At 35.2% G+C, this 66,173-nt stretch overlaps 2 protein-coding genes, 1 long non-coding RNA gene and 2 pseudogenes across 3 annotated transcripts; 2 read left to right on the top strand and 3 right to left on the bottom strand.

The window, feature by feature from the left end:
* Positions 1–21,060: 21,060 nt before the first annotated feature.
* On the top strand, positions 21,061–21,750 carry LOC120179759. The gene has a single exon (XM_039185266.1). The coding sequence runs from the start codon at positions 21,149–21,151 to the stop codon at positions 21,584–21,586; it is 438 nt and encodes a 145-aa protein (XP_039041197.1). The 5' UTR covers positions 21,061–21,148; the 3' UTR covers positions 21,587–21,750.
* Positions 21,751–24,224: 2,474 nt separating this feature from the next.
* Positions 24,225–26,451, bottom strand: LOC120179762 (RING-box protein 1a-like). The gene is made up of 3 exons (XM_039185268.1): positions 26,315–26,451; positions 25,765–25,824; positions 24,225–24,500 (listed from the first exon to the last, which is right to left on the bottom strand). Exons 1-3 carry the CDS (start codon positions 26,448–26,450, stop codon positions 24,370–24,372), a joined length of 327 nt encoding a protein of 108 aa, XP_039041199.1. The 5' UTR covers position 26,451; the 3' UTR covers positions 24,225–24,369.
* A 14,070-nt stretch (positions 26,452–40,521) lies between these two features.
* On the bottom strand, positions 40,522–43,169 carry LOC120179777 (annotated as a pseudogene).
* Positions 43,170–45,960: 2,791 nt separating this feature from the next.
* LOC120179776 lies at positions 45,961–48,040 on the bottom strand (annotated as a pseudogene).
* A 2,760-nt stretch (positions 48,041–50,800) lies between these two features.
* On the top strand, positions 50,801–51,236 carry LOC120179749. The gene is made up of 2 exons (XR_005521645.1): positions 50,801–50,863; positions 50,968–51,236. It is a non-coding gene; the product is annotated as an uncharacterized LOC120179749 (long non-coding RNA).
* The last annotated feature ends 14,937 nt before the right edge of the window (positions 51,237–66,173 follow it).

Below are 66,173 nucleotides of genomic sequence, written 5' to 3'. Positions count from 1 at the left end.
CTAACCATGTAATCCGTTAATAACAAGGAAAAATATAATCCTTTCTTTGCATGAATGAGATACATGGGTGTGGATGGGAAGCCAGAAAAATAAGTGCATAATTTCTTGAAGGAATCACTTTGTCCATCTGGAAATGATGAAACGCCCAATCAATTTCTACAGTACGGGACCATTCAAACCAACCAGAGAGACCATAGAAGCCAGGCCACCCAAACCCCAATCCCTTCATCATTTGTGTACGATCCACAGACCACACTTCACGGAGGCGCAGGACTCCCGAGGAATTCATATCATTTGTCTGGTATAGACTGTCAGGGACTTGGCGAAGCAGAGCAAAACTGGTCTTTATCGGGTAAATTCTGTCCCAGCTCGTAGCAATCTGCACCTGTATGAAGCCCACAAGCAAAGGGTGATAGAATACTTGACACTTCATTGGATTTGGAAACATGAATCCACCCCTTCCAGGTCCTCATCACGGCTACAAACCGCCGGATAACCTCTATTGATTTCTTTTGTCGCCTTATCTTATTATTTATCTATGTGCTATATTGTTTCCATATTAACACAAAACCCCCTCATACTATCAATCATTGGGTGGTCTCAGTTTTGTTGCTCAATCCTAGTTAGACATAAGGAATGTAATCGAATTGAACTCGATCCGCTTAAGTCTATAATGGATAAAGATTGAGGGTTTGGCAACCCAAATGCACCGACAAAGACAATTCGTGTAACACCCATTCCCCGTATATGTTCCCGTACACAAGTCACAAGTGTCACATGACTTCTAAAAACGTTTTGTTATTTGTAAACCATAAAAGTTTTGTTTCAAAAATAAAAACAAAACATTTTAATATAAGATAAAACATTCGTTAACCTATTACAAAGTTATAACTTAAATACATTACAGAGCATTTTTCTTAAATTCATATACATGCCATATAATTATCAAAAGAAGACTTGAATGTCCTATAGATACTAATGAATCAACCTTGGATTGATGTTCTCTGTTGTACTCCTTACTCTGCTAGTCTTTGATTTTACCTACGCGTGAAATTATCCTGTATTTTGCCCAAGTATGTTAAATGAGAATGTAAAGTATATGCATTACACCGAAGTGTCAAAATGGTCATTCACCTTTTATGAATACCATGAGTGGCACCTTTTATACCGTTAATGCACCGTTATGCATTTTCATTAGTGGCACTTTTATGCCAAAAAATGCACCGTTATGCATTTTCATTTGTGGCACCTTTTATGCTGATAATGCACAGTCATGCATTTTCATTTGTGGCACCTTTTATGTCAATAATGCACAGTTACACATTTTCATTTGTGTTCATCCATTCATAATATCATTTTATATACTTATGAAATATACCAAAATGTTGTAAACATACATTCGAGGTTGATTTATCGCGAGTCTTCCTCCTTTTATAAAATTATTATAAATGCACTCACCTGATATACCTCCCTAGTATGCTGTAATGTCGTCCAACTACTCGGTAACCTTATCCATTCCTTTTTCTTGCTTGCTCGGGACCTTGGTTATGATCTACACAAGCATCAATTAACTACACATACCATACCAATGTTAGTATACTCTCTAACATTTATACGTTTAATAATACTCAAAAGTACTATTATATTCAATTTCTATCAAAATTCATCCTATCTTAATTTTTCAGGCTCAATAGTATCGATATCATTTATGCATTATGGAATCTATAGTATGGATATCTTCCTCTTAGTAGCGATACCCACATCATTATCGATACTAATTACATAAGTATCGATACTGTCATCGTAATTCTTCAATTTTAAACCTATAGTATCGGTACTGTTCTTCCAGTACTGATACCTTTACCCAAAATTTCCATTTTCAGCTCATTTTTACCAAATTTTTGTTTAAATCTCTTACGTTTACCTCAACAATACCCTTAAACTTAACATCACTTAACCCAACTTTCCTCCATTTAGCTTCTTATAACATCTAAATTCTCCAAAGAACATCCCAAACCAAGAATTTTCATACATGTTTTAATCACATACAATGATTCTAATCTCTTATTTACTTATTTGACAAGTCAAATATACTAGCAAACCTCAATAAAAACTCATATTTCAACATATCATTCAAAACCCATTTTCTTCAATCTCAAATAAATCATTCATTTCTTAGTTTTAATCCTCTTTAACCCTTCCTTAAGCCTCTATATGTGAACCTTTTTCTAGTACCTTTTTTCTAGTACCTTTTTCTAGGTCTGAAACCATATATATAGTGAACCTTTGTTTGTCAGAAGTAATGCCGAATTTCGTTTGATAATAATCGCTCTAATAGGTGTATTTAAAGGAGGAATGACTCTGAACTTTTTTGTCTTTTACTTTAAATTCATAGAATAACTTTATTTTCCGATGAAGATACACAAACTAGATACCATATGGTTAGGACTAATTTCTTGAAATAAATCATGTCGGGTAGAAGGCATATTCGGGTAGGATTGTATTTTAATAAAATCATGTTTGAGTAAATACATGATGGGATATATGTTATATTCATTTCAATAACACTTTTTTATCAATTATTTTACTTACTAATTCATTTTTATTATTTGTTTTGTTATTTTTCACATTTTTGCATTGCATCATCATCATAACACAACATGAAGGTGTTGATATGACTCTCTATTTAGAAAATTTTCATAAATGGAGAAAAAATTTATTAATCAAGTAGTCACATACACAGACATGGACTATTGGCTAATTGAAGCTTGGAGAAAAAAAGAGAAAGTTCTCTTGAATATCAAACATCAAAGTTGATAGATAAAAACCCAAGATTTTATAGGTGATCATTTGATCCGAGTAATGATGCATTTTTTGAGGACGAAACTTTCATCATCAAGGCGTAATGCACGACTCTAGCATCATAGGGGCTTCATCTGAGATATGCTATTTTGAATAGAGCTTATACATAAGTCTAGGAGGTCATAAAACACTTGAGAGCATAGTTTTCGAGGACAAAGCTCTGGGAAAAAGCATCAACTTACTTTAGACCAAGAATACAAGTAAAAACATGTATGTAAAAATGGATTGTCTTGAATAGTGAAGACTATTATATCTAATGAAACTTATTCTATGATATTCATCTTTGGGATCAATACCTTTATTGCATTGTATTGCATTGTATTGCATTTGCAATTGTATCTCTGCATTTTGTATATGTATTGCATTTATTTAAGCATTTTCTCATGCATCATTCATGAAAATATGAGTTTAGTTCGTAGAGGATTCTATGAAATTGGTCCTGATCACTCGACAAGATACTAAAATGGAAGCAAAATTTGAGCAATTGAAGAAAAAACTGCAAGAGAATTTATAAAGAATGCAAACAGACTCAAAACCAAATTGGAATGATCACAAGAGACTACTATGGATCACATCTTGCAAAACTAGAATAACATGGTCGATCAAATTGTTGAGAAATTGGCTGGACTCAATAAGGCAAAAGGCAAGCAGAATATTTCCCTTACTGTGGAAACCAGTAAGTGTGTGACAATGCATGCTACTCCTTTGCTAATCACCTCACCCGAGAGTCTTCGGAGCCACCAAGCAAGGTTCTCTACCTCTAGGACTTGAAGCGATCCCACTGATTACAATATGATTAATTCTGATAAAATGAAAAGGGCTAAGAATAAGATCTCTGATAACTTGAATGAATGGTGCAAAGACTACTTTAAAGGAATGAAATTACAAAGCTCCTAAGATGAAATGGATGCAAGTGAGCTAGCCTTAGTTATTGACCTGATGCTCCCGCTCAAATTCAAAATGCACCAGTTACCCTATTGTTCATCTCAATGTTTATTCGGAGGATGACTGGATACACTAGCAATGATCAAATGATGATCCACTGTTTTCAAGACAGTCTGATCGGACCCGCTTCTAAGTGGTATAATCAACTAAGTCACACTCAAATCTGATCCTAGAAGAACCTAGTTCATGCTTTCCTAGGTCAATACAAACACATGATAGATATGGCTTCGGACCGAACAATGTTGTAAAATATGGAGATGAGGTATGACGAGGGCTTCCAACATTATGTACAATGATATAGAAATATTGCAACCCAAGTACAACCACCTATGACTGAAATAGAGTTCATCACCATTTTCATCGACACGTTAAAGTCTTTATATATTAGCCACGTACTAGGGGTTTTCACTAAGAATTTCTTCGATATCGTCATGTGTGGAGAGATGATCGAAAGAGCTATCAAGAATAGAAAAATAGGGGTCACTGATAGTGCTGACATCGAGGTAGGAGTTGAGATCAATACAGTGGGATCTTACTTAGCTAATTATGGGACCAAACCTCATATGATGGTTAGAGAAAATACTCATATTGATATAATTCCAATGACATATGAGAAATTGCTCCCAATACTTATTGAGAATGATCTCGTGACTCTAGTCCAGTCTAAGCCAAAAAAGCCCCAATTCCCTGAATGTTATGATGTTAAAGTCATATGTAGCTACCACATAAGAAGCTCGGGGAATATAATTGAGAACTATAGAGCATTAAAGCAAAAGGTCCATAATTTGATTGATTCAAGGCATGGACATTCAATGAGTAATGGGGCATCCTAGTACGAATGAAGAGAAGACATTTGCATTTATGAAGTTTTGTTGCACTTGTATGAAAAGACATTTCATCTTGATTGAACTTGTTTTCATTATTTCTTCCTCTATTTTAGAGTTTGTAAGTCACTTGACATTCAAACATATTAAATAAAACACTACCTTATGAGATTATGAACAATGAGCAAATTTTAATCTTGAAATTCTTTAAATATCAAATAAATTAAATGTTCTCTTCAGAATCAAAGTTATAGCCTATTTAGCAAGTGATCAGATTGAACCATCGTAAAACAAGGACCTTTGATCATACTTCAAAAAGTACACCCAAACATTATACCATTCTCTTACAGGGATCAAGATAGAATTCTCCTCTCACGAAAAGATGGTCAAAGGACTTGACATTCAGGTATGTATAGGAGCGAATAAAATAGGGCATCTTGTATGTGAGGTTGCAAAGCATATTAGATTACACTTTTTTTGAGGACATTCAATGATGATTTTAATCTCAACAAGTGGATTAGTTGAGTAGATGAATCTAGTTTAGGTTAGCTTTTAAAATGAATTCTAAGGATGAAATTTTCTAACCTTCAACAACACTCAGACTATAACAAGTTCTTCTCGATGAGCTTAAGAATTTGAATCTGTATACCCAAGAAGGTCATCCTTAGAATTCATTTTCCAAACACTGCCTTCAACTAGTTATAAAGTTGGGCTATTTTCTTTAAATCAATAAGTTAAAAGCCCTAGCTTTATGGATAAGTTCCTTTATCTACATGAATAAAGGAAAATTAAATTAAATTTAATAAATAAGGAATTTCAGTGAAGATGGACTAATAGAGTTGAGGAACACTTGTTATAGTTAACTTCACATGAGCACTCAAGAGTTTCATTTTTATATCGATATCTCAGCACTACCTCTGCTAAAGGAGTCTACGAAGGTTGAACAAATGGAAGATTTTAGAGAATTGAAATAAAGGTGTTCTAAAAAGTTTATCAAATGAGTATGCTAGTTAAATCATTTTGTCTGTATCCGATTAAAATGTTAAGTCGATGATGAGGAACATGCCACAATATTCAGAAAAGAGAATGACAACTCGATGAAAGAAACCATAGAAAGTTTAGGAAGTAAACCTAAAATCAACCAGTCAAATCATGACACTTGTCAATGAATCATAACTTTAAAAGATTAAGAGAGCATTTAATTCTTTTGATATCTAATGAACCCTTGTTTTGTAATTTGTCTCAATTGTGAACCTAAATTAATGGACAACATTTTTAAAATCTTCATCAAACATTTCTCAAAATTCTTTCATTAAATAAACATTTCTCAAAATTCTTTCATAAAACAGTTTCAAAACTTATTCATTAAACTTTTTACCTTTGAAAATGAATGGAAAAAAACATTTTTAAATAAGACATTATCTCTAGGGAGTAGATCTTGGAAATTGGCAAGTGTCTTTCAGACATAGAAGAGTAAGAAAAGATGACAATTTTGGGGCAAAATTTGCTGAGGCAAGAAGAACAAGTTGACACAAGTCAAGATTTGCAAGGAAACACTCTAGTGCGAAATAAAAATGAAGATGACCAAATCAAGAAAACAATGAAGATTGCTCGTGCATCCTCCCCTAACCCTTGATCAATAAAACATACATGTTACATAAATTTGCATCAAACATTCATAATCACATACAATATAAGAAGCTTTGATACCTTTAAAATTTCTCTTAAAATTACATATTACCAATAAAAAATGTAATTCATACTGTCATTCAACAAAACATTCAAAATAATTACATTCATGCGTATACAATTTTTTTTATAAGTCTTTCAGGAAAGAAATGATTTGTGACAACTAGATCTCCTCAACATAAAGGAACAATGTTGTCTTCGACAAGTAAATTATCTAAAGACAATTAGATCCCTTTAATGTGAAGGAGTAATATTATCTTCAAATTTTACAAGAGAATAATCAAATTACTCAAACATAACTAGACGTCCTCAACACAAAAGAACATTATCGTTCACTAACTAGACTTGTAACACCTCAAATCCTAGGTTAAGAGTTTCGGGCTTTAGCTATTAGGGCTTTAGAATAAATAATCTAACTTAGAGGATACCTTGGCCCAAATTTGAGTGGTTTTGGGCTTGGTTTAACCAAAGAAGTAGGAGGACCAAAAGAGGAATTTGACCCAAGTTTGAAATAAAAACCAAATTCCATTAATAGTTTGATGATTTCATGTCAGATTTTTCTTTCTCATTTTCACCACACTTCCTTATCTTCTTCTTTCATTCTCTCCATTTTCTATCCTCTCCAAGTCTTGAGCAAAGGTTGAATCTTTTAGTTCTTCAAGCATAGTCCAAGAATCCTAAGGTAAAAATCTAAACCACCAATTTAAGAGCTTCAATTAAGCCTCCAAACACAAGGTTTGAGCATTTGTAGCTAAATGAGAGTTTAATGGGGGATTTAAGGTTTGGGGGAATTTCAGTTCGATTTTAGAGAGATTTCAGTTATAGGAAACATTTTAATTCCTTCATAAGCTTTTAAACGAGTTGGTAACTCTTCTATATTTCTTTGATTAGTACAAGAGTTGTGAGAAGGCTCTAAGGTCAAATGGAAGGAAAAATTGAACCTCAGATGATATGAAATAGTTTCCAGGTGTTATGAAGCTAAGGTAACACAATTACAAATCATACATACCGCTAGTGGTAAATGGAAATACATCTCTAGCTTTTAAGTGGAGTGGCAAAGCTTGCATGATGTTCATGGTAGATTACATATTTTGATGTTTTAGTATGATTTCATGCCTTCTTTATAATCCTTACGATTCGCATAAGACTTTAAAAATGCTTGGAGAACCTTAATAAGATTGTTAGGGTAGCCAAGGAGCCATTTTGTGCCTAAGTAAGGCATTAATGAGCTCGGGTATCGGTACTATAAGAACGTTACTGATATTACCTTGTAGTTCTTAAAAGAAAAAAGGTTTTAAAGCGGGGTATCGATACTCCTTTATGGGGTATCGATACTGAGGTCATGGTCTCGAGACCATGGTTTTGGTATCAAGACCGATATTCTAATGAGAATTTTAGCATTGACACTCACATAGGGTATCGATACCAAAGTAGGAGTATGGATACTGGAGAGACACTATCGATACCGACGGCCAGGATTTGGGTAAGTAGCCCAAATTTGATGGGGGTTTTTTTATGTAAGAGACCCAATAATGCCTATATTTATATACTCGGATAAGACTACAAGTGAGAACCGTTAATTATGAACAAATTAAAACTAGAACAACATTAATTATGATGACATAATACTAGCCTTGCTTGACAATCGGGAAAACTGCAAGAACACCCGAGTTACTTTAGTAGACGATATTACTTACAAGTATAGATTGTCTAGATATCCATAGGTAGTGCAAGGTAATTAAGACTAACCAACACAAAGCCTCAACATTCGCAAGGGGTGGGTTAGTTGGGTGTCGAATCCGATGCAGTAATTTTATATTAACATCCCGTAGACTAAAGGGGTACGTGAGCTCGAGATGTAGTAATTCATCATCTGTACCATAAATTCTACCCTATATTAGCGTGAGTATGCGTGCATACTCATTTTTGTTACCGTTATGTAAGCATGAGTATTTATGAACACTTTTAGTATGGCATTGTTGTTAGTGTGGCACTAGGCTAGTGAGTTCAGCGTTCATAATTGTGTTTCCATTCGTAGGTTTATAGGTGAAGCATTCGAAGAGCCAATCATTTTGCAAATATTCCAGAAAGTCGAGCAGTTATAGTACGTCTTAAGTCTATCTTATTAGACGACATGTATAATTCATAGACCTTATTGTATTTAAGTCATAACTGATTTTAAATATCGATTGTACTTTTGATATATTTATTTTGGGAGCTCCCCGTACTATAAACTTATACTATTTCGTATGATTTCATGGGTTCTAAATGGTTGTTATCATTACATTAATGGTCTTTTAAAAGAAAATTTTTGGCTTACCGCTTCGATGGTCCCATGTCACGTTCTAATCGGTCGATTGTGTGTTGTATCGAATTAAAGTGTTACATTTAGTGATATCAAAGAGTTAGATTTAGTCGGTTCTAGGACCTGCAGGTTGAGTTAGTAAAAGTCTTTAAGTATACATACCACTAACGAGTCAAGAGTACGTCTATGTCTGGAATAACGATAATGACTCCTCGTTTTGCTGTAATTTCAGGATTTAGCAATGAGTAGCAGCACTGATCCTAGCAACGAGGGTAGAGTAAAAAGTGTAGCCTCTTTAGCATGTGACTCTAGATACAAGTTCCACTTGGATACTGAGTTAGAGCTAGGGGACGCGAGGGTCGAAAAGATGGCTTTCTTTAGATATCTGACTACAACTCTCAGGCGCATAGTATAGGCCATACCTAGGGCACCTACAGTATCACCCAAACTACTTGCACCGCCATCCCCTCTAGTCGTGACTCACCAGGAGTCCCCAGTTGAGCGACTGTTGATGCAAAATGACGAACTTCTTTGGGTTGAGAGAAGACGATCTCGTAGCTGCAGACCAATTATTAAGGGAGACTCTAAGGACTTTTTGCCAGCTACATCTTACCCTTGAGGGTAATCTAGAGTGCATCACCGCTTTGCTGAAAGGTGACTCTATAGATTGGTGGAAAACCATCAAGATGGCTATAAAGTTGGTAAAGCTAATGTGGGAGCTCTTTTTGTCTGAGTTTATAGAGAAGTATATTGGGGAGGCTCACACGGATGATCTGAGGCATAGTGATCGTTCGATGATGGAATATGAGAGAGAATTCCTTCGGTTGAGTTGGTATACATTGAAGTTAGTAGCTTCAGAGTATCACCATGTAGGAGGTTCAGGGAAGGCCTCCACCTTGATATTCTCACCCATCTAACTACAGACCCACCTAAATTCTTTGTCGACCTGAATCATCAGATAAAGACACTTGAGAGGGTTTTAGGGATGAGAGCCAAAGCTCATATTATTACCTTATGACAGAGTCAGAGGGTGGCTTAGTCTTTGAGACCTGCCCAATCTTAAGTTAAGAGGTCCATAGATTCTCAAGGGGCATGGAGTACTTTAATTAGCCAGTTCAAGAGGTTGTCATAAAGTACAGATCGTAGGGGTAGATCTGGGTCCCGTAAGAGGCCATTATCATTAGCTTATGTGGTGAGTGCCAACGGATCTATGGCGACACAATACCCGACTTGCCAGATGTGTAGGAAGAGGTATAATGGGACATGTCTTGGCAGGACACGAGAATGCTTTGGTTGTGGTTCCACATATCACTTTATTCGGGATTACAAGGAGACTCAGACAGAGACCGTAGATCGGACCCATAGATCTGTTCAGTCAGCCCCTAGAGGTCGGGGATCTACTAGAGGTGGGAGCCTGTTTCAAGACACCACAGTAGGGGTGCAACGGGATCAGTAGTCGGTTTCGAGCACAGGGTGACCTCTCGTCAGTATGCTGTTAGAGCTCAAGAGGAGTGTGACCCCGAATATGTGATCTCAGGTACATTAATAGTGTTTTTTATTCTAGTTTTAGCACTAGTGGATCCAGGATCCACTCATTCATACATATGTCATGACTTAGCTCGTGAAACAAACTTAGTAGATGAGGATCTAGAGATGAGAGTGTCCAGTCATCTAGGGTTGGACGTTTTAGTTGACAAAGTCCACCGTCATTACCCAATTAAAATTAAAGGCAAACCTTTCCAACCGATCCCATAAAGCTACAATTCAAAGAATTTGATTTAATTTTGGGAATGGATTGGCTTTCAGAGCACGATGCTAGCTTGAGGTGTAAAGCTAGATAATTTAAACTTAGGAAGGTAGACGGAACCAAGGTTGTAATGATTAGTGAGAAGTCGATATATCCAAGGATTATGTCAGTGATTAAGGTAAAAAGATTGTTAGACCAAGGTGGTGAGACTTTCTTAGCTCACGTAATCAATACTCGAGCCACAACCCCGAGGCTGAGAGATATTCGAGCAGTGCAAGATTTCCCGGATGTCTTTCCAGAGGAATTGCCAAGACTACCACCTGATCGAAAGTTAGAGTTCATCATTGAGGTTTTTCCAATTTTATCCTAAGTGTCCATTCCCCTTACCACATAGCTATGATGGAACTAAAAAAGCTAAAGACCTAGATTCAAGAAATGTTAGAAAAAGGGTTTCATCTGGCCAAGTATTTCTTCATGGAGAGCTTCGGTTGTCTTTTTCAAAAAGAATGATGGTTTGATAAGGTTGTGTATTGAATATCGTTAATTAAATAAGTTAACCATCAAGAATCGTTACCCACTCCCTAGGATAGATGAAATTTTTGACTAGCTTAAGGGAGCATTTGTATTCTCCAAGATAGACTTGCGATTAGGGTACTACTAGTTGAAATTCAAAGATGCAGATATAGCCAAGATGACTTTTAGGACAAGATATGATCACTTGAGTTCCTTGTAATGCTGTTTGGACTTACCAACACCCCAGCGACATTCATGGAACTAATGAATCGAGTGTTTCACCCATACTTGGACCAATTTATGGCGATCTTCATAAATGACATACTTTAGTACTCAAGGTTGGTGGATGAGCATGACCGACACCTCTACATGGTTCTATAAACTTTCTGAGAGCTTCAATTGTTTCCTAAGTTTGGGAAGTGCAAATTCTGGTTGTTTAAAGTTAATTTTTTATGTCATGTAGTGACAGCGAATGGTATTAGAGTTTACCCTCAGAATATCCAAGATGTTTTGTAGTGGGAACCTCCGAAAAACGTTACTAAAGTAAGTAGTTTCTTAGGCCTTGCCAGATACTATTGATGTTTTGTAAAAGTTTTCTCGATGATCATTGCTTCGATGACTAAGTTACTTCAAAAAGGAGTACCTTTTGTTTGGGATGAGAAACGACAAAAAAACTTTGAGCAGTTGAAAGTCATTCTAACCCAAGCCCCATTTTAACTCAACCAGAATCTAGAAAAGACTTCACCATATTTAGCAATGTATCGTTAAACGGCCTCGGGTGCATTTTCATGCAAAAAGGGAAAGTTGTAGCTTATGCTTCCTGTCAAATCAAGCCTCACTAGCGTAACTACCCTCCATGACTTAGAACTTGCAACAATAGTTTTTGTGCTAAAGATCTTTACACACTACTTGTTTGGCAAAAATTGTCATTTCTTCACTGATCACAAAAGCCTCAAGTACCCCCTGACGCAGAAATAGTTGAATTTGAGACAACATAGGTGGGTTGAACTGTTAAAGAATTATGACTACAGGATCAATTACCACCCGGGAAAAATGAATGTAGTTGCCTACTCATTGAGCTAAAACTCAATGTCAGAGCTAAGAGCTTTGTTAGTACATTTGAGCTTGTTTAGTAATGGTGGATTATTAGCTGATATGCGAGTTGAGCCGAGCTAATGGGTGAGGTAAGAGGTTACAGAGTTTGGATAGTCTCTTAAGGAGTCACGCGGAGCGAGTCCACAAGGATGAGGCCCCGAGTTTTTAGTTGAGAGAGGACGAGGTATTTTTCTTTAGAGGTAGGTTATGTGTTCCCTCCGAAGAACGATTACAAAATAAGATCCTTCATGAAGCCCATTGTAGTCTACTCTCAGTCAATCTAGGTAGCAACAAGATGTAACAAGAACTTCAACCCTTATATTGATGGACATGCATGAAAAAATAGGTGTCTGAGTTTGTGGCTAAGTGCTTAGTATGTCAGCAGGTTAAGACAGAACACTTGATTCCTTCAGGGTTACTTCAGCCGATTCAGATACCACAGCGGAAGTGGGATTACGTTATAATGGATTTTTTTGATAGGGTTACCGATGAATAGATTGAGACATGATGTATTATGGGTTATAGTTGACCGATTAACCAAGTCCACTCACTTTTTACCGGTTCAGATGGATTATACCCTTGAGAGACTAGCCCAGTTGTGTGTCTTTGAGATCGTGAGGTTGCATGGGGTGTATTTATTGATCATTTTAGATAGAGGTCCTCATTTCACTTCTCAATTTTGGAAAGCTCTTCATGAGGCTCTAGGCACCAAACTTCACTTTAGCACCGCATTCTAACCTCAGACAGACGACCAGTCCGAGTGTATTATCTAGATACTTGAGGATATTTATAGGTGTATCATCAAAGACCTTGAGGGTAGTTGGGAGGACCACTTACTGCTGGTTGAATTCATATACAATAACAATCACCAGTATAGGATCCAAATTGCTCCATAAAAGGCCTTGTATGGGTGTAAATATAGGAACCCACTTTGTTGGACCGAGCTTAGCGAAGGGAAGATAATGGGTCTAAACTTGATTAGAGAGACCGAAGAAAATTTTCAGTTAATTCAAGGTCGATTAAAAGAAGATTCTGATAGACAAAATTAGTATACGAATTTGAAATGCAAGGATATTAAGTTTGTCGTGGGGGACAATATGTTCCTCAAAATGTCTCCATTGAAGAAAGTACTATGGTTTGGGCATAAAGGTAAGTTGACTCCACATTTCATAGGACCTTATGAGGTATTCGAGAGAGTTAGACTGGTAGCTTATCGATTGGCACTACCTTAGAGTTAGAGTGAATCTACAACATGTTCCACGTCTCTATGCTTAGGAGGTATAAACTCTACCCTTCTCACATTTTACCCTTAAAGAAAATTGAAGTGATCTAGGATATGGCTTATGAAGAAAAATCGATAAAATTCTTAGTGTGAGAAGTAAAAGAGTTAAGGAATAAGAGGGTTCCCTTAGTGAATGCTCTTTGGAGGAACCACGGAGTCGAAGAAGCGACTTGGGAAACCGAGGAAAACATGCAACTTCAGTATATGCATCTCTTCTACTCAAATAAATATTAAGGATGAAATTTCTTATTAGGAGGAAAGAGTTGTAACGCCTCAAATCTCGGGTTAGGAGTTTCGGGCTTTAGCCATTATGGCCTTAGAATAAATAATCTAACTTAGATGAGACCTTGGTCTAAATTTGAGTGGTTTTGGGCTTGGTTTAAGCCCAATATGAGATAAAAAAAGGTGTTTTTAATTTTATAAAAGAAGTGGGAGGACTAAAAGAGTAATTAGACCCAAGTTTGAAATAAAAAATTGAATTCCCTTAATAGTTTGACGATTACAGGTTTAGATTTTCCTTGTTTATTTTCACACACTTCAATGTCTTCTTCTTTCCTTCTTTCTATTTTTTTCCTCTACAAGTCTTAAAAAAGGTTGAATCTTTTAGTTCTTCAAGTATAGTCCAAGAATTCTAAGGTAAGAATCTAAACCACCACTTCAAGAGCTTCAAATTAAACCCCCAAACACAAGGTTTGAGCCTTTATAGCCAAAGAAGGGTTTAGTAGAGGTTTAAGGTTTTGGGGAATTTCATTCCGATTTTAGAAAGATTTTAGTTATAGGAAACGTTTTAAATCCTTCATAAGCTTTTAAACGAGTTGGTAACTCAATTAATTTTTCTTTGATTAGTGCAAGAGGTAAGAGAAGGCTCTAAGGTCAAATGGAAGAAACAATTGCACCTCAAGTGATTTGAAGGAGTTTCCAACTGTTAGGAAGCTAAGGTAACAAAATTAAAGCTCTTATATACGATTAGTGGTTAATGAAAATATACATCTCTAGCTTTTAAGTGGAGTAGTAAAGCTTGCACAAATGCTCATGGTAGCTTGCACAAATGCTCATGGTAGATTACACATTTTGATGTTTAAATATGATTTCAAGCCTTCTTTATGATCCTTGCGACTCACAAAAGGCTTTAAAAATGCTTGGGAACCTCAATAGGGTTGTTAGGGTAGTCAATAAACCATTTCCATACCTAAGTAAGGCATTTCTAGGCCCGAGTATCCGGACTAGAAGAACAGTATCGATACTGCCCTATAGTTCTTAGAAGAAACAAGGATTTTAAAAGTAGGGGTATCAGTACTCTTTCATGGGGTATTGATATTGAGGTCACGGTCTCGAGGCTCCCGATCTTGATATTAGGACCAATATTCTAGTGAGCATTTTTTGCATCGATACTTGCATAGGGTATTGATACCAAAGTATGAGTATCGATGCTAGAGGGATAATATCGATACCGACGGTCAGGGTTTGGGAAAATAGCCCAAATTTAGATGACATAAATTTAAACCGTTAATTATGAACAAAGTATAACTTGGAACAACATTAATTAAGATGACATAATTCTAACATTGATTGACGCTCGGGAAAACAACAAGGACACCCGAGTTACTTTAGTATATGATATTACTTACAAAGTATAGATTTTCTGGATATTCGTAGGTTGTGAACAAAGAACTTAAGACTAACCATGGCATAAGGCCTTAACACTCACAAGGGGTGGGTTAGTTGGGTGTCGAATCTAATGCTGTAATTCCGGATTCACATCCTCCATAGACTAAAGGGGTACGTGAGCTTTGAGATGTAATAATCACTCAGGCGTACCATAAAGTCTATCCTAGATTAGCATGAGTATGTGTGCATACTCACTTCTGTTATCGATATGTAAGCATGAGCATTTATGAACACTTTTAGTATGGCATTGTTGTCAGTGTGACACTGGGTTAGTGAGCTTAGTGTTCATAATTGTGTTCCCGTTTGCAGTTCTATAGGTGGAGCATTCAAGGAGCCGATCTATTTGCAGATATTCCAGATAGCCGAGCAGTTACAGTACGTCTTGATTCTATCTTATTAGAGGGCATGCATAATTCATAAACCTTCTTGTACTTAAGTGGTAACTAATTTTAAATACTCGATTGTACTTTTGATATATTTATTTTGGAAGCTCCATTGTATTGTAAACTTATATTATTTCGTATGATTGCATGGGTTCTAAATGGTTGTTAATCATTACATTATCAGTATTTTAAAAGAATATTTTTGGGTTACTGCTCTGGTGGTCCCGTGTGTTGTTCTGATTGGTCAACTGTGTGTCGTATCGGATTAGGGTATTACAAGACCTCCTCAATGAGAATGAGAAATGTCATCATATTTGACATTGAGGAAATCACTCAAAAGAGACCATATCTCCTCATCACGTAGGAGCAGTGTCATTTCCAAAATCAAATTAACTCCAGGCAATCAAACTTCCTCAACGCGAAGGAACAATGTTGTCTTAAGATGTAATCCTCGAATGTGACCAGCCATCATTAACACGAATGAACAACGTTGTCAATAAACTAGACGTCCTCAAACGAAGTGTCAAATCATAAAACAATGATTAAACTTCCTCAACACGAAGGAACATATCACTTGTATCATCTGAGATTGTTTCTTTTGAAGCAAAATTTAATCTTGCTTATTACAATTTCCCTTGAAACACAAACTTAAACAAATTTTGTCTCACTTGATGTAGTTTTCTTTCAAAAGCAAAAATTTTATCTCACATGAGATAATTTCTTTTGAAACTAATTTTTCTCTCGTTCGAGACAGTTTCCTTAGAAACCCAAAGCATTAACATAGTTCATCATGAAACAAATTTTGTCTTACTTAAAATTTCTTGAAAGCACAACTTTTGACCTTATAAATTTTAACTTTTTTGAAACTATTTCCCTTGAAATAAAACTTTGAAAATATTTCCCTTGAAATGAAGATCTCAGTCTCCCTTGAAATAATGATCATTTTCCAGTTTCACTTGAAACAACATTAATTTTAAAACAAAATATGGAATCGAACAAAAATTGTTTGTCTTGTTGTCTTTCCCTAGTCGTGTCATCACAAAAATGGGAAAAAAGGGGTAATTGTTAACACCAATTTTCATCAGAGTTCTTTCTATTATTATTATTATTATTATTATTATTATTATTGTTATTATTATTAATATCATTAATATATTTTACTTATTTACATTATTTGCAAGCTAAAAACTAAACACAAAACAAACAAACCAAAACTAAAACCCTAATTCTCTATCATGTTAACATATTGGCTAACCCTAACTTTAGGGTTAGACACCTACCACCAGGAAGGGGGCTTTTCACCGTCGTCGAAGCTTCTCATTGTCGCTGATGTCACGTCACTATCGCTTTTAAGCTAACCACCTAATCTGACGAAATTCGAAGTCCTATGCCTTTACCAACCACCCTCACAAAAAAAAAAGAAACCATTGATTTAAAATCACATGCAACCAAAGAAAAAATGGGAAAATATCAGTTTGAAAAAAAATAGATTAAGAAAATCAACCAAATAAAAAAATATAAGATGAGCTTCAAAAACAAAGAAAAAAGAGTCGAAAAAAAATGAAACATTACCTTCTAGACTTAAAATCAAAGATTCATGATATGAAAAGCTTTATCTTGTGATTAGAAAATAAATATCTCGGAGACATCACCATCGAACAGTGGTTTTCACAGCGGAGGAATGTAGACTTTTTGAGTTCTATTTGTTAGATATAGGCTTTTGGAGTTGGTTTTAGGTAAAAGTAACCTACGATTTGAGTTTAGGAGATAAAACTAAGTATTTTTGTAATACCCAAAATTTTAGCAATTGACCAAAATGTAAAATTTGAAAGTTTGGTAGCCAAAGTAGAAATTTAGGAAACATTCAAGGACCAAAGTGGTAATTTTCCCAATAATAATTTTTATTCCATAAATAAATAGTTCATCCTTAAGAATGGATTCTTTATGTAATTCAAATTTCGATCCGGAAATAGTGTAAAGAGTTATTAAGTGATAAAATTCGGTAAAGTATTCAAATAATTGGATCAATTAAGAAGTTTACAAAAATTTGAATGATGGTAGTATGAAGTTAGTAATATTATTTTGATATTTCTAATTAGTAGAATTTAACATGTATCAGTGGAATTAAGTGGATTTTTCCAGGTTAAAGTGGAATAGTGAATTTAAGTGGTTAAATTAAAATTTTGGAAAATTGAAAGGGTAAAGATGGAAATTAGAAAATGTGATTTATTTATTTATTTAATGTTATTAAAATGGAGATAAAAATATGACATGGGGGTAAATACTAGGATTCATTAATGGAAAATTGGACTTTTGGACCAAATTAAAATTTAAATTCATTTTTATGGTTTTTAAGGATATATTTTGGGAGAAATTTCAAGAAAACTCTTCTCTTCCTCCTCCATCAATCGTACACTCCATATACAAAGGTGATCAAGCTTTGTTATCAATTTTGAGTCATTTTAATTAGAATTAGGACTAAAATGTGAAATAATAAATATTCCCCACTAAATTATCTTTCTTGTGGTATGAGTTTTTCATGATTTCATACTTAAAGAGTGAAATGATTTTTTAAGGTGGATGAATGGGAAGTGATAAATCAATGAAATAAATTTATCTTTTGATCTTAGAAGTGTTATGAAATCGTATACTAGCTTAAAAGTGGAGTAAAAATCATAGGGGGACTTTTTTGAATATGTTTGGCCATGTAGGATTCTTATGGAAATTTGTTTAATTTGATCGTTTTTGATATGGAAATGAATGGAAATGTGTTGTAGATGATTAAATTAAGCTTGAATCAAAGTTGGAGACCATTAGGATAGAATGTCAAAAGTTCCAGCCATGAAGAAAAAATTAGGAAAATTTGTATACAAATTTATTTTGGGTTTAGATTAGATAGAAGTATGATTAAATAAGGTTTGAATTAAGTTTTGGATCAATGTTAAGCTTAGAGGACCTTTTTGTAAGTTTTGAGAAATTGAAGGATTGTTAAGTAAATGTTGAAAAATTAAGGTACTATGCTGGAAATTATTGTTGGAATGATGAAATGTTGAATTGGGTTGGTTTGGAATTTTGAATAATTCCTAGGGATTAAATTGCAAGTTTTTGGGAAAGTCGGTGGTGAAATTGCAAAAGTGCAATATTAATGTACTAATTTGGAAGTATGGTGGAATTGGTTGAGTATGATGATTGTTAGGGATTAAAGTGAATAGTATGGACCAATTTGACAAGTTTCAAAATATGGAGTTTAAATTGAAGAAATGCATAATTGTGAATTAAATGTTAAATTGTGAAAAGTTAAGTGATTTAAGGATGAGAATTATTATTTTCAAGGACTAAGAAGGTTATTTTTGCAGGAGTTGAATAGAATTGATTAAGCTATAGGAATTAGTATTGAACATTTAATTACCGTATTTTTTTAGAGTGTATATGAATACGTGTTTAATAAGTTAGTTAGATATTAACATATGTTCGAAATTGTTCTGTTGGGTAATTATTTTTCGAGTAGATTGTGATTAATATCGAGATCAAAATGAGCGTAAAGAAAAGGACAAGGTTCGAAAGTGACTTTAGTAAGTACAATAAGGCAAACTAGTGAGGCAATAGGTGAGTGCACTAAACTTTTTATTTAAGATAATATGATGAAAACTTGTAATAAGTCAACCTCTACCCATTTTTATAGAAAAGGTTTTAAAATAGTATTTTGAAATATACATTTTTATTAATTTATTTTATTCCATAGTATGTGATTATTTGGGTACGAAATGTCTAATACGGTATTTATGAGATTTTATTCGAATGTATTGTTACTTTATATGCAAAATAGTATATGATTTTGAATAAGCTCATTGTATGAAACTTGAGAGTTAGTGGTACAATTGGCATGCTAAGAGGTGGAGTGTTATTGATCGATCACATAGAGGTACATTTATGTACAACATAGTTACTAGATACATTTATGTATTCGAAATTCATAGGTACAATGTTGTTGCGTTCTACAATACATGTACATTCACAGGGCATCTATGGCGCAATTACAGGCACTAAATATACAACATAGACACAATCAATTATACTGCATATAGCATAGAACACTTAATCATAGATTCGATATCATATATTCTCATGATAGTACAATGGGCAACGATATGAACCAAAATAGAAGAGTACATATTTGATACGTTTTCAAGTAAAGAATTTTGATATTTATTTTATTTTATGCATGATTTAATTTAGTAATGTTTTCATATAATATGATTTATTTTATATGTTGTTTTAATTTATTATTATGTTGTCTCACTAAATGAAAACTTAACGTGTGAGTGTTTCACATGTAGGTATAAACGAGCGAACAAAGTAGGTAATGCATCAACATCATTTTCAAGAAGTCAGATCCGTTACTAGAAATAGTAAGGACAACATGTTTTGTTTTTATTTAAAAAAATAGTTGGTGACATGTATATTAAATGAGTTTTAGCTGATATGATATATATATATATATATATATATATAATGGATTGTAATATAAAATCTAGTGATGTTTTAAAATAAATAATATTAAGTATTATTAGTAATATAAATGAATAGTATAATATTAAATTATGTTTTAAATATAAATTGGTTGGTTTTAAATTAGACAGTTTCATTTATGATACTAAATGGTACAAAATTGCCTAATTACTGTCTGAATTGGATTTAATATTGATATTTAAATATTAAATTATGATTTATTGTGATTATTAATTTAAAATAAAGAAATACATTTTGAAAATTTTAAAGAAACAAAATTTTACTAATTTTCAAATAGTAAATATTTATACGAGTATATGTAACATCTATAACTCGTATACGGGAAAGGGAGGTCACAATTTGGCATGTTATTACTTTTACTATATAAGACCACAATTTGACTAGTTTCCTTAATTTGTTATACATAAAATATAAGCACGTACATTTGGCATGTTATTATTTTACTATATAAACGCTTTTATAAATTATATATTATAGTATGTTTGTGTACTATGTTAATGTACCTATACATTATATTTGTTTTATTCGTGCATTTTATAAATATATATAGGCATAATGCAAGCGTTTGATAGTATTATCAATTTTACCCGTATTATTTTTTGGAACATTTGACTCTACAACGTTTAACGTATTCAACAAGATATGTAAAGGTAGATGTTGACGTGACAAATACACATAGACTAAATGCTAATGTGGCATTTCCACGTGTGATGCCACGTGACATAGGAGGAATTGAACTAACAAAATATGCTTACTCTTCTTTTCGCGTAATTGACTCCCGAATTATTAAAAACGAATTTCTGGCAATAAGAAGATTTATTATCTTTTAAATGATTTTTTTATTCGTTAAAAGTCATTTTTAGATATTCGACCTACGTAACTAAAGGTCAATTGCGACTCTAAATTTTAAATTAAACGAAAATTCAAAATTTCCAAAATAAAGTGATAATTATTTTTAAATTGTTAAAAATGAAGAAGGATAAAAAATGGTTATGAGGATAATTATAATACAAATTCTAAAAGTTCACTTATCAAAATAAAAACACTAAAAAAATAGAGTGGTTATTAATAAGATCCTTATTTAGTAAAAAAACAAAATTTTAAAAGCCCACTTGTAGTAACCCATGACAAAGCCCACAAACGCAGAAACCACAATGATTTCACATTATGTTTTGATTTGTCTCTTTTCATATGCTATAAATCTCTCTCCCCATCTCCACTCGCTTCACCATATAAAAAGTTACAGAGAAGATTTCAAAAGCATAGAGAGAACAAAACAGAGTATTCAATGTTCGGTTCCATGCAATGGCAATCTCAGGCTCAGATACTCCAACCAAACTGACTGCCCCGTCCGAAACCCACTGCGTTAAATGCGAGTCATGCGGCTTCACCGAGGAATGCACCGTCGCTTACATCATGCGAGTCCGGGAACGTTACCAGGGCCGTTGGATTTGTGGCCTATGCACCGAAGCCGTCAAAGACGAGGCCCTGAGATCCGTGACGCTCATCTCCACGGAGGAAGCGTTGGAGCGACACATCCGTTTCTATGAGAAGTTTAGGGCGTGGAGTCCTTCGGATGAGACGGAACATCCTATTTTTGCCATGGGGAGGATTCTTCGTCGAAGTCTGGATTCGCCCAGAGCTCTTAGGACTAAATCTAGTAGCGCCTTGCCTGGACTTGAAGGACTTAAGCGCCCTCCTCTGTTTCGATCTGAAAGTTGTTTCTCAGCTCTTTCTACCTGAATTAGAATTCTTCTCAAACTCTTTTTCTGCATCGGATTGATCGTTACATAGACTAGATATCTCTAATGTTTCGGCATCTCAATTCAATCCACCTTATGTATGATTTGTATATAGCATATATGTTATATACATTTGATAAACTGCGTCAGGTTTCAAACTTATCTTCTAATCCATATCCTTAAATCTCGAGTATATGAGCAATAAAAGGTGGTTTCGTTTCGTTTTGTGTTTTTGTCTTGATTCTTGCAGCATGTGAGGTTTTATGAAAATGGTAATGTTTGAGCTTGGCCAGCTGTGAAAAATGGCTAATGTGGAAAGGCATATTTAAAAAAATCCTGGCATTAAAGGTAAAGAAAGAAGATGAAATTGCCAGGAAATTTCCTGGAAACAAAGAATGGTGGAGTATTATTTTGTTAAACTTTGTCTCATTCCATACCATATGCCGAGTCAGTGTGCAAATGTGGTGGCCGATTATAATAGCCATCTGCAAACAAAGAAGTTTCCAGACATGTACAGCCAAATGTGATGTATGTACATGTATTATTTTGATTGGCTTCGACTCTTGAAACATGACAAAAGCTTTGAACAGGGAAAGAGTCCTTGATTGGCCATTCCGTTAGGTAGATTACGTCCAAATATGACTTGGAACAGGGGAGATGAAAGCAGCTGCAAAATACATTTGCAGACTGAATAAGAAACATGTACAATCAAATCAAATCAAAATATCTACGCCTTTCCCTTTCATTTTTTTTTCTTTCGAAAACACTTTTCCGCAAGACCTCTTTTAAGATTCGACTGGTCAGTTCTGTTTGATATTGTGATTCCTTTTCTGCAACTCCCTGGGTTAATGGGCACTTGTTTATAGGTTTAATTGAATAACACATGGGATGTCTCAGGTACGACAGTCTTACTTTACGGTTGAGACAAACCACTATTGAAAATGTTATTATTTTTTTTAATATTTCTGGTAAAACGCTACTTAAAACATTATTTTTTTATCGGAAATATTAATATTGAGCTATACCTAAAATATTATTTTTTCTATCAGAAATTAGGTAACGAAATTAACATTTCCGATAAAATAATAATATTTTAGGTAATACTTTACTGGAAATATTAAAAAAATATTAATATTTTTGATAAAACATTTCTTTAATCGTATATTAAGAATACCGTAAAGGAGAACTACCCATAACATATGGACATTCCATTTAACCCATTGAAATGCACCCTTCATATGGATTAGTGTACAAAGAAAAGCCTGTGGGAACTGAGATTGAGACAGAAATTCTGCTCCAATCCTGAGCCTAACAATAATAATATCAAGTGAACCCCACAAATGAGAAATAAAGATTCGTAGTGTCATAAAAGTGACAATTAGCTCTGTGGAAAATCCCAAAGTTTCAACTACATGTTTGAAGTAGAACTCGAGTCACCTTTCTGGAAACTGAGCAACGTATCTTATCTGTAGAAAATCCTAATTGAGCGTTCCCAAATGGAAAGAAACAAAAAAGCAATAGCCATAAAATAACATGTCTAAGATTGACATCGAGTTATCAGCATTGCTTTGAGCGTTTGTTTTTACTTGAAAACCAAGAGTAAAGCCACTCATATTTTCAATATCAGAGCTGTTCATTTTGTGTTGTTTTCTGGTATGGTAAAACTGGGAGGGGGAGCAGAATCTTGGCAGCAGATATGCATAGAAATATTGACCCATTATGTGGATACAAAGTGCAGACAATGACACTATATACCTCACAAGAAGCCAAGTCATGGACCTTAATTTATCACTTGACCCTGTACTGCCAAGGAAAATAATAGTTTGTTGTGCGATATCAGACCAAATTTCTGGAGCCACATCTAAGAGTGACAACACCTGTGAAAATTCAGATCATGACATCAATTTTTCATTAAAATGTAGAAATAAGACTAGAAAGATAAACTAAATATTCATTTATTCCCCGACGGCTGTCAATTTTGTCGTAAAGGGTAGATGTGATCTTTTACACGTAAATACGTTGAAATCGAAGACGCTATCAATCAAACTAAGATTCAATCGACAAAAAATTTAGAGGCCTTTTAATTATTATCGAGACAAAAAAGATCGGTTTTAAGGGATTCCAAAAGAACTCGGAAATGAGCATATGATTTGAGGAAGGGCCCAATGAGCATAGCAGGTCTTTCTTAAAGGACATGTGCACGAACCTTAAGAGTAGTCAACAATCTTTGATCAAAAGACTGTAATTCAAGATTCAAGAATGATGATAAAATCTATACACAGAGGATGCTATCATGAAAGGGAGGATCAACTAAGGACGGAGACATTTTATTAAGGGAGACAAACTTAAACTTATAAAATTTTAGAGGACGAACTTAAACTTATAAATTGTTGTGGGACGAAAACATATTTCAATAGAAAATACATATACAAAAATATGAAATATATAATAATTTTAGATTTTTAGGGGGACGACCGCCTCACCCATTCGCTGCCTAGGTCCATCCCTGGGATCAACACAAGAAGGAATAATTATCATTCAAAATTTAGCATATTGCACAGGGTGAATATCAAATTCCCATTCTATTTCATACAGCCATATGTTTTCCTAAAAAATTACAAGAATCAAAAGAAAGCTGAAGAAATACGAGCAACCTTCTTCAGCATCGAGAAAGGTAAGTAGGTTTAACTGGGTAGCCACTTGGAAAGATCTAGTGACCATACTTTTGGAACTCCCATTCACTATTATCCGCAAAAGCAAAACTATGGAATTAGTTCCATGGAGTCAAAAGAATGGAACGGGGCAAAATATCCGACCAGCATAAACATGGAGACAAAGCATACCCAAAGTACACACTTGACGGGTCTTCAACCATCGGCTGATGGAGTGAAAGTGGAATGCATGGTTGCAGACACCTACATAAACAAAAGTGATTAAATGCTGAAGAAAGAATTCAGGGTAAGACATATTTTAGTTTTTTGTGTTTGTTTCAAGGAAAATGTCAAAAGATGAATTCAGGCATTTCTTTTCTCTGTACACATGTTTATATTAAATGTCAAAAATGAATTCATGCGATAAAATAGTGAAGAAAGAGTTCAGGTCAAGATATATAGGAAACAATTATTATAGGAAAAGCTATAATAAAATCCCAGGAGCAAAACAACATTATTGACAAGAAAATATTAATGCCATTTAAGATGGTTGTCGGTTGTCCTGTCTTTATGCACTCATCCACCAAACTCTTCAGAAAACTTGAACAGAGAAGTAAACGTAAGATGCAATTTAACTAATTTTTTTTCAGCACTTCACTTAGTCATGGAATTCTATTCTCATTTAATATTAGTAAAACGTAGAGATTTTGGCTAACTATATGGTAATAAAAGGAATTGAAACCAATCTAGTTCATCCTACGACTTGAGTCAACCCAAAAAGTGAGGACAACAATTAGCTTTGGTTACCAAAAAAGGAAAAAAATTAGCATTATACTAAGACTACTTAAACATCAAAACTTCAAATTCAAAAGCAATGAAGTAAACCACCAGGCGTGTCAACTTGCTTAAGCAGATGATCTTAAAGCAGAAGTGCATAACATATAAAATAGTGAAGCTGGATGCCACTACTAGGTCCAGATTCTTTAAAAAAAGCATTGGAAAGGAAAAATGGATAACGCCAACTTAATTGATCTATCACATTATCATCTGAGAAGATCTAGTTGTTTGAAATGTTCTCAACAAAAACATAAAATGTGTCGGCACTATTTCTTCAACTTTAAGACAAAATTGTTCTCATCTAAACTCAGACAAGAACAATCACAAGGACTCAGTCACTCTAAGTCTAACGTCAGGAAATCACCAAGATTTCTTCTCTTCTATACCCAGACAAGAACATTCGCTCCTCCACTTCATGAAACCAGCAACAAAAGCTAGTTGAACAATGGGCCCTAAAGCTCAATCCTTGTGTTCAGTATAAAGCATACTCAAACAAAACAGCCTAGCGCCATTCCCCAAAGTAAAAAAAACCATACACAATTCAAACAAACAAGCACTTTATATTTTCAGTGGTACATATATACATTGCAAACTCGATTGTATAATCCCAAAAATAAAGCATGCCTAAGATATTACCATGGAGTATAAATAGTGAGAGCAATGTTTCAAGGAGTGCAAAAAGGAAACATACCCCACGCAACAGTGCATTCCTCCCTGGTGGAACTTGCTTGGTTGGCTTGGCATTCAATGCCTGAACAGCCAAATTAAACAATTTGAATTAACAAACCAAGAAGAAAATTCATACAATTAAATGAATAAAAAGTTGAAAAAATGAAATCAAGACTTAAATAGGTCCATGATGCGATTCCTACAAATCGCACAATTATCTAACAAAATATCATCCAATCAACCAAAAACAGCTTTAAGGAAATATATATATTTATATATGAAATTTTACAGTACGACACTTTAATATAATTAAAAAAATTATTATTAATTTTTTTATTATTTAAATAATAAAATTATAAAAATTTATGTAAAATATTATTATTTCTATCTAAACATTAATATTTTTAATATTTTCGATAAAATGTCTAATAATAATAAATCGATAAAAATAATTATGTTTTCAGTATTTTTACCAATCGATAATATTTATTTTAACAGTATATTAAGACTGATAATTTTCCAAAATATATAGAGAAGGAAAATACGGAGTGATAGAGAATGTAGGGATGTACCCCAAGCCCAGTGAGCAACCGCACTCCACTTTTTGATCTCGAAGCGCTTGAGCTTCTTAGTGGAGGTGGAAGGAGAAGTGCTGCTTGAAGCCTCGCCGACGGGAACCATCGGGACGTCGGAATCTAGAGTAGCCATGAGAGCGATCGAAAGGAAGGAAAGAAAGGAAAGGAAAGGGCAGAATTCCTTTCGCTTTTGTTGAGGGGAAGAGGTAGTCAGTCGTATACGCTCGCGAAAGGAGGAGAACAGTGCAGGCGCGTGGTAGCTCGAGTCTGTAATTATAGGTAAACTACACAATCGTAAGCAAACTAGTATCTTTTTTCTAATTTAATTACTTAATGATTTAATAAAAATGAAATAAAAAATCACTTGCTTAGCTGTATTTGACAACATTTGAAGATTTGGCCGTTCGGTAGACAGGTTTGTGGTGATTAGCCATTTTTGAACTTGTCTTTTGCTTTATAAACAATCAAATTGACCCATGCCATTCAAGGTATTGTACTTAAAAGAAACAATAAACAAAGTCTTCGGTCTCATGAAAAACAAAAGAGAAAATAACTTCAGTGATCAAAAATCCCATATAATATACGATTTTAACCAATTTTTTCCGGATTTGCCAAAATGACCAACAAAATCGCAATGCGATCGCTAATTCGCAACGCGATCTCTATTATCGCAAATTCGCGTTGTATTTTCGCAATGCGATAGTTGGAAATCGCGTTGCGATGGTCTACAGTGTCGTTGCGATTTTCTCAATTCGCAATGCGAATAAGTAAATCGCAACGCGAATTGGGAAAATCGCAATGCGAATAAGTAAATCGCAACGCGATTTGGGAAAATCGCAATGCGATACTGACTATCGCAATGCGATAATACAAAATCGCAACGAGATACTTACTTTCGCAACGCGATTCTGACTTTCGCAACGCGATAATACATAATCGCAATGCGATTTTCAAAGCGCCATTAGTATCCTGGCCAAGTATTTTATTTTTAAATTCTAAACACGAATATTAATATATTGGAACACTGAACCGTCCACAGTATATCCCGTAATCGCAACTCATAACCTAAAACCTAAAATCACAACTCAGTCCCATCTCCATCTCTCACTCTCTCACCCATCTCCGACGAAATCCGTCCCCATCTCCGGCGAAATCCGTCTATCTCCATCTCTTAGAGCCACCTCACAATCAGAAATGGAAAATCAACCAAATCAACCCAACGAGGTTAGTTTTTTTAATTATTTTCTTTTTGAAATTTTTGCATTATTATTAGGTTTTTCATATTGAAATTGATGATAAGTTTACTAGTAATTTCAATAATAGATTAACCATTTCACTTAGATTACTTATTAAATCAACCGAGAATCGTAACGCGAAATAAAAATCGCAACGCGATTTTAGTTTCGCGTTGCGATTCTCTCATTGCGATAGTCATTTTCGTGTTGCGATTTTCATTTTCAGAAACTATTCTTCTTCTGCAAATTGAAACTTGAATGAATTGCATTACTTCAACCAAAAAACAAAGACAAATAAGAAATTCACAGTGTTGCAATTTTAAGTTTGAAGAATAAACTACTACTCTTTATGTTTATTATTGTTTTTGGTATATCTTCACAGTGTAGTTTTTGGTATATCTAACTTAGTATGTTTATTGTTTTTGTAGAACTTTTATTCGGCTCAATTAACCTTAAGAAATAAAGTCAGCCTGGCCAAAACAATTGCGTCGAAGCTTTCACCTGCACAAAGAAAAATGTTTGAGGATACTTGCTTCGGGCCATGGCTGAAAGTACAACATCCCGGTGGAGATGCGATGTTGACACACCTATTTCTTCAAACCATGACTAGGGATCTACCAGATACTATACAACGTCGTGATGAAGAGATATGGTTTGATTTTCCACCGGTGTATACGTGTTTTGGACGGGAGGAGTTTTGCTTAATCACCGGTCTACGCTTCGGACACGATGATGTAGGTCGGTACACTAGACACATTACCCGCCCATCATGGTTATCCCGGGGTTTTCCTGAGCTGGAGAGGCCGAATCTACACGTGGAAGACCTGACGATATTATTGAATAAGAAAGATGGTTTTACTCGGATGGATGACGTCGACGTTGTCTGAGTATGCCTTCTAATTCTTTTGCATGCCGGCTTTTTAGGCAGAGAGGCCAAACAACCTATTCCAAATGATCTAATCAAATTGGTAGAAGACCTAAATGCGTGGAACATGTTTCCGTGGGGCTCGTATTTATGGAAAGCTACTGGAATAAGTTATCGTCTGCCTTGTATGATCGAAAAAGTTTGCATGGCGATGGTTCCAATACACTTTGACAGGCTTTATTTGGGCCTTTAAGGTAAGAATTTTTATATAATGTTTCCAAAATTATAAGTAATTATTTAACAATTACTAATGTTTGTTATTATATTGTTTGTAGATTTTGATATTTGAGGCATTTCCCGCCATGAAGACATATGCAATAAAACTTCAAAAATTCTCAGGGCTATTTCCTGGAAGAGGAAACGAACCTTGCAATGGGAAGATTTACTACGGTATACGATAATAAATAATGTAAGTTAACATAAATACTACCATATGTTTATAAACAAGTTATTACTAGTACACGTTTAACTTTGTTTGAGCTTTTATATTGTTAGAAGGCCAACACTCCTCTACAGAGGCTGACACCCACGGAAGCTGAGCTTGCCACTGATTGGTGGCAAGCTAGTAAGCGTTTTTTTGATGGAACGGTTGATGAGCAGCCTCCACTTCGGGAGCCATCACCTCACCCAGAGCTATCACCTCACCCAGAGCCATCATCTGATCGACCCAGCTATACACCTCCACAACGACAGCCATCACCTATTCTGTCACATCATCGAGCCTCTTCTCCACCATCACCGCAAGATAGGCGACCGGAAAAGATGCCACGACGTTTATCTCCCTGTTCTCCACCTCCACCTCAACAGGATGAGTTAGGGGAGTTACGTGATGAGGTCAATGCCTTGCGTGAGGAGGTCGGTACTTTACGCAAAGACGATGGTGCATGGTGTGTTGAGGTGTCTACATTACGCGGTGAGGTAGCCGCTCTACGTGAGATGGTAGCATCGTTGCAAAATGAGGTTCATACTCTACGCATACGACGCAACGAGGTAAGTTTAAGATTTTCATACTCGTAATTCATTCGGTTGCTGCCAATACTGCTAAACTGTTTTTGTTAGTATTTGTTTTTGGTTTTGTTTTTGTCTTTTGGTTGAAGTAATGCAATCCATTCAAGTTTCAATTTGCAGAAGAAGAATAGTTTACTTTCGCAACACGAAAATGACTATCGCAACGCGGAAATGGCTATCGCAATGCGAAATGAAAATCGCAACGACAAAATCGCAATGCGAAATGAAATCGCAACGCGAAATGAAAATCGCAATGCGATTTGTGTTTCGCGTTGCGATTTTGTCGTTGCAATTTTCATTTCGCATTGCGATAGCCATTTCCGCGTTGCGATAGTCATTTTCGCGTTGCGATTTTAAGTTTCGTGTTGCGAAAGTAAACTATTCTTCTTCTGGAATGTTTATATATGTTGTCCTTTTAAATGTTTATATAAGTGCTTACTTCTGGAATGTTATCTGAGCATTTTGTGAACTATGATAGAATAATGACTTGGGTGAATACAATGCTAGTTTGAAACATATTTGTCTTTGTTTAATATCATGTCTGTTTATTTACTGATTTATGTATTAATTTTTTTTAGCGGCCCGATAAGGTGGATTCTTTACGTCGGGTTTTCCTTGCACGACGGAGTTCACACATCAGACGGCATGGACGTGCTATTACGTCTCCGTTCACCCCAATGGTGCGAAGACTCCGCAAGAAGAAGCCCGACTCACCGGTCATCCCTCAAGAGTCCCCTCCAATCGTTCAAGAGGCCCCTATTCTCCCTCAAGATTCCCTCCCACCATTCAAGAGGCCACTGTCATCGTTGAAGAGGTCCCTCCCACCATTCCAGAGCCCGATTCACATGGGGTAATATATCGAAGTATTGAGAAACCCCCACCGGTTCCGGACATGATGGATGAGAGTTGGCTCTCATATGAGTTACCGGCTAGTACCCTTCCGGTATCTGAAGTGGAGAGGAGACAACTACCGGAAACAATTGTGGATAATACCCTTTGGGCTAAGACCGCAGTTGATTTTTATCTACATGAGCGGAGCCAAGGGTGTTACACTGACATCAGAAAATCAACGATGAAATGTTTTTGTTGCTTGATCGGTCTTGGTGGGGTGTGCTATTAGGGGTTGAAGACAGTGGCTATTTGGATGGGGAGGTAAGTCTTATATTTGTCTTATATATGATTTGATTAATTTGTTTAAAAATTAATGTAATTCACTAATATATGTATTTTTTTGTAAAACAGCATATCGATGCGTGGGTGTCACGTCTACTAATAATAAGGAAGCTTAGGAAAAATAAAAAAAATTCGTTATATACAATAATGCCGACGGCTTTTCACGCAGTTCACTTGAAGAATCAACGAGATGAATCATTTTTGTTGGGCAATGGACAAGCTAAACTTTATCCTGTATGGTGGAAGGTCGATAAGGTTAGTGTTTATTTTTTAAATTTTTTAAAGGTGTTCATAAATAAGTGCGCAAATAAATGAATTATTACTTATGATCGCAGGTGTTTATCCCTGTTTTGGAATGTCGTCACTGGCTTCTCGTCCAACTTCAGCTCCCATCCCTGAAGATAATAGTGTATGACAGCATGATCAATTACATATCACTGTCTGATTTGAGAGATATTTTCAAGGGATGGAGCTCTCATTTGGCTAAATTCTTGGATGAGATTAAGTATTGGAGTCATTCTGGACACAAGAAGCCAAAGAAGTTCAATGTCACAGTTGTCAGAGACGAGACCGCGCCACAGCAATCGCCGGGAGCCAGAGGGGATTGTGGTCCTCTCGTATGCCTTTGCTTGGCGCGTTTGACGACGGGAAGCACAGAGTTTTTACCTCCTACCGATAGAGATAGAGCTGCAGTAGGCTTGTGGTTTCGGCATTATATGGCTAGAGTAATATATTCGAGACGCTGCCTACCTGCATCCGCGTTATGAAAGTGTCCATTGTTAATTGGTAAGTCAAATGCAAGTTTTGTTAACATATACTTCTTTTGGTTTGAAAATGTTTGGTTAAGTACCTAGAATTCAATAATTTGCTGTTTGTAGGTTTTAGATGTGTAGGAAGTCTTGTTTGAGCAAATGTTTGGTTTCTGCAGGTTAATCCTTAAGTGAGCTGCGTGAAATGGATGTACGGGGTCACAAAGTTGTGGTTTCATTGATTCAATAATTGATGAAGAAATAAGAATTATTATTATTTTTTTATTGTTTAATTGATTTGTAAAAGATGATTTGTAAATGTTGATTTGTTTAATTGATGTGTACATAATTTGTGTTGAAATGTAATAGTTGATTTGTTGATTTTCAATCTGCTTTATGTTGAAGGCAAAACAGACTATCGCAACGCGAAATGGCTATAGCAACGAGAAAATCGCAATGCGAAATAAAAATCGCAATGCGAAATGAAAATCGCAACGAGAAAATCGCAATGCGATTTTCATTTCGCATTGCGATTTTCTCGTTGCGATAGCCATTTTCGCGTTGCGATAGCCATTTTCGCGTTGCGATAGCCATTTTCGCATTGCGATAGTCAAATGAATGTCTAATAAGTGATAACAACTGAACAGATCATAGCAATGTTCAAACTCAAGTTACTAATACATGCCTAACTGAAAATGTTAAAAGTGCACACATAAAATACACATAATGCAAGTTTGTAACATATATACTCCTTTTGGTTTGAAAATGTTTGGTTAAGTACCTAGAATTCAATAATTGTTAAAAGTTTATGCATGTTAATCCTCGTTGCCTTTTTCATTTCGCATTGCGATTCTATCGTTGCGATTTACATTTCGCATTGCGATGGTCAAATTATTGCCTTTCGCAACGCGATTCTGACTTTCGCAACGAGATAATACAGAATCGCAATGCGAGTTTCAAAGTTCGCAACAGGTTTTAGTTTCGTAAGCCAAATTTTTTGTGTATATATCTACGCAGCAGCAATAACTCATAACCTAAATCCCTAAATCGCAACTCATTCCATCTCCATCTATCACTCTCTCCGGCGACATCCGTTCCTATATCCAACGACATCCTTCCCCATCCGGCAACAGGTCTTAGTTTCGCATCTCGTTTGTTTAGTTACAACCATGAAATCATCTAATGTTGATCATGTTTGGATAGATTTGTGTTTTGGAGGGTCATGGGAGAATGTTCATGGTGTTTTACAATATATGCCTTTACCCATGAATCTTCAACTAAAACTGTCATTAAAGAAGTTAACTTATGAAACCCTAATGTTACGTGTTTCAAAGAAATTGAATTTAGAGCCCCTAAGTGGATTTAGGCTATCTATCAGAGAAGAATGGTAAGTTTATTTGTTAACCGCAATGAAGATGTTGAACGATTCATTGCTTACATTAATGTTTCAAGTGATGATGTTACATTGTATGTTGTTGAACCTAGAAGTAGTATTGTTGGGTCAGTAGCGGGTATTAATCAACTAAGTGGGTCTCAAAACCCACAGCCTTTCTCTAATCCAAATCCAAATCAACTTTCAGCACCAAATTCCGGTTTTCGTATTGACCAATTAGACGATGATGCCAAGAGAAAAAATTGTGAGTACTATTCAGTATTCGAAATTTGATCTTGGTCAATACCCGGACTTTGATATTGGTCAATACACGGATTTTGATGATGTTTCAGAAGAAGAAATAGACACTGCGTGTAATGATTTTGATATTGGTCAATACCCGAATTTTGATGATGAAACACCCGTTGCCGAGGAAGATGTTGTTGATGATAATGAGGAGGAAGTTCGACTGTGAATGAACATGTTGAACATCCATTCTGTAATTCATATAATCCTGAAGAAGAAAAAGAAGAAGAAAAGTCCCCGAAAAAAGAAAATGCCACGGGAGTATAACTGGAATATGCCAGAATTACTTCAGCTACCGGAAGAAGAGTTGGCAAAGAAAGCAGTTGATTGTTACACAAAAGTTATTCGTATCAAGAAAGATGATTGTTTTGATACAAAGGAAGACTTGAAGATAGCTTTGTATACGAAATGTGTGGAAGATTGCTATCAACTAAAGTTAACAATCAAGCAAAGATCGTTCGAAACAAGGTGTACGATTGACAAAACTGTACGTGGCGTATGATTGCAAAGAGGATAAAAGATGCGCAATGTTTCAAGTTAGGACTTTTATTGATAAACATACATGTTCAAGAACCCAAGTTTTTCCTCACCATAGACATGCAAACAAAAAGGTGTTGGGTGGTTTTCTGGCTGAGTTAATGTTTTTGAATGGCAGGGTATATCGGGGACATGAAATTATGACTGACATGAATGCTCGGTTCAAGATTAGTATATCATATTCTCAAGCTTGGAGAGCCAAATGTTATGCCTTTGAATTTTTGAGGGGGTCGCCAGAAGCATCGTTTGCCCAACTGCCGGGTTATTGTCATAATTTAAAGCTGAAAAATCCTGGGTTGGTAACTCATATCAAAACAGATAGAGATGGACGCTTTGAGTTGCTGTTTATCGTCATTGGTGCTGCGGTTAGTAAATAAATATAATTCTGTTGACTCATTTCTGTTAGTTACATGCATTTCATTTAAATGATTATATTTCTTGTGTATATTATTTTGTAGATTCATTCGTTTATTACTTGCATGCGCCCAGTTATTATAGTTAACGGAGCACATTTGAAAGGTCGATACCTTGGAGTAAACTTATTAGCAGTATCCATGGATGCTAACAATGGGATATTGACAATACCTTACGGGGTTGGCAAATCTGAAACCTCTGATTCATGGACATGGTTTATGGGGCATCTTAGGGATTGCATAGGTCCTATTAGCAATCTGACAATCATATCCGATAGGGCAAACTCAATTGACAACGCTGTTAGAAGGTGTTTCCCAGATGCTTTTCATGGACTTTGTGGTGTTCATTTGTATAGAAATCTAAAATCAATGTCTGCTGGTAAAAAAAGCAAATGGACATACTGGAAGGCTGTAAGGCTTATCGGGAAGTGGATTTCAATAAGCATATAAACTGTTTTAAGACGTGTTTTGCCTCAGTGTGCTCAAACACTAGAAGATGTCGGTTTTGAAAGATGGTCAAGAGTACATCAACTTGGAGCAAGATATGGTTCATGACGTCTAATAGTAGAATCAATTAACGCTCTAAGTCGTCATTCCCGGAAATTACCCATTACTATGTTAATGGAGTTTTTTCGAGCCTCTATTCAACAGTGGTACTACAAGAAAGAAACCATGCAGGTATTATTTCTTTGAATTCGTAACTTATCATATATTTTACTAAGTATTATTTATTTAAATTTACAGGAATATTGGAACATCGTGTTACACCATGGACTGAAAAAAAGATAACGAAACGTGGTTGTGAAGTCAACGTCATGGAGAGTTGAACCATGTTCAAACACTTTGTTTGAAGTACTGGATAATAACTTAAATGGGCTTGTCGATCTAAACAAGGACGTGTAGTTGTATGAAATGGCAAACATCTGGTTATCCGTGTGGCCATGTTATAAAAGTTGTTCTTCATCTAAACCAGATGATTCAAGCACATACGCTATAGATTGCTACACTAGTATCGACAGACTTATGCCGAGATTGTCTACCCTATTTCACATCCTTCTGAGTGGGACATACCAGATGACTTACAAACAGTTTTGCCACCAGCCATGGACAGAAGGCTACCTGGCCGACCAAAAAGTCACGATCGTATACCGTCTAAGGTGAAGAGAAGAAGAGATCGACATGTATCGGTGCAAGGAAAGTGGTCATACAAGGTTGACATGTGGATCACCAGTGCCATCACAATCATCTTTTCCTCTACCAAAGTATGGATCATCATCAAAATCCAAAGCTCATATGGTGTCAAGAAAAAGGCAATCAAAATCGCAATCATCTTTAAATCCCAATCACAACTGGCTTCACCTTTTGGGACTGTTAACTTAGGTGATTTTTAAATGCAAACGTTGTATTATGTAGATTTTATGTGTGAACTTTTAACATTTTCAGTTAGGCATGTATTAGTAGCTTGAGTTTGAAAATTGCTATGATCTGTTCAGTTGTTATCACTTAATAGGCAATCATCTTAATGTCTATCGCAACGTGGAAATTACTATCGCAATGCGAAATGAAAATCGCAACGAGGGAATCGCAAGGCGAAATGAAAATCGCAACGCGAATTTAATTTCGCGTTGCGATTTTCATTTCGCGTTGCGATTCTCTCGTTGCGATTTCATTTCGCATTGCGATAGTACTTTTTGCCTTCAACATAATGCAGATTGAAATCAACAAAATCAACCATTACATTTCAATCAATTAAACAAGCACAAATAAGAATTATGTTAACATCAATTAACAATCAACTTTTACAAATCACCTTTACAAATCAATTAAACATCAAAAATAAGCAATAATTATTAGAGAAATAACACTTCTACTATTGAATCAACTTTTGCAGCCATACATCATTTTCACGCAGCTCACTTCTAAGATAACCTGCATAAACCAAACATTTGCTCAAACAACACTTTCTACACATCTAAAACCTACAAACATCAAATTATTGAATTCTAGGTACTTAACCAAACATTTTCAAACCACAGCCTATAAACATACCAATTGTTATGGACATTTTTATAACGCGGATGCAGGTAGGAGCGTCTCGTATATATCGATCTAGCCATATAATGTCGAAACCACAAGCCTACTGCAGCTCTATCTATATCGGTGGGAGGTAGATACTTTATACTTCCTGTGATCAAACGGTCCAACGCCAAGCATACGAGAGGACCACAATCCCCTCTGGGTCCTTTCGTTTGTTGTGGTGCGGTCTCGTCTCTGCTAACTGTAATATTGAGCTTCTTTGGCTTCTTGTTTCTAGAACGAGTCCAATAATTTATCGCATCCAAGAATTTAGCCAATAAGAGCTCCATCCCTTAATAATATCTCTTAAATCAGCCAATGATATGTAATTTATCATGCTGTCATATACTATTGCCTTAAGGGATGGATCTGAAGCTCGACGAGAAGCCAATGGTTACGTTTCAAAACAGGGATAAACACCTGCAATCATAGTAATAATTCATTCATTTGCGCACTTATTTATGAATACCTTTAAACTCAATCTAAAATAAACACTAACCTTATCGACCTCCCACCATGCAGGATAAAGTTTAGCTTGTCCATTGCCCAACGCAAATGATTCTCGTTGATTCTTCAAGTGAACGGCGTTAAAAGACGTCGGCATAATTGTATATCGTGTATTTCTTTTATTTTCCTTAAGTTTCCTAATTATTAGAAGACGTGACACCCACGCATCGATATGCTGTTTTACAAAAAAGACATATATTAGTAACTTACATAAATTTACAAAAAAAATAATCAATGAAAATATAAGAAAATATAAGAAAAATATAAGACTTACCCCTCCATCAAAATAGCCATTGTCTTCGACCCCTAATAATACGCCCCCACCAGACCGATCAAGCAACAAATAGATATCATCATTGAGCTTGCATATGTCAGTGAAACACCCCTGGCTTCGCTCATGTAGATAAAATCACTGCGGTCTTAGCCCAAAGAGTGTTATCCAGAATTGTGTCCGGTAGTTGTTTCCTCTCCTCTTCAGATACCGGTATGGTACTGGCCGGTAACTCATACGAGAGCCAACTTGAATCCATCATGTCCGGCACGTCAGGGTTTCTCAAGAATCCTACATATGACACCATGTGAATCGGGCTCTTGAATGTGGGAGGACCTCTTCAACGATGACAGTGGCCTCTTGAACGGTGGGAGGGGACTCTCGAGGAATGATAGGGTCCTCTTCAACGATAAGAGTGGACTCTTGAGGGATGACAAGTCGGGCTTCTTTTTGCGGTGTCTTCGCACATTGGGGTATACGGAGACTTAATAGCACGTGCACGCCGTCTGATGCGTGAACTCTGTCGTGCAAGAAAACCCGACGTAAAGCATCCACCTTATCGGTCCGCTAAATTTAAATACAAATATCAGTAAATACAGACATGATATTTAAACAGTGAAAACAAAGATAAATATTTCAAACTTTCAACCAAAAGACAAAACAAAGACAAATACTAACTTCACAGTGTTAAAGTAAAAGTTTAGCAGTTTTGGCAGCAGCCGAATAAATTTACTAAGCAATCTAAGTGAAATGGTTAATTTAAGTGAATTACGAGTAAATTTATCATCAAGTTAAATATGGAAAATCTTAACTTACCTCGTTGCGTAGAGTATGAACCTCATTCTGCAACGATACTACCATCTCACATAGAGCGGCAACCTCACCACGTAAAGTAGACACCTCCACAACGCCTGCACCATCGTTATCAAGTAGAGTACCGATCTCCTCACGCAAGGCATTGACCTCACGTAACTCCTTGACTCATCCCGTAGAGGTGGAGAATAGGGAGATAGAAGTCGTGGCATCTTTGCCGGTCGCCTATCATGAGATGGTGGAGAAGAGGCTCGATGATGTGACGGGATAGGTGATGGCTCTCATTGTAGAGGTGTATAGTCGGGTCGATCAGGTGATGGCTCTGGGTGAGGTGATGGCTCTCGAAGTGGAGGAAGTGGAGGCTGCTCATCATTCGTGCCATCAAGAAAACGTTGACTAGCTTGCCACCAATCAGTGGCAAGCTCAGCCTCCGTGGGTGTCAGTCTCATTAATGGAATGTTGGCCTCCTAAAATATAAAACTAAACAAAGTTAAACGTCTACTATTAATAACTTGTTTTATATATGATAGTATTTGTGTTAACTTACTTATTTATTGTCGCATATGGTATTAAGTCTTCCCAATCCAACAGACGTTTCCTCTTCCAGGAAATAGCCCTGGGAATATCATTTGAAGTTTTTATTGCATATGTCTTCATGGCAGGAAAGGCCTCGAATATCCAAATCTACAAACAATATAATAACAACATTAGTAATTGTTAAATAATTAATTATAATTTTGAAAACATTATATAAAATTCTTACCTTAAAGGCCCAACAAAGCCTGACAAAGTGTATTTCGACCCATCGCCCCCGTAAACTTTTGCGGTCATCAAAGGCAGACGACAACTTAGTCCAGGTAGCTTTCCATATATACGAACCCCACGGAAACAGATTCCATGCATTTAGGTCCTCTACCATAATATTAGCTCCTGAGGATAGGTTGTCTGGCTCTCTGCCTAAAAAGCCGGCATACAAAAGTAGTAGAAGGCATACTCGGACAACATCGACGTCATTCATCTGAGTAAAACCATCTTTCTTATTAACAATTTCTTCATGTCGTCGACGTGTAAGTTCGGCTTCTCTATTGACTCATCAGGAAAAACCCTGGATAACCATGATGGGCGGGTGATATGACGAGTGTACCGGCCTACATCATCGTGTCCGAATCGTAGACCAGTGATTAAGCAAACTCCTTCCGCCCAAACAAGTATACGCCGGTGGAAAATGAAACCATATCTCTTCCTCACCACGTTGTATACTGTCGGGTAGATCGCTATCATGGTCTGAAGCCACAAATGGGTCAAACTAGCATCTCCACCCGGATGCTGTACTCTCAGCCATGGCCCGAAGCAGGTTTCTTCAAAACAATTTCTTTGTGCAGTGAAGCTTCGAAGCAATTGTAGTGGCTAGGCTAACTTTATTCCTTAATGTCAATGAAGCCGAAAAAAATTTCTACAAAAAAACAATAAACATACCAAGTTAGATATACCAAAACTACACTGTCAAGATATACCAAAAACAAAACAATAAATAAATAGTAGTTTATTCTTGAAACTAAAATTTGCAACACTGTTTTTGTCTTTTGGTTGAAATGAAAATCGCAACGAGATAATGAGAATCGCAACGCGGAAATGACTATCGCAACGAGAGAATCGCAACGAAGATCGCAACGCGAATGACTATCGCGACCAGACAATCGCAACGCGAAATGAAAATCGCAACCGCGAATAAAAATCGCAACGCGAAATGAAAATCGCAACGCGAAATGAAAATCGCAACGCGAAATGAAATCGCAATGCGATTTTTGTTTCGCGTTGCGTTTTTTATTTCGCGTTGCGATTCTCTCGTTGCGATAGTTATTTTCCGCGTTGCGATTTTCATTCTCGAAACTATTCTTCTTCTGCATTACTTCAACCAAAACAAAACAAAGACAATACTAACTTCACAGGCTAAACAGTTTAGCAGTATTGGCAGCAATCGAATGAATTTAATAAGAAATCTAAGTGAAATGGTTAATCTATTATTGAATTACCAGTAACTTATCATCAATCTCAATATGAAAAACCTAAATAATGCAAAAATTTCAAAAAAAAAAAAAAAAAAACTAACCCTCGGAGGTTGATTTTCCATTTCTGAATGATTGTGAGGGATTTTGACTGTGAATGTTGTGAGGGATTTCGCCGGCGATGGGGACGGAATCTTCGGAGATGGGACGGATTTCGCCGTAGAGAGTGAGAGATGGAGATGGGACTGAGTGTTGTGATTTTGGGTTTGAGGTTATGAGTTGCGATTACTGTGGACGGTTCAGTTTCCGATTTATTAAGAAAAAATTCGTGTTTGGAATTTGAAAAAAAAAATACGCGTTAATACGAATGACGCTATGTAAATCACGTTGCGAAAGTCAGAATCGCGTTGCGAAAGTCAGTATCTCGTTGCGATTTTGTATTATCGCATTGCGATAGTAAGTATCGTATTGCGATAGTCAGTATCGCATTGCGATTTTCCCAATTCGCGTTGCGATTTACTTATTCGCATTGCGAATTGGGAAAATCGCAACGACACTGTATACCATCGCAACGCGATTTCTAACTATCGCAACGCGAAATGCAACGCGAATTTGCGATAATGGAGATCGCGTTGCGAATTAGCGATCGCATTGCGATTTTGTTGGTCATTTTGGCAAATCCGGAAAAAATTGATTAAAATCGTATATTATATGAGATTTTTCTCAAAACAAAAACACTCGCTCTTTTGACATTTGCCACATTCAGCAATATTTACACCGCCATTTACATTTTGTCGTATTCCAGCTTATACCTTATGTTCCCCTAACTTCATATCGCAAAGGTGAATTCAACCCATTTGTATGATTTCGCCTTACGCCGTCGTTTTCCGGATGAATCGGAGACATCCTCGGCGATCTGTGATGCCTATGGTGGGCCATGATGGAGTCTGTGGTTTTCGTGATAATTGACTTTCTCTTTCTTTACCTCCTTTGGTTCACAATGTTTAGTGACAGTGGCCTTGTAATCTTCCGTTGGCGAAGCACTTTGGGTCGGAACCGTTTAAACAAAGGTATCAACGAGGTTGTCTTCATTGTCCTGAAGTAGCTCCAATGTTTTCACCACATCGCTCATTTTGGGTCTTTGCTTAGGGCGGCGGCTTAGGCATTGGCAAGTCAAGGCAGCAGCCTTTCGTGCACCCGTTTCCGAGTATTGGCATTCGAGTCTAGGATCCATTATTCGGCCAAGTTTCCTAGGATCTTTCAACATTGGCCTTGCCCGGCTATTTGATATAATTGACACTAATTTTCTTTAATTTTCTTTTTCTGACATTGTTTGACCAATATTTCTAGAAGTAGCACCCTTTCTGCTGAGTTGGCAAAGGCGCGTCCCCGGGGACGCGCTTTACCCGTGTTTTTCGTTGAATTGGATGCCACGTGTGGAAGGCGCATCCCCGGGGACGCACCTTTGCCAACTCAACAGACACGTGTGGAAAGCGCATCTAAGTAGAGAAAAATATTATTAGTTATAATTTTTTTTAAATATAATAATAATTCCACCTTCTAAGTAGAGAAAAATATTAAATTAAACAAATTAAAAGTTATTAAAAAATTTATGTATACGATGACACATTTCATGTTCTGATTGGAGGATTAAATTTATTAAATTAAATTTTCAATAAGACTAATTTTATAAAATATGTAAGTCTTGAAGATTAAATATGTAATTATACTAATTTATTAACTTATGCATCAATATTTTCGTTAAATATTGATATGAGATGACTAGATTGATAACATTTAAATAATTAACTGATAATTATAGATCGTAATCAAATCAAAATCAATAATATAACCATATGTGTATTATAATTTCATACATTTTTCCTATAACTACAATAAAGTCAAAACTGGTTTTCATATATTGTTATATCATATTATGTAGATAATTCACTCCACCTTTAACACACATTAACAAAATACATTTGATAATTCTTATATTATAATCGAACATTTTACATATTATTTAATTTATAATAATAATAAAAATAAACTATTTATTATTAACAAATACATGTCTGCTGAGTTGGCAAAGGCGCGTCCCCGGGGATGCGCCTTCCACACGTGGCATCCAACTCAACGAAAAACACAGGTAAAGCGCGTCCCCGAGGACGCGCCTTTGCCAACTCAACAGAAAGGGTACTACTTCAGGAAATATTGATCAAACAGTGTCAGAAAGAGAATATTAAAAAAAATTAGTGTCAGTTATGTCAAATCCCCGGCCTTGCCCACTCGACTAGGTTATGTTCTCTTGGACAACGGTTCTTGTCTACAGATCTTCTCCTTGTTAAAAGCTCCAAAAGTACCACTCCAAAACTATACACATCACTCATGGCCGTCAAGTGACCTGTCATGATGTATTCAGGTGCAGCATAGCCGTGTGTCCCCATAAACCCTGGTGGAAACATGAGTGTCATCCCCTTCCGGACCATCTTTTGCCAGACCAAAATCAGAAAGTTTGGCATTGTAATCCTGGGACAAAAGAACATGTTTCAAAACGTAACATCCGCAAAACTGAAGAAAATCCTGAAAAAAAGAATATGTTTTTTTAAGGACAATATATACTTACAGAGTCCAACAAGATATTTGATGCTTTGAAATCTCGGTATATGACCGGCTTTTCTGCTTCATGGAGATAAGCGAGACCCTCGGCAGCTCCAAGAGCAATTTTCATCCTCGTCGCCCATGGAAGAGAAACTGAATACCCTGCAACCAAGTAAATCGATATTAATTTCGAGGTTTTCTTCTAAAATATTGAATGGTAATCTGCGGGGAGAAATAGATATATACTTCTAAACAGCTGCTTCTCCAAGCTGCCTCTTGCCATATATTCATACACCAACAGCCTATGTTCTTCTTCACAACAATATCCGATCAACTTCACAAGATTCGGATGCCTCAGCTGTCCAAGAAACACCACTTCAGTCTGCTCCAAAAAAGGAAATATTTATAAACTCTCTAACCATTACAAGTTTACCTATGTCCAAATGTAACCAAATATTTCGAAGTACTCACCAGCCATTCTCTATGTCCTTGCAGACCTTCTAAATCCAAGAGTTTAACAGCAACAGGCTGAGCTTTCAACCCAGGCCTAAGCTTATCGTCAATGAACCCTTTATGAACAGGTCCAAACCCACCTTCGCCAAGAAAGTTAGACGATGAAAAGCTTTGGGTTATCACCTTTAGCTCCCCGAGCGTGAAAATATGAAGATTGGAACCGGCAAGCGAGATAGACAAATCTTCAGAAAGCATTGAACTGGGATAACTCAACTCTAACATTGCAAACCTGTTAAATGAACTTTGTTTAGAAACTTCCTTCTTAGGTTTGGCTTCTGGTTTCACGACACCCTTGGAAAAGGTCGGGACGATGGATCTCCATATAATTTTCATCACTGTCATTTTTTTTTTCTAAATCTAAAGCTATAAAATTCAAGTTATTCACGTTAGTTTTTTAAAAATATTTATTTTTAATTAATTTAATTGCTATTTTTTATACAATATTATATTAGGTCATCATTTAATAATATAATGTTAACATTCTATTTAGTCACATTCAGCATTAACTGTTAATTAATTAATTATTTTTTATAAAAACATTCATTTGACTCAAAATAAAATATGAAAAACCTTAAATATTTTAAATAAATAAAAATAAAATAATTATTTAAATAAATGTTAATAATGAATTTTAATATTATATATAATTAAAACCTTATATTGATCCAGTATAAAAATTATTTAACATCAGTATAAAGGCGAATTTACCCAAAAATTACCATAACATATTTTATTTACTTGTCAGACATCCTTTCAGAAAATTTTACCCATCTAGCACCCTTTACAGAAAGGTGCGGATGATAATCCACACCTTACGCTGATGTGGCGCTAGCTATGGAAAAGCGCGGATGATGCGTAAGGCGCGAATCATCTTTCGTACCTTTCTGCAAATATGACACGAGCTCTTTCGTTGTAAAGTAAATTTTTTAATATATAATATTTATTTTATATATGATTATTTGAAAAAAAATATTGTACTAATTATTTTCTATTATTTTTTATGGTTGTAAAATTGGAAAGTATGATCATACGTCGAGACATTTTTGCCGATACGATAATAATATAAAATTATATTATTTAAATCATTGTAAATATTTTTAAATATTTAATTACGTTATATTCTAATTCATATATTATTTATTTAATTAGGCATATTTCAGCTATTATTTTTGCAGATATAAGACTATATATCTTTCAAACTCTCAGAATGACGTGAATTTAAGCTATTGTTTACTATGATGGAGAAATTCGGGAAGATGAAACTTGTGTTGTGTTCGCATCAAATCATTCTGTTAAAATATCATTCAAGAGAAACATAACTCTTGAGGAGCTGATAACGAAGATTTCAAGGAAGATTCATGTTGGAAGTACTAGAAGATTGTCCTCGCTTCAGTACAGATTTCCAGTATCGGTGTTTTCGTTAAATTATACAGCGTTTGAATGCCGATACGGAGATGTACGCAAAGCTTGTTGAACTGCGTGTTGTTCGTGGTATGTCATTATGCTCCCACTATGGGCTGACTCAACAAACTGATCAAGTTGACACCCTAACTACAGTAATGTGTAATGGTTTTCACGTAATAATGGGAAATCCGCATCATGGTTCCATAATTGTTTCGTGTCACAAAGATCTTGCGACCTCTTCAAGGGATTCAAGCTTACTCTTTAAGAGTTAATCTACAAGAAAGATGGTGCGACTGTGGGTTTTTTTCAAGCTCTGAAGTATCCATGCTCTCATGTCATAACAACTTGCTTGCATACCCGTCAAGATTATAATCGTTTTATGGATCTTCTATACCTACTATCATAAGTGTTTAATGTATATGAATTTGAGTTCCCCATATGTAATGACAAAGACCCTAATGAGGTTCAGAATTGACTTCTGATTGTACCAGATCCGTCTTTATTGAGGGACCGTGGTTGTCCAAAATCCACTCGAATGTGATATGGATATTCGAGAAACATCTAGACAAAATAAAAGATGTGGGCATTGTAGAAACCATGACACAGTAGAAAAAAAGTCCATCTCTTTTGTCATCAAGTAACCGTTGATGTTGTGTTTGATGTAGTTGTTGTTTATGAAAGAATAGTTTTTGCAATTTAATTTACATATACTTTAAGTTAATGTCATTTGATCATCACCGATTAATTAAACAAGAAAACGATACAAGACAAGTGATTAAAATTCAGTAAATAATAAACTAATTCGCTTCAATTAAGTAATAAACAAAATTAAAAAAAATACTAAAACCATTCGCTTGAATTAAGTAATAAACAAAATAAATTAAGTCATAAAAGGTAAATATAAACAAGAAAAGTGATTAAAAAGCACTAAATGATAAAACCATTTGCTTGAATTAAGTAACAAACAAAATTAACAAAAAAATTAAGTATTAAACGGTAAATAATTTAAAAAAATTACAATTGTTTGTAAATAAAAAAATTAAATACAAATATAATGAAATGTATGAATCTATCGATGCATGCATCTTGAATCTGTTCCGTAGGGCGGTGGCTGTTTGTCTCGAGGAGGATTTCTTCGTATAACTTGTTCTGACTCCTCACTCTCATCATCATCATCATCACCACCACCACCACCACCACCATCATCATCATCATCATTGTCGTCATCATCAGGAGCAGATACATTTTGTTGATGAGGAACGGATGACGATGTAGCACCTCCATAGAATAAGGACCCTGGAGGTGTATGACTGACTATCCCATTTAGATTTTTAGGGGGACGACCGCCTCACCCATTCGCTGCCTAGGTCCATCCCTGGGATCAACACAAGAAGGAATAATTATCATTCAATTTAGCATATGCACAGGGTGAATATCAAATTCCCATTCTATTTCATACAGCCATATGCTTTTCCTAATAAAAATTACAAGAATCAAAAGAAAGCTGAAGAAATACGAGCAACCTTCTTCAGCATCGAGAAAGGTAAGTAGGTTTAACTGGGTAGCCACTTGGAAAGATCTAGTGACCATACTTTTGGAACTCCCATCACTATTATCCGCAAAAGCAAAAACTATGGAATTAGTTCCTGGAGTCAAAAGAATGGAACGGGGCAAAATATCCGACCAGCATAAACATGGGAGACAAAGCATACCAAAGTACACACTGACGGGTCTTCAACATCGGCTGATGGAGTGAAAGTGGAATGCATGGTTGCAGACACCTACATAAACAAAAGTGATTAAATGCTGAAGAAGAATTCAGGGTAAGACATATTTTAGTTTTTTGTGTTTGTTTCAAGGAAAAATGTCAAAAGATGATTCAGCATTCTTTTCTCTGTACACATGTTTATATTAAATGTCAAAAATGAATTCATGCGATAAAATAGTGAAGAAAGAGTTCAGGTCAAGATATATAGGAAACAATTATTATAGGAAAAGCTATAATAAAATCCCAGGAGCAAAACAACATTATTGACAAGAAAATATATTAATGCCATTTAAGATGGTTGTCGGTTGTCCTGTTCTTTATGCACTCATCCACCAAACTCTTCAGAAAACTTGAACAGAGAAGTAAACGTAAGATGCAATTTAACTAATTTTTTTTCAGCACTTCACTTAGTCATGGAATTCTATTCTCATTTAATATTAGTAAAACGTAGAGATTTTGGCTAACTATATATGGTAATAAAAGGAATTGAAACCAATCTAGTTCATCCTACGACTTGAGTCAACCCAAAAAGTGAGGACACAATTAGCTTTGGTTACCAAAAAAGGAAAAAAATTAGCATTATACTAAGACTACTTAAACATCAAAACTTCAAATTCAAAAGCAATGAAGTAAACCACCAGGCGTGTCAACTTGCTTAAGCAGATGATCTTAAAGCAGAAGTGCATAACATATAAATAGTGAAGCTGGATGCCACTACTAGGTCCAGATTCTTTAAAAAAAGCATTGGAAAGGAAAAATGGATAACGCCAACTTAATGATCTATCACATTATCATCTGAGAAGATCTAGTTGTTGAAATGTTCTCAACAAAAACATAAATGTGTCGGCACTATTTCTTCAACATTTAAGACAAAATTGTTCTCATCTAAACTCAGACAAGAACAATCACAAGGACTCAGTCACTCTAAGTCTAACGTCAGGAAATCACCAAGATTTCTTCTCTTCTATACCCAGACAAGAACATTCGCTCCTCCACTTCATGAAACCAGCAACAAAAAGCTAGTTGAACAATGGGCCCTAAAGCTCAATCCTTGTGTTCAGTATAAAGCATACTCAAACAAAAACAGCCTAGCGCCATTCCCCAAAGTAAAAAAAACCATACACAATTCAAACAAACAAGCACTTTATATTTTCAGTGGTACATATATACATTGCAAACTCGATTGTATAATCCCAAAAATAAAGCATGCCTAAGATATTACCATGGAGTATAAATAAGTGAGAGCAATGTTTCAAGGAGTGCAAAAAGGAACATACCCCACGCAACAGTGCATTCCTCCCTGGTGGAACTTGCTGGTTGGCTTGGCATTCAATGCCTGAACAGCCAAATTAAACAATTTGAATTAACAAACCAAGAAGAAAGTCATACAATTAAATGAATCAAAAGTTGAAAAAATGAAATCAAGACTTAAATAGGTCCATGATGCGATTCCTACAAATCGCACAATTATCTAAAAATATCATCCAATCAACCAAAAACAGCTTTAAGGAAATATATATATTTATATATGAAATTTTACAGTACGACACTTTAATATATAATTAAAAAAATTATTATTAATTTTTTTATTATTTAAATAATAAAATTAATAAAAATTTATGTAAAATATTATTATTTCTATCTAAAACATTATTTTTTAATATTTCGATAAAATGTCTAATAATAATAAAATCGATAAAAATAATTATGTTTTTAGTATTTTTTACCAATCGATAATATTTATTTTAACATATTAAGACTGATATTTTCCAAAATATATAGAGAAGGAAAATACGGAGTGATAGAGAATGTAGGGATGACCCCAAGCCCAGTGAGCAACCGCACTCCACTTTTTGATCTCGAAGCGCTTGAGCTTCTTAGTGGAGGTGGAAGGAGAAGTGCTGCTTGAAGCCTCGCCGACGGGAACCATCGGGACGTCGGAATCTAGAGTAGCCATGAGAGCGATCGAAAGGAAAGGAAAAGAAAGGAAAGGAAAGGGCAGAATTCCCTTCGCTTTTGTTGAGGGGAAGAGGTAGTCAGTCGTATACCTCGCGAAAGGAGGAGAACAGTGCAGGCGCGTGGTAGCTCGAGTCTGTAATTATAGGTAAACTACACAATCGTAAGCAAACTAGTATCTTTTTCTAATTTAATTACCGAAAGTTTTTTTTTTCATTTTTAATTGATCTTTGAATTTTAATGATTTAATAAAATGAAATAAAAATCACTTGCTTAGCTGTATTTGACAACATTTGAAGATTTGGCCGTTCGGTAGACAGGTTTGTGGTGATTAGCCATTTTTGAACTGTCTTTTGCTTTATAAACAATCAAATTGACCCATGCCATTCAAGGTATTGTACTTAAAAGAAACAATAAACAAAGTCTTCGGTCTCATGAAAAACAAAAGAGAAATAACTTCAGTGATCAAAAATCCCATATAATATACGATTTTAACCAATTTTTTCCGGATTTGTCAAAATGACCAACAAAATCGTAATGCGATCGCTAATTCGCAACGCGATCTCCATTATCGCAAATTCGCGTTGTATTTTCGCAATGCGATAGTTGGAAATCGCGTTGCGATGGTCTACAGTGTCGTTGCGATTTTCCCAATTCGCAATGCGAATAAGTAAATCGCAACGCGATTTGGGAAAATCGCAACGCGAATTGGGAAAATCGCAATGCGAATAAGTAAATCGCAACGCGATTTGGGAAAATCACAATGCGATACTGACTATCGCAATGCGATATACAAAATCGTAACGAGATACTTACTTTCGCAACGCGATACTGACTTTCGCAACGCGATTCTGACTTTCACAACGCGATAATACATAATCGCAATGCGATTTTCAAAGCGCCATTAGTATCCTGGCCAAGTATTTTATTTTTAAATTCTAACACGAATATTAATATATTGGAACACTGAACCGTCCACAGTATATCCCGTAATCGCAACTCATAACCTAAAACCTAAAATCACAACTTAGTCCCATCTCCATCTCTCACTCTCTCACCCATCTCCGACGAAATCCGTCCCCATCTCCGGCGAAATCCGTCTATCTCCATCTCTTAGAGCCACCCTCACAATCAGAAATGGAAAATCAACCAAATCAACCAACGAGGGTTAGTTTTTTTAATTATTTGTTCTCATATTTTCTCTTTAGACTTTTGGGATGCTCTTCTATGTTCTTAGCCATGTGAGATTGTTTTAAAAAAAATTAAACCAAACAATATTTTATTATTTTTTAGCCCCAAATTTATTTTATTATAGTTATATATATATTATTATTATTTTACCTTAAATATTATGTTGTAGTTAATTTGAATCATTTTGTTTCACTTGATTTTATGGTTTTTAACTTATATGTTATGACTTGATTTGAATATGACTTGTGATATAAAAAATTATTTTTATTAAATATTTTGGTATTTTTATTTAATTTTTATTTAATTTTTTAAATAATTATGACGTCGTCTGATTCTTCCGACCGGTCGGACCGGTTCGACCAATTGAACCAGTAAACCGATAGCATGACCGTTTCGTTAACAGATCCAGTTCGCTAACCGATCCAATTCTAAAAACCATGATATAAACCTGGTTCCAGAAGATGGTAGTTAGTGTGATTTGAGAGAACAATTCGCCATGTCGTCACATTAAGAAAGTCAATGGACGATGTTGAAATTACGACCGCGTTTTGCATGGAAACTACAAATAAAAAACAGTTTAATATTTACTATTTCGAATGGTGGATATGGAAAAGAAAAAATCATTAGTGAGTTTGCATGTTGCACGGATTTGCTGAATCCTCGTTTCCAAGATTCTTCGACTGTTCAAAACAACTGATTTGAAATTAAAGTCTCCCTTCTTTAATTTTTAAAGAATAATGTAAATAAATTTCTAACATTTGTATTATATGCATTTGTGCTCAAATCGTTTTTTTAGCAGTTCTACTCACAACGTTTGATTGTGGCATAAGTTTCTCCGTTCGATGGAATCCGTCAGTCAACTGACGGTCAACGAGTCCATCTGACGTGACATGCACATGTGGTCATCGATTATGACGTAATATTTCCACGTTATTTTTTTTGCTTACGTAGAATTACTTGTGGACCCAGATACTGACGTGGCATGCATAAATCATCATAGATGATGATGTGGCACTGCCACGTCAGATTTTTTAAATAAAAATTAAATATTATTATAATATTTTTATTTAATATTTTATGTTCATAAGATAATAACACGTGTCAACAACTTATTTTTGGGAGGAATTGAACCTGGGCCAAAAGCTTGAAACTCCGTCACAAAACCATCATTCACTTGATTATTTTTTGCATTATCAAATATTTAACATAAACGTTATGTCTCTCATACATTTTATCAAATACTTGGTGCGCTTGGTGAATGCCTACACAAAAATTGCCATAAATTGTTTCACGCTCAACCATTTGTCATGGAAAGGAAACCATTAGCAATACTCAAAGATGCGGTGTGGTGCGTGGTGTGGATGCTAAAGAACGAACTGTTAAAGTGCAATGGAGAAACATGTATGTGAATCAAAAATGGTTTTAATGCTGCAGATAGAGGAAACTGTTAGTGCTTATGAACTTGTTGAGCACCCAGACTACTCATATTGATTTGGGATATTGTGGTCCAGAATCAATATGGTGATCGAGCTGATAAAGGTCACAAAATCTCTCAAAGTTCTTCAGAAGGCAAAACTTGAATTCGTATCAGAATGAGAACCCCAGTTCATATTGTCTATCCTGTATCGGCATTGTCATGGGGAGACAAACTCCGTGAGCTAACGAAATGCTTTCCTTGTAACCTGCCAGTCTATGCTTTGTATGCTCCGGAAGCCGCCCAAGGTAAAATTCCATATTTTTTTTCCACCTCTCTTTGCATTTGTTGAATTAATGGAGTTATACTGATGTTATCTCTTGATTGAATGACTATATCTCTTCTGGTTCAGCATTTTGAGGCCCTTGCCAAGGAGCACTTCATAAACGTGCTGAAAGTATTGTCTCGGCTTGCAACGCATACATGGAAGGAGCCCCAGTAGGATTTGCTCTTGAATGCAGCAGAAATGAACTTGATGTTAACTTTAAAGGAAGTTCTACCGGGTTCAAAATCATGCTCGCCAAGCTTTTCCCAAAGCTTGTGGATGCATTTTCAAATCACGGAGTCGATTGCAGCCAAATCCGGGATAAATGAATGTACCCGTGAGACACTAGTAGGTAACGCAAATGTTCATTACATTAGTGAAAATTGCTATAATGTGAAAAGCTTTGTGTAATAGTCATCACCCGAATTAGAGAACGATAATCGAATAAAGATCCCTGCAAGAAGTTTAGTTTGTTTCATACCGGGTGTTCTATGACCGTGAAAAGCTTTGTTTCATACAGGCTTGTGCTATGACTGTACAAAGCTGTTGTTTCAGACAATAAGATTGTTAAGAAGTGATGATTGGATTGTTGTGTTTCGATTAATCTCTTTAGGAGTTTCCCAATCCCTTGTTCCTTTTTTCTAGATTATGCATTGCTATATCATGTGTTTATCTTCGTTACTCAGAGAAAAAACATTACAAACCCTCAATATGCTTAGAAAAACAACAGCCAAGCCATCACCAATAATCTCGACAAGAACATGAACCATCTTTAAAATGATGAAACCGAAGTAAGATCGGTAATCACAGAGATTGAGGGCTTGGAGTCTGTATGGGTTTCAAGTGTTTGATAAAATGTGTGAGAGACATAACGTATATATTAAATCGTTTGTAATGCAAAAGGTAATCAAATGAATGATTTGGCTTGGTAGTTTGGTGATGGGGTTTCAAGCTTTTGGCCCAGCTTCAATTCCCCCAAAAGCAAGTTTTGTTTGGATTAAATATAAACCATAAGTTATTGACACATGTCATCATCTTATTGGACATAAAATATTAAATAAAATATATAAGTATTAGGAATAATATTTTAATTTTTATTTAAAAAGTTGACGTGGCACTGCCATCATCATCTATGATGATTTGTGCATACCACGTCATGATGATTTGTGCATGCCACGTCAGATGGATCCGTTGACCGTCAGTTGACTGACGGATTCCATCCAACGGGGGAACTTATGCCTCAGAATCAAACGTTGTGGGTAGAACTGCTCTAAAAAAAACGATTTGAGCACAAATGCATATAATGCCAAACGTTAGGGGTATTTGTTTGCATTATGCCATTTTTAAATATTGGCTTAGTTATAAAATAATTAATTATAAAATAAGTGTCTCAATTATATTGTTTTTTTTCAAATAGTATAAACTTTTTTTTAAAAATAATCTAGATGTCTAACGATACAAATGTTATCACTTTAGGTGTCTAGGCTGTAACCATCGTTAATTTCTGCCTCTGAAGGACAATTGTCACGTTTTGATAACTTTAAAGTTTTTATTTAAAATTTTAAAAATAAAAATATATTTAGAAAAACACACAAAAATTTTGAAATAAGCCTAAAACTTTAAAAACTCTCATTTCAACCCCTAAACTCATATCAGCATTTGTTATCGCAAAGCTCCACCCAACCTCACATCTCCTAACGATCAATAACCCTATAAAATCACGACCAATCGATGATCAATCGATGTTTATACCACACGAATCCTACATTGAAAATTGTGTCCCCACACGATCCCAACTGTGATGGTTGAGATTAGGTCAAGTCAAAGATTTTGGTTATCGACCCGAATATTTGAGTGAAGATTTTAATTCCTGGGTTATCTATATGGGTCATAAACTATAGCTAGTGTGGGAACCCAAGTATTAATCCCAATAGATAAATGAGAGATTTAAATGAGTGCATGAACTAGAAGGGTAAAATGCCCAATAAAGTTAGATTTTTCCAAGCAATGACAATAAGAATGAGAATTCTAAAAAATATGAGCTAACTTTCTTATTGTTTTTTGTAACACTCATCTCCCGTATACTTTTCTGTACACGAGATACAAATGTCACATCACTTTTTAAAACATTTTGTCATTTGAAAACCCATAAAATTTTGTTTCAAATTTTAAAAAATAACCCACCAAAATTATAACATTCATTGAAGCATAATACCATAACTATCACTTTAAATACATTACATAATATTTACTTAAGTTCAATTACATGCTAACTAAGTTTTCAAGAGGAATAAGATTGTCCAAATGTTACTGACGAGTCAACCTTTAATTAATGAAAGTTGTTGTTGCTGCACTCCTTACTCGGCAAATCTTTGATTGTTACCTACGTGTGAAATCAACACACGTTAAGTATTTACTTAGTGATGCATAACCTTGTAAAAGAATTATAATTTATTCATAAGTATGTCCTGACTATCAAAATCATGATCAATTTCTACTTTATGAGATTCCTTTACAATCATTTTTGTCAAATAAATGAATGAAACCATTTATATCAAATGCATTGTTAAACATTTAATCTTTTACCTAAAGGCATTTAGCCTTTCATCTATCTTGCATGATTGAAACCTTCTTGCCAAATGCACAGTTAGGCCATTAATATTTTACTCAAAGGTATTTAACCTTTCATCTAAATGGCATAATTGACACCTTTATGCCAAATGCACCGCTAGGCCATTAATCTTTTACTCAAAGGTATTTAACCTTTCATCTAACTGGAATAATTAACACATTTCTGTCAAATGCACAGCTAGGCCATTAATGTTTTACTCAAAGGTATTTAACCTTTCATCTAACTGGCATAATTGACACATTTCTGTCAAATGCACAGCTAGGCTATTAATCTTTTACTTTAGATATGTTTCTACTATAATAGTTGTTTATAATATCAACTAACTCTTTCCATTCATTATAAATTCTATTGTTTGCACATGTAGTGCCAATATTGTAGTTCACAGACTTATTATAATTTACGTGGGTTACATACACATCCACTACCAATATGGAAATTCATAAACTCATTATGAATTTCTTAGTTCTGCACACAAAGTGCCCATACGAAAATTCATCCACTTAGTATGAATTTCTTAAGTTCACACACAAAGTGTCCATATGGAAATTCATCCACTTAGTATGAATTTCTTAAGTTCACACATAAAGTGTCCATACGGAAATTCATCCACTTAGTATGTTACACATAAAGTGCCCATACGAAAATTCATCCACTTAGTATGAATTTCTTAAGTTTACACATAAAGTTCCCATACGGAAATTCATCCACTTAGTATGAATTTCTTAAGTTTACACATAAAGTGCCCATACGGAAATTCATCCACTTAGTATGAATTTCTTAAGTTTACACATAAAGTGCCCATAGGAAATTCATCCAATTAGTATGAATTTCTTAAGTTTACACATATAGTGCCCATACGAAAATTCATCCACTTAGTATGAATTTCTTAAGTTTACACATATAGTGCCCATACGAAAATTCATCCACTTAGTATGAATTTCTTAAGTTTACACATAAGTGCCCATACGAAAATTCATCCACTTAGTATGAATTTCTTAAGTTAACACATAAAGTGTTCATACGAAAATTCATCCACGTAGTATAAATTTCTTAACTTTTTGCACATTCAGCGCCATTTAGTAATCACCATACATATATCAATCAATCATACATCTATGACTACCATAACATATATGTACATAATTAAATGCACTCAACTGGCTTGCTTCGCTTTGATATCCAAAACGCAAACTGATTACTCGGAACTTGGCCTTTGCCTTTTTCTTTGCTTGACTAAGGAGCTTGATTTCGATATATTAAATATCCATTACATATATGTACAATATCAATTGTTAGTATATTTCCTAACAATTACACTTAAACATTACTCAAGAGTACATATTATTAACTTTTCTATAACAATATCAGCCTATCTTACAATTTCTGGCTCCTCAGTATCGATACCCCTACCATGGCATCGATACTACTATACTATGGTACCGATACTCTATTATGGTATTGATATCATTTTTGCATTATATTTTAATGGTTTCGATACCTTCCTCATAGTATCGATACCCCCCTTTGGTATTGATACTGATTGTATCAGTATCGATACTACTTAGCTGATTCATCCCATTTTAGCATATAGTATCGGTACTATTCTATCAATACAGATACCATTTTTTTCAACCCGAAACTTGCCTAAATTTGGTCAAATTTTCTCATGTTTACTCCCAACAATACTATTTAACTCTTTTCTACTTATCCATACCAACTTTCCTTCTTTTAGGTACTTAAAACATCTAAAATCTCTCAAGCTCATTTGAGTCTAAGAATCACACCATATTTTGTAACTTGTTATTAAACTCATCAAATGCTTCTAATCTCTCATTTACTACTTTGACAAGTCAAAACTACTAATAATCATCAATAAACACTTATATCTTAACCTATCATTTCAAAACCCATTTTTTAATTATCTAATATTTCCCCCATGCCATAGTTTTAATCTTATATAATCTTTCCTTAAGCTTACATATCACTTAAGGTTGCAACAACAACCCATAATCGAAAGAAAAAATTAATTAATTGAAGTTTACCTTTGGAGCTATGGAGGAGAGAAAACCATGGGAAAGAAGAAGAAGAGTAAAATGACTTATCCTAGTTTTTCACTTTCCTATTTTCTTAAATCCCTAACTTTAAATGGGTTTTAAATTTATTTCACTCTAAAAGACAAAAATACCCTTTCAATATTACAATTCTTACTAATTGGTTTTACTTAAATAATTTCTTATACTTTACCACTTATTCCATTTAATCTTCCAAATTTTAATTCCTTTCAAAATAATCACTGACATACTATTTGAGGTGTTACAGTTTTCTTTCTTACCCATTTCCTTTTTTTTTTTGCTTCACAAATTCAAGCTTTGGGAAAAAGACAAAAGTTAGTGGAGAAAAGGTAAGGGGTGTTGGTTGTTAAATTTCCTTTGGTGATGATCATATCTGAAGAGAGTATATGATTTGGTTTCCATGAAAGAGAGTTTAAAGAAGTATTAGGGTCTGAGTATAAACAAGCTGTAGAGATGGAGTAATATTTTTCTTTGCATAATTGTTGGTATGATTAATTTGTTCCCTTTAGCCTAATAATTCCAATTTTCAGAAAAGGGAGCTGAAGATCAATCCCAAAGCAAAGGAATAATAAGCTTGGGGAGTAGGAAAAAAAGGGGTTTTCATCATCATCGTTTTGTAAGGTAATGCAACATTGTTCTTTATGTTCTATAAGATAAAATGATGATAAGATGGGTATAATTGATGATTAACATGGAAACCTGATTTTTTTAGAAAATAGGTTTTAGGTTGGAAAACCGATTTTAGATTGAAAAATAGGTTTTAGGTTAAAACTTGATTTTAGGTTGAAAAACTGATTTTAGTTTGGAACATAGGTTTTAGGTTGGAAAATTGATTTTAGGTTGGAAACCAGATTTTAGGTTGCAAAACCTAATTTTTGTTTAGAAAATAGGTTTTAGGTTGGAAACTAGGTTTTAGAAGGATTAGAGTGACTCGCACAGGAGCACTTGATCATATTGTTCTGTGTGACTCGCAGGGAGCCTCGAAGGATTAGAGTGACTCACACGGAACACCTATTCATATTATTCCAAGAGACTCGCACAAGAGGCCCGAAATTAAAATGACTCACACGGGAGCACATAATCATATTATTCTGGGTGACTCGCACGGGAACACCTAATTATTATTTTGGATGACTCGCACAGGAGCACCTAATTATATTATTCTGGATGACTCGCATGGGAGCTACGAAGGATTAGATTGACTCACATGAGAGCATCTAATTATATAAACTTTTATGAGAATGACAACAAAATTACGAGAAATGTTTTATTGGATATTAATTGGTTATTTCATTTACTTATTGAATTTATATCATACGATCAAAATAAACAATTATACATTATTGGGCTTTAGTAGCTCAATCTTTGGTTGTTTTCATCCCAGGTAACTAGGTGTTGAGATTAGCTTGGAGTGCCATCATCAGAGAATCCCAACCTTGTTGCTCAGAGTATAATTCTAGATTCTTTTGTTGGGCTTTGTATCCATGTATAGTGGGTAGTGTTAGTTGGGTTGTTGTATTTTGAAATACATAATGTCGAGGCATGTTAATTATGTATTTTGCTAAATCTTTTTGATTTAAATGTTTTCTTGAAATTTCAGTGTACATTATTACTTTTGAAGTTATTTTCTATTACATAAATTATGAGTAGAGCCTTTTAAGATATTGTTATTGTGGCATCTCAATCTTGGGTGAGTTGGGTATTACAATTATCGGTATCAGAGTGTTTAGGTTGAGTCAGTTATAGGACCCATGATGGTCGTGAGTAAGATTACATGGATACAAGCCATAGTGTTGGGTGTACTCTTTAATATTTAGGATTCTGATAGCTTTTCCTCTTTTCTTGTCATTATAGAAAACTAAGAATATGCCTAGTGATTCAAATAGGAGCCATGAGGCTCGAAATGAAAGTTAATCATCCTCTCTAATGACTCAAAGAATAAGTTTGTCCTTGATTCAGGAAAAGCGAGACTTGAGGGAGACGATGGAGTTGATGAAGCATTGTATTTTCATAACTTGAACGAGACCTTATGACGAATCGTAAGAACCATTTCTAGAGTTTAACCTGCTTTGGCCACACCCTCACTTCCTATTTCAGTACCTGAAACACTAGTAAAATGTCTTATGAGGTATAAGATGGTGGAATTTTATGGGTCTACTGATGATGATTATATAAAGGCAGATCAGTGGTTGCGAAAGACTGATAACTCTATAAAAGAGTATGTTTTCTGTTTTTACTTAAGTTATTATGTATCTAAAATCCGTTGTCATAGCATTTTAGTTGCATGTGATTGTATTTAGGTAATATTTGCTTGTGGTGGATAAGTTTTGCCTAGGCAAGATTTATTTAGCTTAACTGATACTCTTGAGGAGAAAGGTTTTTTGTTAGCTGTGTTAATGCAGGAAATAACTAAGAAAGAATTTATTTTCCAAGACAAAAACTATTTCCCAAGGCTAGAGGAACATAAGAAGACTACAGTGAGGAATAGATTTATGTTGCCGAGGCAAGATTTATCTTGCAGATCTGACGTAACAATTGCTAAAGTCATTTGCCCAGCTTTATCCTTACGTGCAATCACGCCCTTTTAGAAAATTGACCACCTCCAACCGCATTTCCATTCATAACATGGGTAAGTCAACGAGGGTATTTAGGGAATTTTCAATGACACAAAACCCTAGAAATTTCCATTATAAATACCTCATTATAGCTGCCCAATAAAGAGAGAAGCAATGAGAGGATTTATCGTAGGTGTGGAGTAAGCAGCTGGAACACCTTTTTTTCCACCTTTCCCCCACTTGATCATCCTTGGTGCCCTCCATAGCCAGACTTCATTGGAGCATCGACTAGGTCCTAGAGAGAGGCTGGCCGCTGGAGCAGGGCTGATGGTGATCTGAATGCCACGTCAGGGCTCTGTTTGGGAGTGTTTGTTCCTATGTTATTAATTTTTGATTCACTTAAAAGGGTTTGTACTTAAAGTTGAACTCTTGGATGATATTTGCCACACCATGAACTATTTTACTTGGTGTTGGTTATGGTTTTGATGAAACGTTGTTTTATGTTTTTGAATGAAGAATTTTGTTTATGTTTAATATTGTTTTATTCATTGTTTTAATATTTTTCCTTGACACTGTAAGAGTTTTCGAGAGATTGCCATGTGCCTAGACAAAACATTCCTAGACTTTGTAAGAGCTTTCGAGGATTGCTATTCTTGTAGGAGTAGATGTCTAATATCGAGAGAGTTAGGGAAGATCTACGTGAACAACGGGACTGATCTAGGATGGTGAGGTTCTAATCTGTCTTAAAGATAAGGAGAGGGTTTCATTCGACTAAAAGGGGTAGTTACTTGAGTAGGATAGGCAACGAATGCAGGTTTTGCTGAGGGGTATCGTCATAACAACAGTTTGACAAACCAAGGGTTGTAGTTCACGCCGAGTAGGATTGACTTAGCAACCGTTCTTGAATACTCCAGTAATCCTTTCGGGGAATTTAAGTATAGCTCACCAATTCATTCTAGTCATAGGATAATTTTTCATCTTAGCAAAACCAACCTAAGTTCTCCGTAAAGAAGTCTTCATGTGTGAGGTTTCTTTGAATATATTGAACCCAACACTTTTACTTGCTTTGATAATTTTGATTTGTTTACTTTTTTCAATTTTTCCTTGCATCGACTACACTTTTCTACACACTATACTTTACAATATTTCTTGCATAGACAATACCTTACCATCCATTTATTTTCGTAAAGAAGGTGCCTGAACTTATGAGCTTCAATGAAAATGCTCCACATAAGGGCCTGGAGCGAGGAGCAAAATCAATTACCGTGGCAAGATTGGCAGCCGTGGTCACATCTACTAAAGAGACGAGAGAGCGGTTGGAGCATCTGGAAGGTCACATGTAGACCTTTTTAAGCTATGTCAAGGCATGGGATGCACAACTGAATGTTTTCTTCAAGGAGATGCTTCTGATAACCAATGAGGACCTACCACCTTTTTCGAATGAAATCCTGAAACACACAACACCTTCTGGCAGTAGTACATTTTAGGCCTTGGCACAAAATGTACCACCCGAGTTCCCCGTGGATGTCCCTCCTCTTACCACACATGTCTCCCATATACACGAAGAAGGCCACGGCGAGATATATGAATATATAAGCTCCTCATCCTCTTCATTCGAGAACACCCAAGAAATCTCGCCAAAATTCTTCGATGATGATGATTTCATTCCGATCCCTGACCAGCCCACAACCGAAAAATTACCTGAACAGTCCCCGGATCTCTATACTACACCAATTCATAACCCTAAAGCAAGTCAGTCTCAAGACACCCCTGCGAAGCCTACCCACACTAAGGAAGGGCCATCATCAATTAGTGCCCCGAGCACGAGGTGTCGCATTAAGCAAACAACTGGTCGTATTAGTAAGCCTTTTCATTCTTCACTTCCTTCAGGAGATATTGGATCTGAATGCCTCTCCTCTCAAATGACGTAAAACCCACACGTTCAATCAAGCCTCTCCACCATAATGAGGTTCTCTTTCTTTCCATTGTATTTACATTAGCATTTTAGAGTAATTTGCATTTGCATTCGTTATCATGCATTGAGGACAATGCATCCCTCAAGTTTGGGAAGGTGTTGTACTCCGTATTTAATTGTAGTTTTTATGAGAATAATTGGTTGAAATATATGGGATAATGGCATGATTTTTATTAGATTGTAATACTCATTTTCCGTATACCTTTCCATAATCGAGATACAGACGTAACATCACTTTTAAAGCATTACCTCCTTTGAAAACCCGTAAAATTTTGTTTCTTTTCATAAAACATTTTAATTTAACACTAATAAAACATTCATTAAACTTTAGTATATAAACAAAAAAATTTATGTTCGAACATTTTATCCTTTCTACATCATTGTAAGTCAAATACTTTTCAGAGCGTTATCATAATTCTATTATATACCAACTAATAATATAAAAAAATAGACATAGCTATCGTACAATTACTGATGAGGTGACTCTCAATATGCGATGTCATATGCACTCCTTACTCTGTTTTCTAAAACATACGCTTGAAATAAACACACGTTAAATATTTACTTAGTGAGGTAAGAATACTAGTGAGGTGAGATCAATACATCATTATATCATATCTATCAAATACAAATTTATTATTTTTGAATCATTATAATTTCTTTGAGATGCACATGTAGTGCCGATACGGTTGTTTATAAACATATTATGAATTCTGTGGGTTACACACTTAGTGCCTATACGATCGTTCATCAACATATGATGAATTTCGTAGGTTGCACACTTAGTGCCTTTATGGTCATTCATAAACACATTATGAATTCCGTGGGTTGTACACTTAGTGCCTATAAGGTCGTTCATCAACATATGATGAATTCGGGTTGCACACATAGTGCCTATAGTACACATAGTACTGATATACAAATGCAACATATGCCTTTAACAACATGCATTTATAACTCTTAATGTACATAATAAATGCACTCACCTGTTATGCCTCGTTAGTATGCTTTAAGGATGTCCAAATATTCGACAACTTTATCTTAGCCCTTTTTCTTGCTTGACTCAGGAGCTTGGTTACGATCTACACAAACATCCATTAAGTACACATACCATACCAATGTTAGTATACTCTCTAACATTTATACTTTTAATAATACTTAAAAGTACTATTATATTCAATTTCTATCCAAATTCATCCCATTTTAATTTTACAGACTCAATAGTATTGGTACCCCTACTATGGTATCGATACTTCTATACTATGGTACCGATACTCCCTTGTAGTATCGATACCATTTCTGCATTTTTGAGTCCATGGTATCGATACCTTCCTCATAGTATCGATACCTACATCAGTATCGATACTAATTGCATCAATATCGATAATGTTTATCTGATTTCCCTAAATATCGGTATTATTCTTCCAGTACTGATACCCTTACCCAAATTTTCCATTTTTCAGCTCGATTTTTTACCCAAATTTGGTTAAATTCCCTTAGTTTTACCTCCAACAATACTATCAAACTCTCATTTACTTATCCCAACTAACTTTCCTTCATTTAGCTCCTTATAATATCTTAAATCTCCAAAGAACATCTCAAACCAAGAATCATACCACTTTTTCTAACATGTTTTTAAGCACATCCAAGGCTTCTAATCTCTTATTTACTTCTTTGACAAGTCAAATATACTAGTAAACATCAATAAAAACTCTTATTCCAACATATCATTCAAAAACCCATTTCCTTCAATCTCAAATATTTCACTAATCACTTAGTTTTAATCATCCTTGAACTCTCCTTAAGCTTCTATATCACTCTTAAGGTTTCAAAACTTGTCCATAAACTAAATAATAAACTAACTCAAAGAAAACTTACCTTGGCTATGGGAGAGCACGTGAACACGGGAAGAAGAAGAAAAAAGAGATGACTTAGTTTAGTTTTAACTTTCCCCTTTTTCCCTTCTTAAATACCTTTTAAAAATGAATTTTAAATTCATTTCCCCTTAAAGGACCAAAATGCCATCTTTATTCATCCATTGTTACTAATTGGTCTTAAACACTATTTCTATATCATTTCTTATCCTTGATCATTTATTCAAATTAATCATCCAACTTTAAATCTTTTCAATAAAGTAAATGACTGATATTTGGGGTATTACAAGGATAGTGTTGGAAAAAATTGATGATGCCCGATGATGAAAGCAAATTTTATTGCCTAGGCCAGAATTATTTTACACGACTGTTGAAGGCTAGAACCAACCCTAGGACTTGATTCTTTGTGATTTTTTAAACACGATTGTATGTTTTCTCTACTTAAGGTGTTTAGAAAAGTTTTAGGAAAGAACTTTTTGCGCGTCATGACATTAAATGTTTAAAAAGCTAAATTGAACTCCTTGTTGTTTTGAATTGTGTTGAATAGTAAATAACTGCCTCGACATAACTATAGAGGGAAACTCCTCTGTGCAATGGCATGACCTATAAAAATCCCTTAAATAAATGGTTGCCTCGGCATATAAGTGAATAAAAGCATTCACGAGATGACTCTGTCTGACTAGCTTGGGGGTAGAAGGTATACTTCCTTTCACCTAGAGTGCAGGATGGTAATTGTGATAAGGTAACTCCCCTTGTTTATGCTAACAAAAAGTTAATGACACATGTTGAATAAATAGGAGCGAAACTAGGATTAATAAATAATTTGATACCTTGGTAAAACTAAAGTGCTTACTTAGGAATTTTCTAACCATGTTAAGGCATAAACTACTATACAATCACGCACACACACTTACAAAGAGTCTTGACTTAGGAAAGAAACTTACTTCTCGTACAGTCTACCATGTTGAGGCTAAATGTTTTGTTGAGGGATGAAATTTTAAACCACATAAATGTCCTAACTTGTTTGCTTTTCCATGGCAATTTATTTTCTACAACTTGTTATCCATTGCTTGAGAACAAGCAATAGCTTAAGTTTGGGGGTGTGATAACTTAAGTTTGGGGGTGTGATAACTTCGTAAAAATACTATGTTTTCTGTCTTTTTACTTAAGTTATCGTTTCTCTAAAAGTCGTTTCATAGCATTTTAGTTGCATTTAGGTCATATTTGTATGTGGTGGATAAGTTTTACCTAGGCAAGATTTTTTTGCCTTAATTGATACTGTTGAGGAGGAAGGTATTTTGTTGGCTGTGTTAATGCAGGAAATAACTAAGGAAGAATTTATTTTCTGAGACAACAAATATTTCCCAGGGCTAGAGGAACATAAGAAGACTACAGTGAGGAACAAATTTATCTTGCCGAGGAAAAATTTATCTTGCAGATCTGACACGACTTAACAATTGCTGATGTCATTTGCCCAGCTTCATTCTCACGTGCAATCACACCATTTTATAAAATTAACCACCTCCAACCGCCTTTCCAGTCATAACATGGGTAAGTCAACAATGGTATTTAGGGAATTTTTAAGGACACAAAACCCTAGAAATTCCCATTATAAATACCTCATTATAGCCGCCTAGTAAAGAGAGAATCAAGAAGAGGATTTATCGTAGGCTTGGAGTAAGCAGCTGCAACACCTTATTTTTCATCGTTCTCCCACTCGACCGTCCTTGGTGACCTCTATAGTCGGACTTCATCGGAGTAGCGGTTAGGTCCTCGAGAGAGGCTGACTGCTAGAGCAGGAGTGGTGGTGGTCAGAATGTCATGGAAGAGCTCTGTTTGGGAATGTTTCTTCTTATGTTCTTAATTTTAGATTTACTTAAGAGGGCTTGTACTTAAAGTTTAACTCTTGGATGATATTTTCCATACCATGAACTATTTTACTTGGTGTTGGTTATGGTTTTGATGAAATGTTGTTTTATGTTTTTGAATGAAGAATTTTGTTTATGCTTAATATTGTTTTGTTAATCTTTTTAATATTTTTCCTTGACACTATAAGAGCTTTCGAGAGATTGCCATGTGCCTAGACAACATTCCTAGACTTTTTAAGAGCTTTTGATAAATTGCTATTCTTCTAGGAATAGATGCCTAATATTGAGAGAGTTAAGGAAGATCTACGTAAAGAATGGGACTGATCTGGGATGGTGAGGTTCTAATATGCCTTAGAGATAAGGAGAGGGTTTTATTTTACTAAAAGGGGTATTTACTTGAGTAGGATAGGCAACGAATGTAGTTTAAGATGAGGGGTATCACCGCAACAACAGTTTGAGAAACCAAGGGTTGTAGTTCATGCCGAGTAGTATTGACTTAGCAACCGTTATTGAATAATCCATTAATCTTGTCGGGTAATTTAAGTATAACTCACCAATTCATTCTAGACATAGGATAAATTTTTATCTTAGCAAAACCAACCTAAGTGCTCTGTAAAGAAGTCTGCCTATGTGAGGTTTCTCTAAATATATTGAACGTAGCACTTTTACTTGCTTTGATAATTTTGATTTGTTTACTTTTTTAATTTTTTTATACCTCGACTACACTTTTCTGCACACCATGCTTTACAATATTTCTTGCCTAGACAATACTTTACCATCCATTTATTTCCTTTAGTATTACTTGTTTTTGTTTCGACAAGAATTTTAGGACTAGCTCGTGATACCTAGTTCTAGCTATAGTAAAAATCAATAATTCTCACCAATCCATGAGGAGATGATAACTTTACTTGCTACTATATTACTTGCATCAATTGTGTACAGTTGCACATATTTGTTTGCCTTAACATATTCATTCACAAGCGATCAGAGACTCAGAGGACTTTAAGGTAACTACCCTTGAAGGTAATATGGATTGTGTCATTTCTTTGCTCAAAGGTGACATAATTGATTGATAGAAAACTATAGAGATAACCCTTCAACTCGATCAATTGACATGGGAACTCTTCTTGAGCGAATCTCACCAAAAGTATATTGGAGAGATCCTTATGAATAACTTGCGACTTTAATTCTCACAGCTTGTTCAATGTGATAAGTTCGTTCTTAAGAATGAAAGAGACTTTCTGCGACTAAGCCAATACACTCTGAATTTAGTATCTACAGAAGCTTTTAGGTGTTGTCTTTTCTTGAACGGACTCCATCTAGATATCCATACTCAGTTGGCTGAAAATCCTCTAATGATATTCTCACAGTTGACCAGACATGCAAAAGCTATAGAAAGAGTGTTGAATATGAATACCAAGTCCATGGGAGAGTAAAGTATAGGTGGGAAAAAGATGTTAGATCCCTTGAGATCTCAAAAGTTATATTCGAAGAGAGCTAAAGATTTCAAGCAATCAAGAAACTCTGCTCATGTATCCTCCAAAAGGTCGGTTCCTTGTTCTGCATTGGGATAGAGATGGAGGCCTCTCAATGCTACCTCTCTAACGAGTACAAGAAGGTTAGCCAAGGCTTTCTCAATCTCTGAATATGTGTTCTTTAAAATAAGACACTCTAGGAAGTGTTGAAGGAGATACCAAGGGTGCTTTGAGTGTAGGTCCCTTAATCATTTCATCAAAGATTATTCTAGACTTAAGAAGACTACACCAACGGGTTATGGAGAAACAACAAGAGGATCTAGTGTTACTTCAGGAAGATCTGATAAAGGTGTTATGGGATCAGGAGATCGAGCGAACACTCGAGCAATTTTATCCAGTTTACGATGAAGGCTTGAGAATATTATGAACCTACTGATGTGATCTCAAGTATTTTTACATTGTTTTCTACCATGATAATTGCACTTATAGATCATAGTTCTACGTATTTGTACATTTATGAGAATGTATTAAGGAGAAATGGATTTCCTCATGAAGGATTGAAAGTAAGGGTTAAAGTAGCTAGCCATTTAGGCTTAGATATATTGGTAGACATTATCTATCCTCATTGTCCGACTGAGATACAGGGACGAGAATTCCCCGTCAATCTCTTGGAAATCCCTTTCAAGGAATTTAATGTAATCTTAGAAATGAAATGGTTGTCTGAGCATGATGGAAGTTTGCGATTTAAAATTAAACAATTAAAGCTTCAGAGAGTCAGGGATCTAGAGTGGTAATATTTCGAAATGAGAAAGGAGAGAGTATTCGAGTAATTTTGACTCTAA

The sequence above is a fragment of the Hibiscus syriacus genome, unplaced genomic scaffold (genome assembly GCF_006381635.1).
Source record: "Hibiscus syriacus cultivar Baekdansim isolate YM2019G1 unplaced genomic scaffold, ASM638163v2 tig00112452_pilon, whole genome shotgun sequence".
Classification (NCBI taxonomy): Eukaryota; Viridiplantae; Streptophyta; class Magnoliopsida; order Malvales; family Malvaceae; genus Hibiscus; species Hibiscus syriacus.
The sequence above is the reverse complement of the archived record's forward strand: the minus strand, read 5'-3'. Positions and strand labels throughout refer to the sequence as shown.

What these genes read in the sequence shown, in the direction of transcription:
- LOC120179759 (XM_039185266.1), top strand. Translation starts at nt 21,149, where the DNA reads ATGGCAATCTCAGGCTCAGATACTCCAACCAAACTGACTGCCCCGTCC.
- LOC120179762 (XM_039185268.1), bottom strand. Translation starts at nt 26,450, where the DNA reads ATGGCTACTCTAGATTCCGACGTCCCGATGGTTCCCGTCGGCGAGGCT. An exon ending in GGTTGCTCACTGGGCTTGGG is followed by an intron (nt 25,825 to 26,314) that starts GTACATCCCTAC and finishes TTGGCTGTTCAG; the next exon opens with GCATTGAATGCCAAGCCAAC. An exon ending in GGAATGCACTGTTGCGTGGG is followed by an intron (nt 24,501 to 25,764) that starts GTATGTTTCCTT and finishes TTGTTTATGTAG; the next exon opens with GTGTCTGCAACCATGCATTC.